We start from the raw sequence: 61,165 nt of genomic DNA, 5'->3' as shown, positions 1-61,165 counted from the left end.
GATGATTTTCCCCAGTTTACATGATTTTTTTCATTACAGACTAAGGTTCAAGTTTTTGAATGCTTTAAGATTTTCAAGCACATTACTGAAAAGCACTTGCAACAATCCATTCACACTTTTTAATCAGATAATGGAGGAGAATTCACCAGTCATGACTTTGAAAAGTTTTTAAAAGACAATTGTATACTTCATCGTTTTTTGTGTCCTCATACCCCATAACAAAATGGTCTTGTTGAGTGCAAACATCGACATGTTAAAACCGGCCTGAGCCTGTTACATAATTCCCCATTGTCTGAGTCTTTCTAGGTCAACGCCTTTCGAGTTGTGGTCTACCTTATCAACCGCCTTCCGACTTTTTTCTTTAAATGTAAAAGTCTGTATGAGATTCTTTTCTGAAAACCCCCCGACTATAGTCATCTTTGTGTCTTTGGAGCCCATTGCTATACTCTCCTCACTCCATACCGTACCAACAAATTTCAGCCTAAGACTATCCCCTATATTTTCCTTGGCTATGCCTCTAGTCATAAAGACTATCTCTGTTTTGAGACCAACCAGTCCTGCCTTTATATTTTCTGTCATGTTTATTTTAACATGTCCTCCATTGGACCTTCCCCTTCCTCTTCCCATCCTTCTTCCTCCACCCCTTCTGCGTGGGTCTTCTCACCACCCATAATTCTCCCACCTTCTGACCCTCTTCCTCCACCCCCCACACCACCAACTGTGACCTTCTCCTATTTTTGAATCTCCAGTCACTCGCTCACCCGATCACACCCACTCTATGATCACCAGTTCCATGACAACTCTCTTAAACCTCATGCTTTCATCACTACCCGTCATCCTTTATCTCTCTCATGCTTCAACTCTGTTCTTCTTACCCCCAAACCTACCACGTCAAACAAGCCAACCTTGACCCTAATTGGCGCACCGCTATGGAAGAGGAGTTTCACGCCCTTCGTCTTAACCACACCTGGCACCTTGTTCCTCCTTGTCCTCATTATAACATTGTTGGCTTCAAATGGGTTTTTTGCATAAAACGGTATGCCAATGGTTTTGTGGCTTGTTACAAGGTTCATCTTGTTGCTAAGGGCTTTCATCAAGAGGAAGGTGTTGACTTTTTTGAGACATTCAGTCTCGTCGTCAAGCTCACCACCATTCAGGTTGTTTTTGCTTTCGTGGTTTCATCAGACTGGCCTATCCATCAGTTGGATTTTAATAATGCTTTTATGAACAATCTTCTTTCTGAAGAAGTTTATATGGCCCAACCACCTAGTTTTAAATATTCAACTTTTCCTCACCATGTATGCAAGCTCGATCGCACCTTGTATGGTCTCAAGCAAGCACCCCATGTCTGGTACCAACGACTCAACACTTATCTCCAGTCCCATGGGTTTCGTATTTCTCTCTCCGACGCTTCATTATTTATTCTTCAAGATCGTGGATTGGCTCTTTATATATTGGTTTATGTTGTTGATATCATAATTATTGGTAGCTCAGTTGTTGCTATTAAGCAACTCATTCGACAACTCAGTCTTGCCTTCTCTATCAAAGTCCTTGGATGCCTGAATTACTTTCTTGGCATTGAAGTTATTTATGGTTCGTCAGGCCTTCTTCTCTCTCAGCATGCCTATGCACTAAATTTACTTCACCAAGCCAATTTCCACCCCTCTAAGTGTCATAGCTCGGTTATCCAAGGATAATGCTTCATTGTTCCATGATTTCACCCTTTATCACAATATTGTGGGTGGACTTTAATACCTCACCATTACGCGACTTGACATTGCCTTCGCAGTCAATAAAGTCTACCAGTATATGCACCAGCCCACAGTTGTTCATTGGTCTGCTGTTAAAAGTATTTTACATTATGTCAAAGCAACAATTCATCATGGCCTGTCTCTCTCACGGTCCTCTTCTTGCCAACTCAGTGCCTTCTTCGATGTTGATTAGGCTGTCAGTCTTGATGATCGTAAGTCTACAAGTGGTTTTGCTATGTTTCTAGGGACCAACTTAGTCTCCTGGTCCTCCTATAATGCAGCAAATTGTTGTCCGTTCCAGCACTGAAGCTGAATACAAGTCTCTTGTCTACGTTGCATCGGATCTACTTTGGCTCAACTCTCTCCTCCACGAGCTTGGTTGTGGGTCTTCTTCACCACCTATTCTATGGTGTGACAATCTTGGAGCCTTATACCTCGCTATCAATCCAGATTTTCATGTTCGTATCAAACATATCGAAATTGATTTTTACTTTGTTCATGATCATATGCAAAAGCGACATCTTCAGGTTCGGTTCATCAATTGCTCAGATCAGCTGGGTGATGGCTTGACTAAACCACTTTCATTTGCACGGTTTGCTTCTCTTAGAACCAAGCTCCACGTGGTTGATCCCACGATGAGCTTGCGAGGGCATGATAAGAATCAGGATTCCGATAACCCAAATGCAGTTTCAAGAGATTGCAGACTCTCAAATTACTGTGACTTACCTCCAGATAAATCAAATGTGACTTTCAGAATCCGTGATACACTGGAACATTGAAGAGCCCATCATACGGCTGCTACAAGGATGATAAAGTTTCCTCAGCTGAAGAGTCCAACATACGATTGCTATCGATTTTGATAAGATCTATCAGAAAATGATAATCAATGATTATCATTTTCTGCTAAAACGATAATTCAAGATTATCGTAAGCTATTGTGTACACGTCTCTTGTAATTTTGTTCTATAAATAGATTACTCGAACTCTCTCGAAAACGTACAGAGAAATTTGAGATTCACAATCCTCTTGCAATTCTTTAACTAGAAACCTTAGCATGAAAGCTAAAGCAAGCGTGCACACGAAGTCTCAAGAGCCTTATGGAATTTAGCAAGTGACACGAAGTGTATCTCTAAAAGGCTCTTCTTTATAAACATCTCAACCCCATCTCTTCCTTGTCACCTTAAACTCAAAACCCTTTCTTCCATCTCTCTATCTCATAGCTTACATACATTTGGTTAGAGAATTCGGGGCTTCTTTACTGTGTGCTATATGGCTCCCATATTAGCTGAAAAGCACCAACACCACCATCACAATGAAAAGCACATGAAGACCCCAGAGGAACAATTGAAGCATCACAAACACATGCAACTACTAGGTGAATTTGGGGCCATTGCTGCTGGCACCTATGCCTTGGTAATCTCTTCTAACTTGCTTCAGATTGAATACGATTCATGCAAACTTTTCTGCAAGGCTAGTTAGCATTGCAGAATGCTGGTTAACAATTAATGGCTTTTTTTCCAACGGATTTGTCTAAGACTAGGACATTCTCAGTTGGAGCATCATCCACATTAGAAAGACTTAGCTGATTTGGAATTGATTTTTCTTCTTTAGTTGTTGCTACTGTTGCATATGTTTTTTTTTTCTTCTTAAAGGCAAGCTGGGGTTAGGCAGACCCCACCAGTTACCCAACATACCATTGGGTTTTGAACTTGCAACGTCCCAACACATGGTGACGTGCACTAACAGCTCCTACCAAACAAGGGGAGCCCGGGTTGGTACTGTTGCAGATGTTGTTACTGATTCTTGACTGAAATTATTGTAGCATGAGAAGCACAAAGCAAAGAATGATCCAGAGCACGCACGAGGACACAAGATAAAGGAGGAGATCGCTGCTGCAGTGGCCGCCGGGAATGCCGGCTTTGCTTTTCATGAGCACCATGAAAAGAAGGCAGTCAAGAATAAGATTGGGCAAGAGAAGAAGCATCACCACCGCCATCACCATCATTGATGTCATTCTTATTACTTGATGTTTGATTATTTATGTATAAGATTTGATTTGCGATCCATACAATAATATGGCATGGCTTATTTATACGTTCCACTCATGAATAAGTTGTTTAATGACAATTTTAACTTGGAAACTAGTCAAATGAAAAGCAAGCTCCTGCATTTGTTGAGTATCCACTGTTTCACTGAAGAACGTAGACTGAGAATGAGGACAGTTTCTAGGTACAGTGAAAACGAAACAATGGGGAAACTTTGACTCATAGGGGTCTGGAATAAGCCGAACCCACAAAGGCCTGCTGGGCTTAGAGTAAACCCATACCAAACTGAACAACATGGGTTCAGGCTTACATTTAAAACAGTGCCAAATTGCTCATATAAGCAAACCTGGCCTGCACCCAGGTCAATCGGAAAAAAGTTTGCACCCAGCATCAAGCCCAGCCCTCATCAGACACACCTTAGACTGAACGCAATCGGACTAGGCCCACAATTTGGACCTAAGCACAGCCCAGGCTCGTTTGGAAGCCGTAGACTCATTAGTTTTACCTTAATCAGTCTCCAACCCTGTATTGTCATCAAGGAATCAAGTTATGCATAAATGTTCAATAGAAATTGACATTTAAATCTATATCGTGGCTCTGCTTGCATTAGTTTCACTATAGAAATGTTATGTTCGTCCAGGGTTTTGAACAGGAGGGGAACTTCCTGTTATTCCTTGGCTTGGAATGAAAGAAAATACTTAGTTTAACAAATGACCTTACTGTACGGGTAATTTGACCGGATTCCCTAAAAGCCTTACAAATTTTTATATTCTTTTGATGTCTAAAATCGTAAATATTCAACTATAAGATCCTTTTGCCATTCACAACTGTGCCTTTTTGTGATAAAATTATACCGCCCGTCGGCTATGTCCAACACCCGCTTAAATCCTGAACCACAGGTTTTTTATACAAATTTAGACCTCGCAAACTTGCATAAATTTATTTGCAAAATTTTGATGAAATTGAAACCACCAAAATCGCAAATATCCTACTCTTTCACATATAATAATTTTTTTTGCATAAATATATTTGCAAAACATTTATCACAAATATCTTACTATTTCACATATACTTTTCAAAATCGCATAAATTTATGTGTGAAACAGTTACCACTAATTTTGCAAATAGCTTACATTTCCACATATATTGCACGCTCTTGCATGAAGTTATTTTGCAAATCTTCAAATATCACAAATATCGTGCTTAAATATTTGTAAAATTATGACAAATATGTGATATTTCTTATTTTTTACAAATTTTTTGAATCATATATAAACCTGATTATTTTTGCAAAATCTAGGGGTTTTTTGTCTTTTGTCCACAATAAGCTTCTCTTCTAGCAATTATTTATGGCAACTATTCATCGAAGGCAATTCATTGTTGTTAAACTATCGACAACATGTTTTTTTAGTAAGTACAATGTTCCCTTTTATTTAACGACTGAATCAAGCATTGTTCCATTTTATTTAACGGTTGAATGAAACATTATTCCATTTTGTAATTTTTTTGCTTGAAATGAAATATTTTTTTATTATTTCTGGTAGGCATAGTGTTCTCTTTTTTTTTAAATGCTTTTTGAAACGCAAATATGTCGTTTGTTTTATGCAATACCGGTTCAATATTCTTTGTATTGTTATTGTACACAAATTTGAATCTGTTAATTAATACAATATGGCCAATAAGAATGAAACCACACCCATATTATCCCAAATTTATCAAGCACATCAACAAAAGCTAACAAAGAACCATGAACTGAGTCATCCTGATAATTTGGAAACACGACTTAATGTGCATAAGTGGGTAGAGAGCGAGCCACATTCATTGCCAAAAATATGAATATTTGATGTTTTTCACAAAAAATGCACCATCAATAATCACATACAACTATGTTCAAGCAGTTGTCGTACAGTGAACAACTACAAGTTTCAATGTGGCCCGTATCTAAGGCAGAATGTGCAGAAAAAGTTGAGCAATTTATAGGGACAATCTTGTCTCTTATCTCCAAAGCATCTAAGGAGGGGGGGGGGGGGGGGGGGGTGACCTGGCTATGAGGTTGTTACTAACATCAATGCCCGAATAAATGAAACTGCAAATGTGGCCACCTGTAGTGGCAGTGGTGAGAGGGCGGAGGAGGCACCTGACCAAGGGGTTGAGGTTAATGTAGAGCCTCCTCAAGAAGTAGATGGAAGTGAGAGTCATGTGGTTGGGTCGGATGCAAACACCGCTCAAGAGTCTGATGCTGCTCTTCATGCATAAGAAAAAAATACATTCTTCGACGAAATGGTTGCAACAGGGAAGAAGGTCAGGTGCTCGTGGACAGGTAGAAATTTATTATAATTGACTAATTTTATTGATTAAATTAATATATCTATATATATTGCTACTATACATTAATGCAATTGATTAGTTTGTCATATATGTGTGCAAAGAAATTCATTGCAATTGATTGATTATATATATATATATATATATATATATATATATATATATATATATATATATAGTTACTATACATGAATGCAATTGATTAGTTTGTCATATATGTATGCAACATATAGAAATTTATTACAATTATTTGATTTTATTGATTAAATTGAGGTATATATATTTATTGCTACTATACATGAATTCACTGAAATTGACTGATTTGAGTAAAAATAATTTGAATTGCAAGATTCTCAGTCAATTGATTCAGAAGAGCCAACATCCTGCATATACCAGTTCTACTGAAACCAAGCAAACCAATGGTTTTTAACACTAACGGAGAAAGTGAAGGAGTTGTTAGATCAAATGCATTTTCCTAAATTCTTCGAGATCACACCATGGAACATCAGTTACCCCTCTCTTAAAAGATGTTTAGTTTTGAAAGTTGGGAACCAACACATTCTAGTTTGAAGATCTTAAGATGACCATCATGTTGAAGGATGTGACACGAATAACCGAACTGAAGTGTCATATGGAGCCAGTTAGTAGATAGCGGTGAAGAAATTTCAAGCACTTATGTGATATTTATTTTCAAACAAATGATGATGTGTTCGAAGCCGATAAGATTAAACAGCAATTATGATCCCAACAAGGCGAAGAGGATGAAGACGAAACTATCATGTGTTGGAAGGAAGGGAGGTAGTAGGGTGGACAAAACAATGAAAGCATTCTTGTTATACTTTTTTGGCTCATGCTTATTCATCGATACTGGTAGAAAGTCAATCTATGCATCGTACATCGAACTGTCAAAAAACCTAGATCACACAATCAATATGCATGGGGAGCAGCTGCACTTGCACACCAGTATGAAAGTTTAAGTAGCATGAAGAGTGGAAGAAAAAACCTTATCGAGATGTTGGTGTTGTTGGTGGTATTTATTTCTTTATTGTACCTAAACTTTTGATTTATAATTATTCTTATACTTATGTGTTGTGTTTTGATGCATACTATGTATTAATCATTGTGATGTAGGTTTGAATATGAGAGTATATATTCATTGAAAGGTCATAGATGCATGAAGTTGTCCATGATGTCACAATATGGAGTCGGTCATGGAATGAAGATAATCAAGATTGAAGATTAGTGGGTACTCACATGTCACGTGCCAACTGTGCTGCATCACTTCGCAGACTGACTAGGGCAAACGTAAGTATTGTTGATATTTCATATGTTTTTTTAATAAATGCATGTTTGTAGGCCTAACTACAAATAAAATGTAGGTAAACTGGTGCCCCTATAAAAGTGCATTGGAGGAGGAGGAGAATGATGATATGGTTGTGGAGGCGAAGGACATCGCCAAGAGTGACATTTGGATGCATAACATGAATGAAGTTGAGCGCCAAATGGCCAGCTGAGTCATTCGGCAGTTTGAGTTTGTTTAGCAACCAACAAATCGCCATCACACAATTAATAAATTTCTATCACATGCCACGAAGAATCGGACAAAGGATTACCCCACGATATTTCTCTCTGAACTTCAAGACTAACGTGAGGGTTGCCAAAAGATCAGCTTGTCGTCCACGAAACGTTCCAACAATGACAAATTTATAGTCGTCCAGCAGGTTGCATGTTCTTCAATGCAAAGAGAGTCTTTTTGGCAGAGAAGAAAGTTAGAGAGAAACACAGAAATATCATAAGTGGATCAGAGAAAAAGTTGGCTCTTGCACTTGAAGAAATCTGCATGTTGAAGAATATAATACGCACTCAAGAGGATATAATACGTACTCAAACTGCCCTTCTAGAGAAAACAAATAAGGTCATCAAGGAGCTACGATCGTGGCAATCACAACCTCCTCAATGTAGAAATTCATTTGATTATTTTTTATTTTATTTTTTGTATATATTTAAAGATCAACATTATAACTCATTGATTTTTATATAATGTCATTTGAATTTTTCTATGAATAATTTTTTATATAAAGTCAGTTGTTTGTCATTCATTTATATATAATGACATTGATTTAATGTTTAAATAATTTGAATCTAAAACTAAAACCATTGTTGAATGTTTAAATTATTTGAATGTTTCAGTGATTTTAATGTATAAACTAAAACAATTGTTGAATGTTTAAATGATTTGAATGTTCAAACTAAAAATATTGTTGAATGATTTATATATAATGCTATTTTTTGTATATTTTATATATTTTCAAATCATTTGAATGTTTAAATAATTTGAATGTCTATTTAGTTACATTCATTATTATTTGGGTTATATGCAAAAATCTACATCGGGTTTATATATAATTCAAGAAATTCACAAAAAATAAGAAATATTGCATATTTGTTATAATTTTGTAAATATTTAAGTACAATATTTGTAATATCTAAAGATTCGCAAATAACTTCATGCGAGAGCGTTCGTTCAATATACGTGAAAGAGTAAGATATTTGCAATTTTTTTTTTGAAAGGGGTTAGGCAAACCTCCTACAAAATGTCTCTTAAGCCCTATGTGGCAGAGGGATTTGAACTTGGGCCTTCAGCTTGGCACAAGACCCTACTTACCAAGTGAGATACCACCTTGATGGTAAGCTATCTATTTGCAAAATTAGTAATACGTGTTTCACACATAAATTTATGTGATTTTGAAAAGCATACGTGAAACAATAAGATATTTGTAGTAAGTGTTTCACAAATATATTTATGCAAAATATTTTATTATATGCAAAAGAGTAAGATATTTGTGATTTTGGTGGTTTAAGTTTCACCAAAATTTCATAAATAAATCTATGCAAGTTCATGAGGTTAAATTCACATAAAAAACCTTGAGTTCTAGACTTAAGTGAGTGTTAAAGATAACATACGGCCAGTACAATTTTATTACAAAAAAGCCTAAATTCACAATTGCAAAATGTTAAAAGGTCCTATCAATGTCAGATATTTACGATTTTAGACATTGAGAGAATATAAAAAATTAGAGTTTTTAAAAAATTTAGTCAAATTACTGATACAGTACAATAATTTTCTGCTCACATTATCTCCTCAAACTGTCATTAGCATATTATTTTCATCATGTGAACACAAATTCTCGACCATCAGTCAACCAGCCCAATGACATTCTTTTCTCATTTATGGTTGTATTTATGTATACGCATGCATGCCCCCATGCCTGCATGTATGTGTGTATTCTTATCACAGGTTAGACAGTTCCCTACACTAGATTGGGAGTTTGAAATCTTTCACCTTACTTTACCCATGTTAATTCCTCAAGAAAAGAATATAAGGGTGTAATATCGATTCCCCAGGGTGTGCGCGTGTCTTTCAGTGGTGGGCTCCATAAGAGCTTGGGTGTCAGTGGCCTACCCAGGTAACTTCAACATCAAAAGAATATAAAGATGTAATACATTGGCTTGACTTCAAACCTGCCTATTCAGTGCAATGAGCTGATCTTGAGCAGTGTGGCACTGGGCTTGCATTGGAAGATTCACAAGCAAAAACAAGACTATGGAGTGCCGCAAAGTCCATCGATTCAAGAGAATCATGGTTATGGTTAAAACAGAACTCATGTTCCAAGTTATGGTTAAGAAATGTTCAAGCCTCTCCCTACACACACACACACATGGGTGCAGGTGAAATAACACACATACGTATATAGTATAAACCTGTGAATCAATGGGCTAACCAATGACTCGACCAAGGCAAATGTGACTCAGCCAAATCAAGCAAGCCTTGGTAAAGTCTTGACAGGAACTTAGTCAGCATACTGGGCCGACCAGGTTAGGTGCTGATCTGGGTTGACCCAGGTGAATCACTGGGTTGGCTCACTAGGTTATTAAACTATGGAACAATGAGTATTAGAGATTCACGGGGGTCATCAATTCCACTTCTGGCAACCTCAGCATGTTCACTATCAAAAGAATTAGACACTAGAAAATTCTTACCAGGTAAACAGAATGTGGATGCCAAAATGTATGCCATATAAAAGAGAATAAAATAACAATGGTGTAAAATAGACTCATACAAAATACTGTAAATTTCAAAATACATGTTTTCAAAACTTGCTAATGATAGACTGGTTCTTAATAAGCTGAATAATAATGACTGGCTTCACGCAAATTGCACAGACCTACAGAAAGGTTGAACTGATCAAAGTGATTACACTCCTTTGGGGTCAAATGTCTATGGCAGCTTGATAATTATGATTGAAAGAACTATCGATGACAGCTAGTATAAGATTTATATACATGGTAATCAGCAGATGCCTCTCAGTTTCTTGTACTCTTCATGGTTCAGATAAGAACCCTTGCTCTTGAGCCAATCCTCTGGCTTTGGCATTAAAATTGCTATGTAACCTTCTCTTCCTGCCTGAAGTCACAAACAACAAAACAAACATATTTATGCCAACTTCCTTACCTTTTTTACAAACATTATCTCAGCCTACAAACAATGTTTATTTTGAATTTTCTCAAACTTCTAACTGCAATTGAGACTATTGGTAACATAGCAAAGAAAATCGTGATGCATATTCCTGCAGATTTCTTTATTGCTTCCATTCACTTCAAAAGAATGTGTCACTGTAAACAGACTGGATATCTGATACCAGCCCAACCTACTTCCAGTAAATCTCCAGGATTCATCAGACACTATGATACAAATTAAAGAAAAAAAAAAAGAGACTCAGAGTTGATACATTTGATTGGACTAAGACGGGTCTTGTCATGCACATCAGCAGCATAAAGAAGGGCCAGAGATCTGTCCCGCTATAACTGATGCAGTGTCAAGTGAAAAACACGCAGCTATTTGCATAAAGAAAGAGAGCAACTTCAAACTCTGCACCATGGTGACAATCTTTATAAGTTTATAAGTAACACTAGCCATATTAAATTCAAATATTTGATATTCTCAGATATCGTGGTTGGAGTTGAATAATAATAATAATAATATATTATTATATCAGTCATGCAATTATGATTATCAGACAAGCTGAACATATATGGCAACTACACAATTGTTAGAGTTCAGGTCAACAGGGTTCTGACCCATGCCTTGTTAAAATGTATTATATATATATATATATATATATATATATATATATATATATATATATATATATATATATATATATATATATATATATATATATATATATTCATTTTGTATGTAAACTGAAATACTCATCAGGGGTATTTCAATCATTTCACATTGTAATAGGTGTCAACCTAATAAGGGCTGGCTTTGCATTTTTCACTTTTTTATTTTTTGTTTTTTAATATTTGTAATATGGCTGTTGGAACAGCCTAACTAGTCGATGGGCTGCTCCCAACGGTCATAAATATGACCATTGGGGGCTAGCCCAACGATTAGTTGGGCTGCCCCCATTTCTTCTTCTTCATGTATTATAAATAGGGGCTAGTCCCCTTTGTATCCTCAATGCTTTTCTAAGCATTCTAAATCCTTGTATCATTATTTATGAAATATTATTGTTTTTATATTGTTGTTCTTGCTCGTGTCTTAATGCATGATATTGCCCATAGTGGCTGTTTGTATTGCCTATGTTGGCACTTTGTATTGTCCCTTTGAAGATTTGAGCATGTGCACTTTGTGTTTATTTTATCGTAAGCCCTTTCAGGCTCTTGTTTTGTTTTTCCGCATATTTAGCTACATGCCCCACCATATTGCAGGCCTAGGAACACAAATAATCTGATTTTGCCAATTGTAGCAAGTCTTAACATTTGTTGGGACTCTTGCTAGATGTGAAATTTGCCAGGCAATGTTTCAAAACCATTACAAGTTAACATCCTCATGCATCTCAAGAAAGAGTATCATCAAAGGTCAAAGCCCAAACCATTAACAAACAAACATTCAACTTCAATGTTTTGCATAAAGAAATTAAGGAATCCAGTAGTCCAAAAGATCTCCAACACTTATTTATTTCACCAAACGCCCTTGACATAAAATACAAGCGAAAGTAAGGGTGGGCCAGTTTTCAGATGGGATAGTCTCTCTCTCTCTCTCTCTCTCTCTCTCTCTCTCTCTCTTTATATATATATATATAGTATTATCACGGCAAGGAAATTTCTTGGAGAGATTTTCAAAAGTTGAAATTTCTCAGGAAAATCTTGAGATTTTAAAAAATTGAAAAAAAATATAAATAACAACAAAAAAGATGAGAAAATAATAAGTTTTGCATTATTTTTCTTCCAAAAATATAAAGAAACATGTTTTAAAGCCTAAAGGTTTTAAAATATAAAAGAAACAAAAAATAGGAAATACAAACTTAAAAAAATAAGAGTTTTTCAAAAAAATATCATGATAATATTATGATATTTTGTCTTCTGGCTATATTTTGAAAATATCACAAGATATTCCCTCTAATATCGACTACCTTAAAATAGCGGTATTTCTCGTGCTATTCAAAATATCACAGATATTGGTGACAATGATATACATATAAAAGGAATACAGTAGTCCAAAAGATCTCCAACCCTTGGTTATTCACCAAATAACTTGGACATAAAATACATGCGAAAGTTAGGGTGGGTGGCAGGTCGTCTCTCTCTCTCTCTCTGGAGGACCACCATCAGAAGACAACAGGACCAACTCACTCATCTCTTGTTGTCTTCGTCGTAGGAGCACTGGCAGTGGCGGAGGACGGGGTTTTGATTCCGTCGATCCTTGAGCACCTTCGCGGCCTTTGGGATGCACGTCCTCTGGCTGCAAATAAGTTGATCGTCGATCGATGACCCAACGGCGGCGTGCTAGCCCTGGGCGGTCATTCGACGGAGAGACAAAAGCCACTTGGAGGAGGAGAAGGCGATGATGACTAGGTTGGGATGGGCATGGTGGTGCCCGACTGGGCGCCACTGCATCTTTTCAGGGGCGGCAGGGAGGCTGTCCAGCGAAGAAGGGACAGTGGGGTGGCAGGGGAAGGGGTGGTAGTGGAGGTGGTGGAAGGAGAAAGGGGAAAGAAGGGTTACACAAGAGCCATCCAATCTTGGACGGCTCCAGTTGGTTCAGTGCAGTGTACATATTCTAGTTTCCCTATATATATCACAAACACACGATATCTACACCAGTGCTATTACAAACGTGCCTCAAGGCGCAAAAAGCGCACCTCGCCTCAAGGCGATGGGCTTTATGCCTTGAGGCGTGTATATAAAGCGCAAAACCCTCGAGGCGTACGCCTTGAGGCGCATGCCTCGAGGCGAAGCGCGCCTCAAACTGAGGCATGTACGCCTGGGGCTTTTGGTCAAATGAGGGCTTTGACCCTCATTTGACCAAAAATTAGGGTTTAAAGTTTAAGCAAACCTGAATTCATCATGAATGCCTGAGGCTGTTCATGATTTTATTTTATTTTTGATTTATCGCATTTCCTGTACGAAGGAAATGCAGGTGACTTTTGTTTGGTTGATGCACTGCTATGGACACGTCTATGGCCGAAGGAAATTCTTCCTGTATTTCTCTTTAGGAATCGTGCATTTGGTGGTTTCTTATGCGGCTGCATTCTGATTTGAACTGTGATTTGTAACAAGTGTGGAAATTGTGAGTTACAGAAACCAGAAACAAAGAAATGAGCGATTAAATCACATATAGTTTTTGAATCAAGTCTTTGCTTCTCCACAATCTGATTTACCTGTGTTTCAACATTGTGTTTGATTTGTAAAATGTGCTTTGGTGTAGCATGCTGTTTGTTGGCAGTTATGTATTAAGTTATAAACGCTGTGTGTGTGCGTACGTCCGTGTGCAATGGGAAAATATTGACTACACTCGACTGTGCAATGGGGAAATATTGACTACACTCAATGTACTGTACACTCTAGCAAAACCATATGGTGCAATCTGTGTATGAGAAATCTGAACCCACAGGTATTCAGCACAGTTCGTTTATTGGGAATAACTCTTTGGATGTAGTGGTTCCAGCATAGTTCCATAATAACTTTTGTTTGGTTACAAAAAAAAAAAGAATTTATACAAGGCAAGGGCGACAACCCTAAACCTAAACAAGTCGGGTCAGATCCATAAGAAATCGGGCCTCAAACATAAGCCCAAGAAAAAAAAAACTTTTGTGGGGTACTGCCCCCTCCAGAGGCAGCCCCGCTTGTGACCCGCGCTAGGGGGAGCCCCCGGACCCCCTTACTGCAAGGGCAAATACTCTGAATCAAGCTCCACAACTCATCATGGTCAACATTTGGGAGTGATATATAATTTGTGACATCACATTTTTTTGCAGGTTACTTAGTCTTTGATATGGTGGAAATAATGAGTGTGATTGATTTGGTTATGATTTATTTGAGATTTTTTATTTCTTGTTGGTTGTTGCTTCATCAATGAATGCTTTGAACCTCACCGAGGACATGGCATTGGATAGAAATGATTGGAGGAGAAGGATTCATGTGGAAGACCCAGAATGATTTTCTTTGTTGGTTCATATCGCCGACCCCAATTGTTTTGGGATGAAGGCATAGTTGTTGTTGTTGTTGTTGTTGTTATAGTTTTTTAAAGTTTTTTTAAAAAAAAATTGAGGCTTCTGCTTTACGCCTCGCCTCAGATTTTGGTGGAGCGCCTCGCTATGCCTCAACGCTTTTCACAACACTGATCGACACTAACTGTAGAATCTAAAACAAGCACGTGATAGAATTTCAAGCTAATGCATCAAGTCAATCTTTGAACAATTCTAGCAGGATGTCATACATACAGAAGTGTTAAGCAAAGCAGGTTCCTTCAGTAGCCTATCATTCACTTCAAGGAGGGAACCTTTCACACAGCACCTGCAAACAGCCCTTAACCTTAAGGCCTGGTTATTTAAACGACAAATAAGAATAATGGAGTAAGAAGCTAAGCTCCAACCTGATAATAAATAGTTTGTCATTTGCCGTCACTTTGCATAAAGCAGAATTGGGCTGAAGATGCTGTGCATTCTGAAGAAAAATGTTTTTCCCCCTTTGTGAGTTATCATAAATTTAATAACATGAAAACTCAAATACCATGAAGAGTTGCAAGAATTATTAGGCACAAGAACATGACACAATTATCAAACAAAAATTTCCATTTTAGATACAAATATGTGTGTCAAACAACATGCTGGGCTCTAAGTTCCACAAACTAGAAACATGGCTGTGGGCTCTAAGCCTCAACTTGGTGAATTGCAAATTTTACTCGATGAAACAGCAAAGGAAAACCAATAACTAGAAGGCAACTCCTTGAATCGCAAACTCTACGAGATGAAACAAGACAGATGATGTGATGTAACCTATGTCACATGGGTGCGGGTGCGGGGGTGCGACACTTTCAAAAAACTTAAGTGCAGGGGTGCGGCAAAATATATATATATATATATATATATATATATATATATATATATATATATATATATATATATATATATATATATATATATATATATATATATAAAGTCCAAAAGTTGGACATAAATGACCCTGGGTAAGTTGACTCCACCCAAGGTCAGGTTGACCGCATCGGGTGCGGGTGTGACTAGGGGTGGCAATTGGGTCGGGTTGGCGGGTCGACCCGGCGGGTCGGCGGGTAAGCATACCTCAACACGAACCCAACCCGTTTATTAAATGGGTCGGCTGTGGCAAACACGAACCCGACCCATTTATTAAATGGGTAACCCGACACGACCCGCCAACCCGTTTAATAAACGGGTTGGGTCGGGTAAAGGGGTTGGCGGGCGGGACGGGGTCGGGTAAATGGGTTGGCAGGCGGGTTGGCGGGTCGGGTTCAGGTTGACCCGCCCGCCTAACCCGTTTATTAAATGGGTCAGCCGGGTTGGCGGGTTGGCATACCCCTAACACAAACCCGACCCATTTAATAAACGGGTTAGGCGGGTCGACCCGTTTATGATACGAACCCGTTTATAGCCAAACCCGAACCCGCCTAAGAGGCGGGTTGGTGAGTCGTGTCAGGTTTTTCCACCCCTAGGTGCGACGCGGGTGTGGCACCTAGTTGAAGAGTCCCTGTGACATAGGATGTAACACAGATCAGCATCAAACTAGGACAGATGAACTTAGAAGAATCTTAACCTTAGAGGTTGGTTGACACACCACACGAGACATCAGCAGATGCACCTAAAGCATACAGAGGGAGTAGCACCAATAGGTACAAATGCAAAACCATCCATCTAATTGAACAATCTCTTCTACTAAGACTTATTCAAGACACAAACCTCCCAACTTCCAGGAAAGTACTGTAGAAGTGGAATTTGAGAGCATATGGTAGTGGAATTTGAGAGTGTATGGTTACCAAGTCAAAGATGAAGCCACAGTTGAGCCCCCAGCAAGTCAAGACACATATATGAGCTCCAATATTTCATATAACTGTTAAGAAGAAATCAGCAGGCAATTTTGATCCATCACCATGATTACCCACAGGGCAAACTGGTGACTAATGCCCATGAGAGACCTTATGTGAGTTCCAGGATTCCATCTTATTGATATTACTATTAAGTCGGACACATAAGACTATGACACTCACTGATGTATTTTAAATGATCAACCCAACCTCTAAAATTAGACCTGATGTCCACCATATGTGTGCCTTCTAGTACCCAAAATCAGCTAAGGATCTGCTGATCATTCACAGAATGGAGCAAAATGAAAACCACTTGACGAGGAATTGTTTGTACCATCTTCCACACATTCGGAGACACTGCTTAGTCATCCCTACATGTTGATGCATTGACATAAAATGCAGTTTTCTCATTTTATTTCATGCCTATGTTTCACTCTGTCATGAAAAACCTTTTCTACGGGCTAGAAATTTCTCTCCAACAGAGGTTCCAGAACTTGTGGACAGAAACAGTGCCACGAACAGTCTCCAAACTAAACAGCCAAACGCAGTTCAATGCTGCAAACATACTAAGTTCTTCAATGTTCATCCATTTTCATTATTAATATCTTTTTTTTCTGGACAAAGCATACAATCGATAACATGAAGTTGGCATCACAAGTAGAAATAACACCCAACAATCTGACCCCTAGAAACAGACACCAATGAATTTGCACTCCGCAGTAACCATGCACCCCTTAATAAATGAACGAATTCAGGAACCAAACAATTCACATTACACATTATCCGTGCACCCCATCCAAAACGATTAAACATCGAATGCCTAATAAATGAAGCAATGGCCATGAATTCAACTAATCAAACACCAAATGCCTAATAAATGAAGCAATGGTCATGAATTCAACTAATCAAACACCAAATGCCGAATAAACAAAGCAATGATCATGAATCCAACTAATCAAATACCAAATGCCGAATAAAGAAAGCAATGATCATGAATCCAACTATGGTCTCGAAACCGTATACGAATCGATGGCAAAAAAACGAGCAAAAATTAAGAGCTGCGCAGAGCTACCCACCTTCTTCCGCTTGCCGGTGACCTTGATCTCACTCTTGTCCGTCCTTCCGACATTGAAATCGACCGCACTAATCCCTCCCTCCTCCGCTAGGGCAACGTGCGTCGGAGCCAATCCGACCACACACAGCCTACACGAAAACAGCAAAAAATCCCAAAAAACTCAATCAAGAAATCCCACCAATTTCTCTCCAAACATTTCACTAAAAAGAAAAAAAAGAACCCACCCGTTGGCGTGGCGATAAATATACTGATCGTTCCCGGGCTTGAGAAAATCTGATCATCCAAACACCACGAGAATTAGGGCATTCTTTCCCCCAACAAATCCAGCAAAATCACAACATATATAGCAATTCCAACACCCAAACGCACAGAGAGAGAGAGAGAGAGAGAGAGAGAGAGATTCCGACGAGTTACCGACGGCGAAGTAGTGAGCGAAATTGGAGTCGACGGCGGAAGGGGGGGCGAGCGGAAGTTGGTTCGGGTCGGGAAGAAGCAACCGATCCAATTCCTCCTCCTCTTCCTCGTCGTCGTCTTCCTCGCCCTCGATTTTGGGGCGCTTTCTTGGGTTGAGATCGCTCTGGTTCGTGGCCGTGGGGCTCGACGGCGTCTCCATAGCCGTCGCCAGTTGCGTTTTTGAATTGCAGAGAGAGAGAGAGGGAAGCTTCCCGCTCAACCTCGGTGGGTTAGGGTTTGGGTTTGGGAGTTTGATTCCCTCCGTAGGAGTACTGGGTACAAATAGGTCTGACCCCGGTTGAAATCAAAACCAGATCCGATTCATTCTTCATGGATATGGATCTTAATTTTTTTTTTACAGGAAACCTGGAGAGTACGCTCCAACCATAGTGACAAGTTAAAAACAGCAAAATCTCGGCAGGCAAAAAACTCGGGAGATTTTGAACATTTTTTTGGCAAAATCTTGGAAATAAAAAATATATAAAAAATCTAAAAAATAATTTTTATAAGAAAATATAAATAAAACACATTTAAAAATAAAAAACTCGGGGGTTTTCATGATAATTATCTTTTAAAAATATAAATATCATGATATTTGTCCTCGCAAGAAATTACCATTTAAAACTTTCAGGCAATATATCAGTCATATTTTTATAAATATCAATATATTTGTGACAGAGGCTCCAACTAATATTGATACAGATGAATAAAATAAAAAAATGATCACCTCATGCGGGTAGCCAATCCTGTGGCTTGTCCTTCCAATACAAAAATTCTTCACTACATAAGTTCTTCCTTATATAACAATAAAAAGATATAGTTCATAATTATATAGGACCCTAAACAAAACCGTTTCAATAATGCATAAACACCATTTTTGTTATTGAAGGTGATGATAACATTAAATGCAGGAGTGTCAATGGGTCAGATTTGGTTCGGACTTAGGTGGAACCAGACTTGACCTTTCACTACAAGAAAAATATTGATTAAAGACGGATTATTTTTGTCACAAATTTACAACGGATTAGCTAGAGAAAACTAATCGTCCCTAAATTTGAAATTAATTTGCGGAATTTATGACAAAAAATTATGTCTCAAAATCCATCGCTAATTAGCGATAAAAAAAATATGTCTCAAAAGTCGTCACTAATTAGCGACGGATTCATGACAGAATTTTTTCGTCTCTAATTTATAGTCAAACATTCATATTGGTTGTCACGTTGGCAATCCATGTGCAGCAGCATTCTACCAATCAGATCACAAAGCACCTCAAACCTATATAAGTGTATCGTCATCTCTTGGTTCCCCATCGCCGGTGTCTCGATCGCATAAGGCCAAGCCCGTCGTCCTCGCCGCCGACTACAATGAGGATATGAACACTCGCGGTAGGATCTCTCGCTAGTCCTGATCGAGCTCCCTCCACCACCACTCGATCGTCTCTGCCTGCTTCGTTGATGCCTCGCGGGCCTCAGCACACCTGCACCGCTTCCCTCGTTACTGCAGATCAACAAATAGCTCCCCGACGGGCACTTCTCCATCGATTCCAGCAAAACCACCGAGTTGGAGAGGTCCATTGGTGATGATCCATCTTTATCTCTCTGCTCCGCTCTTTCCCTGATGTCATCGATGACCCATTTCAGATCATTGGTGTCTCTGGGATCCTGTACGGATAGGCCAATTGCTCCAAATCTTGCAGTATCAGGCATTTGGCCGCGATCCTCGACAACCCAGTATCGAGGGTGGCCCCTCGTTGGTCAAAAAATGACATGCTCTCGTCGTCGATCGTGCCAGAGACGTCGACCAACCTGAGTTTGCGGAGGTTGGGGCACCCTCCGGCGAGTACCCTCAATCCTTGATTTTACGCCCTACCATCGGCTTCAATGATTTTACTGAAATAGAGAAAGAAAAGAGCAAGATTTTTTTATTTTAAATTTAAATTTATTTTTTTTGCAACGGATTAACGACGGATAATATCCATCATTAATATTCATCGCCAATTTAGCGATGGATCAGGGACGGATATTTATCTGTCGTAAAACCAAATTTAACGACGGATCATGACATTCGTTAATCCATCAGAAATTAGCGACGGAAGTACTGACAGATCAATTCTGTCGCTAATTAGCGACCAGGAATTTGCGATGGACTCTATCTGACGCTAATCCATCGCAAATCTGTTTAGCGGCAGATTTATGACAGATTAGCGTCGGATAGAGTCTGTCGGTAATTAACATTTTTCTTGTAGTGTTTGGACTCGAGTATAATCAGACTCATTATAAGAGAAACCATACCCAGACCCAATAAGAACTACATGAACCAGACTCAGGCCATACCCACTAAAATAATATTTTTTATCATTTTTACATTGAAAAATTGTGAGTCTTAATCGAAACTTGGGTCGAGCCCGATTATAGTATAAAATTAAATAAACTATACCCAGCTTAATGTATTAGATCCGGACCCAGGTCTTAATTGGGTCTTCTTATTTATCACCATATTGAACCCTATAAGGTTTGGTATGGGTCGGGTCTGAGTAAACCCGACCTGTTGAGACCCCTAATTGGACTTTGTACTCAGCTCCTCTAAGAAGAAATGACACCAATAAGCCTCAAGCCATTGCTCATCTATTGGTCGTCTTATATTTACCTGGAATAAAAACAAATTTTCCTTGCTGATATGCTGCATGAATAAAGTAGCTAAATAGATCGAACAAAATAGTTGTAAACTTGAACATAGTTTGGTTTTATACGTCTGGATCAAGATCATTTTCTGTTTGTTTTACATTTGGATCCATATCAAATAAGATCTGTTCATAAGTTTGGACGAATGTTTTCAACTTATTTTTACTGGATTCAATAGTACCATATGAAATTCAGATTTGGATTCAAAATCTGCTTCATCCGATCTGTTTCACATTCAGATAAGGGTCAAAATCCCATACGATGATTTTGAAAGGAACTAGCATATGGGTTGACAAGCCAAGTTTCTGAGAAATGGACTATGTGGACCTGAGTCAACCGAAGATGGAGCACGCTTTGCCCTATCGACATTGAAAGTAGAGGTGTTAATGAGTCGGGTTTACCCAGACCAAACCCTATAGGGTCTGGATATGGTGACAAATAAGAAGATCCGGATCTGGGCCTAAAGGTCCAATTAATACATAGATCAGGGTACAGTTTGTGAAATTTTATAGCAGACCCGGGTCCAACCCGAGTTTCGATTAAGACCCACAAATTTTCAATGTAAAAATGATAAATTATTTTACCGGGTATGATCCGGGAATGGTTTATGTAGTTCTTATCGAGTCCGTATATGGTTTTTCATATAATAGACCCGAATAAACCCGGGTCCAAACCCCATATCATACCCGAAGATCTGATCCAATTCTGATTCCACCTGGGTCCGAACCAAACTCAACCAGTTGACTTGAATAGCAGCCTTAGCATTACCAATGAGTTCTTTGATCCATTTGACCCATCGCCTACCATAGCCCATATGATTGAGCATATGTAAAAGGAATTCGTGCAAGATGGTGTCAACGCCTTTGAAAATCAAAACCTTCGGCATGAACGTAGGGGGGGGGGGGGGGGTGCTAGAGGAGCTTATAGAATGGATTGCCTTCGATGCGAGTGCAACAAAATCTTTAATCTGTCTCTCGAAAATAGATGGCCTTTGAGAGCGGCTAATGATCTTCCTGATAATCTCTTTTATTCTGTTGGATAACATCTTTGCAAGGATTTTGTACACTGATTCGAGCAAGAAAATAGTGTGAAAGTCGCTGCTTTTCTAGGGATCAAAGAAATGATGGTCTTGTTGATGTCCTTAAGTAATCGGCCAATGATGAAAAATTCTTTGAAAAGATGCTCCAAGTCATGTTTTGTAGAGTCCAATAAGGCCTTCAAAAAATCTACAGAGACGCTCGGAACCTTTCACTTTGACATGCTCCAAACGGCCGCTCGAATTTCATAAAGGGAGAAAGGGTGTTGAACAAACTTACCCTGTTGGGAGATGGTTGAAAAGAGAGAAGACGACAGAGAAAACCCAGTAGAACAAGACAGGTGAAATGTATTTTTGAAATAGTCGATAAAAGCAAACAATATTTGTTGTGGTTCCTCAATAACGGAATTGAACCAACTCAAAGAATCTCAACCTTGTTGATTCTGCATCGTTGGGAGGTAGTATGGTGGAAGAATTTTGTGTTTAAAATGCCCCAAGCCAGCCAATTGATTCTCGAATGCTTGAACCATTTCAATTCTTCTTTGATGCGCTATTCAACTAAGGCAACCTGGTTATATTTAATGATCAAGTCAGCTTGTTAGAACGAGACGCAGTCACGATAATGTCTATCGTGACTGAGATAAGGATAAGCACTAAGTGAGGATAACCTTATTGTTATCTCCAACTAATTTCATGGATTTAGACTCTATGTATTTATATAAATATGGCTCTTGTGTATTAGTGTAAGTAATTTGAATAAACTGTGATTCCCTCTTTCAGTCTGCATTATTTTATTTTTCTAAGATGTCTTCTTTAAACAACATTATCAATGTTAATATGGTATCAAAGCTTCAAGTCTGATCTAATTTTGGGTTTTTTTTTTCTGCTGTGACATATTGTTCGTAGAAGAAAGATTAGTGGTATTACTTTTGTAGCCTTGTCTACAGCAATCGCAGGTTCACTTCTACTCTATCTTATTTCTCTGCAGCTCCTACACATCTTCTTTTGTCATGTTATTGTAGTTGCAGTTTGTAGGTTCAGTCCTGCCCTACTATTCATGTTTCTTTACTGCACATCTTGTTTTGTTGTGTTATTGTGGCTGCAGTTTGTAGATGTTGCACTTGCCATCACAGTCATGCACACAAAACTCGCTACAGTCAGCCCTCCCTACGTATGCACCCTTCTCTGCGCCAAAGCCTGCATGACCCCGTGCACTTACTCCTTCACACCGCAGGTCAACGCCTGTGTACTTCTCTTCGTCGAAGCCATAGCGCACTTGCTTCTCATTTTTATTTTTTGGGAAACACCTCAGACCCTTTTGGACGCATTTTTTCTCACACTAGCACTCGCCAAAAAAAAAAGGTTGATCACTCTCTCTGCCTTATTATTAGCCCATGGCTACAAAAATTGCAAGATCTTCCAATAACAAAGGAAATTTGTCGATTGAGTCTATTGTTAGCCCATACTTTTTACATCACTCTGACAAGCCAAGTATGGTATTGATATCCCAAGTTTTAACTAAAAAGAAGTATTCTACATGGAAACGGGTCATGTGCATGGCCCCTAAGTATAAAAAATACACTAAGGTTCATTGATGGAACGATTTGAAAACTAAACATTCACTCTACCTTATTTGTGGGATGGCAAAGATGCAATGACATGGTTCTTTCATAGATCTTGAACTCGATCTATAAGGACTTGTCTTTTAAGTGTTATATATTCTGACACTGCTTTTGATGTTGGAATGAGCTTCACGAGCGATTCTTTCAATCAAATGCACTATGCATTTATCAAATCCAATTTGATATAATTAATCACAAACAGTATCATATGTCCATTACCATTTATTATACAAAGCTTAAAAGAATGTGGGATGAGTTAATTTCATGTCTCATACCTGAATTGCTCTTGTGGAACAATAAAAGCAATCCAAGACATGCAACAAAAAGACCGCCTTATACCATTTTTTATGGGGCTCAATGATAGTTATAGCTCTATCCAAAGTCCGATTCTCTTGATCGAACTGCCTTCTGTCTCGAAAGCATGTGCTCTCATCATTCAAGAAGAGAGACAAAGAGAAATATGAGCTCTTCCTCCATCATCAAATAAACACCATATGTTGGCTGCCACTATTGAGCGTAAGGACACGGTTTGGCACCATATGGGTTTAGCACGGACCCATTTTCATGTATAGAGTAATGAGTAGGTGTGCAATGATTGGTGCTAAATGGGTTTTGCAGATTCTCCGGTGCTTTTTATGCCGTTCTGGTCCTATAAATATGTTGGGCATGATCGATTTACTAAGAATCTACACAAGGATCATGTGTTTTCGATTAAAAAAATGATGTTTGGAGTCTCAAAAATTTACAAAGATTTTTGGAGCATTGAGTTTTTGAACTTTATAAAAACCCACCCATGTCTTGGAATCAAACGCTTCTAAGTGTTGATCCCTATAAAATCAAGTACATAGATCACATCTATATGGTTAGAATTTAAAAATAAAATGAAAAAATCCCAAAAAACCCAATTAGCATGCGTTTTAGCACCGACCCATTACTCTCTCTCTCTCTCTCTCTATATATATATATATATATATATATATATATATAGAGAGAGAGAGAGAGAGAGAAAATTGCAAACAGTGTAGCTGGGTTTGGATGTATTTTTTTAGAGAAGGATTTGAATTAGTCTACTCCCCATAATTCTTGGATTCAAATTTGCATCTAAAAGTTTAGCAAATTCAGATTTCTTTTATTAATTTTAATAAGATTCTGATTACAAAAGTCCTACACAAAACTTGACAGTTTGTCTAATTTGACTTACAAGGGGCTCACGAGTTCAGCTGAACATTTTCTTTGCAGTTGAACATTCGATTCAATCATGCACCTAACTGAAAAAACCCACAAATCAGTACTCGAATGCATGTAAAAATAACTAAGATTAATATCTAGGAAAGCAAGAAATAATAGAAAAATAACAGAAAAAAATCTATTATATATGAAAACAAGAAATTAACTCATAAAATATCTCAAATTTCTAACTTTAAGGTGCTTAATCTCATAGATATCTCATCTTTTTATAGATAAGCTATTACTAATTCTGATAAACCAAACTTCGATCATTTTGGATCTATAACATCCAAATATAAGCTAAAAGTCCAAAATAAAACCAAATGTGAAACTGGATCCATATGAATCCTATGGACCTGAATTGTGTCCTGTTCACAATCTGCTTCAATAACACTGGCATGCACCCATATATGGAGTAGACAATGCCTAGAACTAGGGCTGTCAACAGGTTAGATCTGGTTTGAATTCAGGTGAGTCCGAACCCAATTTTTTTTAGGTGTGGGTACCGGGTCCAGACCCAGATTCTATTGGGTCTGCTATAAGAAAAACATATCCAAACCCTATAAGGATTACATGAACCAATAATGGAATCGGAACTCAGGTAGACCTGATTCTGGTATTAAATTTCACAAACCATACCCTGCTCCATATACTAATCGGACCCTTTGGGTCCAACCCAGTTTCTAATCAGACCTCCTTTCTTATCACCAAACCCTGACCCTACAGGGTTTGGTACAGGTCGGGTCTGGGTCAAACCCCACCCATTGACACCCCTACCTAAAACCCATTTATTTAGCAAAGAGGGGTAGAAGGCACTAGGTTGGTTTTGAGTAGTCAAGAAATTGTGTCAGGCTTGATGTAATTAACATGCTTATGTTTTGGTTTCAGAATGACAATAGCCTAAGTGATAATTATTAACATCACAAGTTCGAAACCCACGAGTCACATCACTTGCCACAAGGTGACACACGGTCGAAGCTGGGTGTACTTCCTGTTGGGTAGGGGGACATCAAGGGTTTTACCAACCAGAGGCCAGCCAATGTGCGGTTAGTAATGAAAGGGTTTTCCAAAATTTTGTGTCCGAGTCTGATTGATCTAGTCCTAGAACCAGTTTGACAAACAATTGAGCCGGGCTTGGGCCTGGGCGTAAACTTCTACCCCATCGGCCAGTTCAATATGAAATAGTCAAGACATTGTTCTAGGCGTACGTATGCCCGAGACCGCATGACCATTGTTCATGTTTGTCTCTCTTACACTACACAAGCTGATCATGGCTCGTCTCTTGGAGCTCGCTGCAAACGAGTTTCATGCAGTGGCGGAGCTAGGAGTTTTTCGTTGGGTGGGCAGACTTCGGGTCTCGGGGACAATGCTATGGTCATGAAGGACTATCCATTTATTCGGATCAATGGCGGAGCCAAAAAAATTTCGTTGAAGGCACAGTCGTTCGTGAAGGGATAAAACTTAAATAAGCCTTTGAATTATATTGAAATCCATTGGTTATCAATGTAAAAAAAATCAGCAATATTTATCACAATATACTCAAATCATTTGAGATCTGTCTTGCATACATTCAGCTCAACTAAACAGCAAGGAACCAGAACATTACGCTGCTTTCCGAAAGCAGTTTCTAAAGCTTAAAATGCACAATCCAGAACCCGGTTGAATGCAGGTTCGAACTCGGGAAGTGACAGACTCTGGTCCAGATTAGGTGGAAGCTTAGGGTGTATGTGATACCACTGCCACGGGAAGACATAAACGTGTCTGCACCACTTGCTGATCGTTGTCCTGGGCGAGTGCTCGCCACCTAAAACAAACAGCATCTAAATGACAACACACCACGGACGATAATATCCAGAGCAGGTCAAGTCCAACACTAACAATTTTTCAATTCCAAGCATGCGTTATTGATCCTCGAACAGATTGCTGGATTAAAAGTAAACATACACTTAATTTCTCTTTGTCACACACCAGACAAATTAAAACACACATAGCGGTAGGCATTAGCATACAAGAGTTAAAATCAGATTCTTTGTTTCTTTACGAAATATCACTGGAGGCACAATATTTTTTTTTTTTGGGGTGGGCGACTGCCCACCCATGCCCACCCCTGGCTCCGCCACTGGTTTCATGTGAGCTGAACCAAGCCTACCCCCTGGTTTGAGCCTACCCCTGGTTTGCTTTTGCTAGTCAAGGTGGATAAACGAGATCATTACAATTGTATGCGATTGTTAAACAATTCATGCCCTACCTTTTGGCTCTGAAGTTTGTGGATTTGGTTGTTACTTTTGTGAGTTTCCTAACCAAGCTGAATTACTTGAAGGAAAATAAAATGTAAACAAAGGACATGAACATAAGCAAGTGTGCAACATGTCTTGTTTAAAAGGTCCAAGTTGTAAATATAAAATCCATAGTGGAACCATCATTGATGATTGAGAAAATAGTCATTAAATGAAGGTTACATTGACCGAACCACATAAAATATCTCTTCATTTAGAGCTCTCTGAAATTTTTATAAAAAGAAGTTAGCCAATAGCGGTGATGTCTAGCTTGACGACAGTTTTAGTCTTGTTGATATGCTTGTTATTTATTTTATGAGAGAGAGAGAGGGTTCAAAAATCTGGTTACAACCAAGATAGAGTTAGTTTCAGTTTGAATCCATGTGGCTAGGTTCAAGTTGGACCACAGACCTACTGACCAAGTGACCATGTGAGTGAATTCTTTCAATCAAAATCCAGGTAAAATGCTTTACGTACACACAAGCATGCAAATCCTCAAGCATATAACCTCAAGTTTTTCTCTCTCTCTCTCTCAAATCGTGTTGACACGGTATCCTGGTCTCTCACAAAAGATGACAGTTGACCAGCAAAAAATGGGCCCCCACCCCATCTTGCCTCGTTTGGACAGGGGATGGAGGACATGAAATGGGGAATGGACCGGGGATGGAGGTTAAAATCAAAACCCGTGTAGGGATGGCGAAGATTAAGGATTTTTTTTTGAGACAGGACGGGGGTGGAGACCTCGTCCCCCTGCCCTGCTCCACTGCCATCCCTATCTCTCACTAGAGACGGGATCTTTTCTACGGCATCCATGTACACTTTTTTTGGGCCATCATCTATTCCATGGCTCTTTGAACATGCTTTATGAGGCATGAACTGGTTGCCGTTTTGTGGGTCTCTCATGGGATGGCTTGTCCTTCTTAACGTGGTGAACTCAGACACTAGGCTCAAGAAACATGGTTTTCACCTTGCTAGTCGGTGTTTGCTTTGCTTTTGTGAAGAAGAGTCTACATATCATCTTTTTTGGAAGTGTTGTTTCTTTCACACCTTACTGCTCTGTGCTAGGAGTGATGTTTTCTTGGATTGGAACAACTTATCCTTTGCTAGTGCAATACTCATAGCTATTGGAATGCGACCTCGCACGGGGATGGATTTGCAGCCGGGATGAAGGCTTCACAGTTACGCTCGAAATCGCCAGGGAGTTTGAACTCTCAACTATCTTCTTCTCTTAATGCTATGAATTCTTGTGTATATTATGTTGTGTATTTCATACACTGTTTCACTTGCATTTTATAGACTACAAAGAGGGTTCAAGTTTTGGGACACAACTCCTGGGAGAAATTCCTAATCCCTCGAGAGACTCTTCTCTTGAAATGTGTCTTTTGAAATGACTTCCAACCTCAAGAGACACTTCTCTTGGAACATGACCGTTGAAATAGTCACTCCAACAGTCACTTATGGCCATATGACCTAACATCTCCCACTTGGCCATAAGGGACTTCTTGTGTTTATATGCGTGTTCTCAGCTGAAACCTTGCATACACACTTTCTGAGCAATCTTTACTCACCCCTGTGTTTATATGCTTGTTCTCAACTGGAACCTTGCATACACACTTTCTGAGTAATCTTTACTCATTTACCACTTAGACATATTTGAGTCCCATCTGACTTACATGTCTAGTGAAAACATCCTCAGTGGCTGCTTTGGTTAGTGGGTCTACTACCATGTCACTCGAAGAAACATAGTTCACTGCTATTTCATTTTTCATAAGCATATCATGAATATATTGATATTTAACTTCAATATGCTTACTTTTAGAGCTATTTGCTCCTGTTTGTATTAATCTTATAGCAACTTTATTGTCATAATATAGTTGAACTGGATCTTTTGAAATATCCAATTTCAACTCATTTAAGAAATGATTTATCTACACACCAAATGTGGTAGCCATGTTACAAGCTATATACTCAGCTTCCTGGGTATGTTGTGCTATACACCCTTGTTTCTTGCAAGACCATGCAATTGCCCCACCTTCTAACATAAATACATAACCAGAGGTGGACTTTGCTTCATCCCTATTACCAGCAAAGTCAGCATCTGAGTATCCTACAAGCTTTAAACTATCTGACTGATAGCATAGCTTAAGTTTCTTAGTTCCCTTTAGATATCGAAAAATTTTCTTCACTACTTCCCAGTGAGAGAGCCTAGGGTTACTTTGATATCTACTTACTAAACTTACAGTAAAGCTTAAGTCAGGTCTAGTACAAAGCATTGTATATATCAGGCTTCCAATTGCCTGAGCATAGGGAACATTCAACCTTTCTTGTCCATCCTTTGGACAGTCATTCTTACTTAGCTTTTGACCTTTTACTACAGAGGTACCTTTTGCCTTGGTACTTTTCATTCTAAATTTCTTTAGAATATGGTTAAAATATTTTTCTTGACTCAGACATAGCAATCTTGATTTTTCATCTTTGTGGATTTTAATTCAAAGGATATATGAAGCCTCACCCATATCCTTCATTTTAAATCAAGAACTTAATCATGATTTAGTCATATTTATCATGTCTATATCATTCCCTGCAATTAATATATCATCAACATAGAGGGATAACATAGTAAACTTACTCTCACTTTTCTTGGCATATACATAGTGATCCAGACTCTTTGCCTCATAACCCAATTTGGTTATAACATTATGAAAAGTCAAATATCATTGTCTTGGTGACTACTTAAATTCATACAAGGATTTATTTAACTTTTATACTTTATCTTCTTGACCTTTAATTTTAAAACCTTCTGGTTGTTGCATGAAAATAATTTTATTTAATTCACCATTTAAGAAGGCCATTTTCACATCCATTTGATATAGGTCAAGATCAAAATAAGCTACAAATGCCAAAATAATACGAATATATGTCAGTTTGGCTACAATAGAGTAAGTTTTTTCATAATCAATCTCTTCTCGTTGAGTATAGCCTTTTGCTACTAATCTGGCCTTGAATCTATCAATAGATTCATCTGCCTTGAGTTTTTTCTTAAGAACCCATTTGCTACCAATTGCCCTATATTCATTAGTCAAGGTAGCTAGTTCCCAAACTCCATTCTTTTCTATGGAGTCTAACTCATCTTTCAATGTTTTCTTCCAGAGTTCAGACTCATTAAAAGCAATTGCATCTTTAAAACTCAAGTTATCAAGAGTTGCATCTAAATCCATGGAATAACATAATTCCTTACCCAAGAATGTATAATAATCATTCAAATACGATGGAAGAGTTAATGTTATTTTCTGTCCAGTTACTGGTTATGAAGTTTGTTTATTATTTACAACTGGATTGTTATGCTCTAAATCTTGAATGGGTATCCCAGGATCATTTATGATATCCAGAAAGGCATCATCATCTTCAGGATAAAAAATACTTTCTTGAGTTTCCAAGAATTCTACCTCTCTACTCTCTATAAATCCTTTTTTAGGATTATATAGTCGATATCCCTTTGATCCCTTTGGGTATCTCATAAAGATGCATTTGATAGTTTTACTATCTAACTTGTCTCTCATTTGACTAGGAATTAATACATGAGCAGATGACCCTCACTTTCGTAAATGACTCAAGTCTAGCTTCCTACCAGTCCATAATTTATGGGGAGTAAGCGTTATAACTTTAGAAGGAACCTTATTCAGGATATACATGGCAGTGCAAATTGCTTCTCCCCATAATTTTTTGAGAAGATTTGCATGTGCCAACATAGATCTTGTCATATCCATTAAAGTTCTATTCCTTCGTTCTGCTACATCATTCTGTTGCGGCGTATAAGGCATCGTTGTATGAGAAGTTATATTATTATCAGTGCAAAAGGTAATAAACTCATCAGAGTTATATTCACCTCCTCTATCAGATCTGATAACTTAGATTTTTCTTCCTAGTAATCCTTAAACTTTATGTTTGTATGCCTTAAACTTTTCTAGAGCTTATGATTCATAGAAATTAGTTATATGTATCCATACTTAGAGTAATCATCTATAAATGTGATAAAATATGATTTTCTTTCATTTGTTTATATGGTTAAAGGTCCACACATATATGTGTGTACCACAACTAACAAATCACATGACCTACTTCCTTTAGGAAAAAGGTTTTCCTGTCATTTTCTCTGATATGCATGGTTCACATGTTTCAAATTCTACATTTTTAAGGGAAGGTAATAAACCCATGCAAATTATTCTTTTCATTTTATTGACATTTACATGCCCTAATGTTAAATGTCATAAATATGTATCTACATTAAAGGCACAATCAATATAACCAGAAATATTCATTGCATTACTTGTAGAAGGAGTTACATTAAGACGAAAAAGACCATGGTCAACATCATAGTAACCTCTGAGCTTCACTTTTTCATCTTTTCTAATAGTGACCTTGTTACTCTGAAAGCGGATTTCGAAGCCCTTTTTAACAAAATCCCCCACTGCTAAAAGATTCCTTCTTATGAAAGGTACATAAAGTATATTTGTTAGTAGGAGACTGGTCCCTTCTACCTGAAGCCTATAGGTCCCTATCCTAACCATATCACTCTAGGTGTTATTTCCCATATACACCTTATGATCTTCAGGCTTCAACTTCTTCATTTTTATAAGTTCTTCCTTTGTCTTACATGCATGTTGCGTCACCCCTGAATCTATCCACCACCCTGGGAGATCACTATCTGTGATCAATGATTGAGATACAGTGCATACTAATTCTCGTTCTCCATTTACATGCTTTCCTGGAGTCTCTTTCTTGGTTTTATTTGGGCAATTATTCTTGAAATGCCCAACTTCTTCACAAGAGAAACATGCTCCCCTGATTGCAGTCTTGGAGTTCTTGGTTTGCACTAGGCACTTCTTGTTGAATTTATTCTTCTTAAATTTCTTGACAAATGTGCCTTTAGGATTGAACTTGTGAGAATTTGCTGGGAAGGATTCTTGAGTAATCACAAGTTCTTCCTTTTTGTTTTTTGACATATGCTCTTGCTCAAGAGCTAATTGCAGAGGGAGCTCTGTTAGAGTAAGGCTTTTCTAGTTTAACCTCATGCAATCGACACCATCTTCCATGCTGGAGAAAGACTATTTAATATGGTGGAGATTTGCATGCGCTCAAGAATATCATTTCCTGCTATGGCTAAGTCCTTAGTCATTACCAGCATTTGATTCACATGATCGACTGCGTTATCTGACTCTTTCATCCTGCAAGAGTTGTACTGCTCTAGAAGAAGTTGAATATGGGTTTCTGAAGTCATATCATACTTTTTTTTTACTTCTTCCATCATTCTCTTCATAGTGTCAAAATCTTCAAATACTCAGATGAGATCATCTTGCATAAATGTTAGAAGAGTTGCTCGAGCAAGTTGATCATCTTCAATAAAACATGTTATAAGCTTTCTTCTCTTCTTTAATTGATTTATCAGTTAATGAAGATTTTGCATTGTTTAATATCTATAGGGTCTTGTCATGTGTCAATAGATATTTCATTTTTCTTCTCCACATTTCAAAATTCATCTCATTGAGTGTTTTGATTTTAGACAACTTAGTCATGACTAATTAATTTGCCATTTTCCCTAATTATGAACAAATATAAGAATTAATAAAGTATATTACAACTAATATTTGTAAATATAACTAGTTTTAATCCTTCTAAACTAGTTTATCATGCAATACGATCTTTAAGTATGCAAGAAACTCATAAAAATTGCTAAATTTAAGCACTTTTTGACAAAGATAAGTAACAGGTGGTTTTCTGAAACTCAGAACCACTTTTCTGCAATTTTAGAAAGTATTTAAGAGGGGTTCAGTGTAAAAAAATAAAAAAATATAAAAAACACAAAAACACAAAAACTTTTTTCTACAACTTTCTGAGTTAATCAGAAAGTTCATACACTTTTCTGCAATTTTCAGAAAGGTTGAAGCCTTTTTAAGCAAAACTGAAAATAGAAACCTCAAAATAGAAAATTTTGATTTAAACAGAAAGAGTTGATCCTCTTTTTATAATTTCAGAAAAGATTAGTGCCTTTCCAAAATTACAAAATTTCTTGAAGTAATCAGAAAAGAAAAGAACTACTTTTCTGTAATTTTAGAAAAGTCAGATACGGGTTGTTTCTATTTTTTTAAGAAAATTAACCCATTTTCTGAATTTTCAATAAATTTCAAGTTTATTATGATTTTTTTTAACCTTTATAAGTTTAAAACAAAGAGGAACCCGATTAGGGTTCATTTTTGTTAAAAGAAAAGTTCAGGGGAAAAAGTTCATAGAACGTTGTCACCGTTGCCCACCGGAGCTATGCTCAAATTTTTGGCAAAAAATCTTTCAGTGACTCCCTTCGGTGTGTCCGACGATTCCCAAGTATGCAAGAATCTCTTTCCCTTTATTTCTTCCTCTTTTTTCATTTTTGATGTCTTTGCAGACAGAAAAAGGGGGTTCAGTCGATGTTCCGGTGAGTGCTCACAACACTCGGCTATTAGCTGGCGGTAGGATGCCGCTTGAGACCAGGTGATCGACGGTCGACGCACGCCGTTGTAGGCGTCCTGTCCGGCGGCCATCGCACGCTGTTGTAGATGGATTATTCGGCGGTCGTCGCACGCTGCAACAGACGTCATGTCCGACGATCATCGCACGCTGCTGCAGACGGCCTATCCAGCGGTCATCCCACTCTACAGTACCCGACAACTAACCCTGATAGCCTTCTTCCACCGCACCAGACAGGGTGATTGGTAGTCACCACACGTCCTCAGAGAGTGGGTCTTTCACCGAGGAGGGGTTTTGAGGGCTCAAAAGAAAAATCTGGCAACAACGCCACAACCGACACCTCAGTGGTGAATCTCGACAGTCAGCGCTCTCTGCCGCTGTAATTTTTCTCCGGTGGGAGGGTTGATGCCAAAAAGAAAGTGGGAAAAGGGCATCAACTGAACCCTCTTCCTCTTCCTCTGCTGCCTATGCCAAAAAGCAGAAGAGTGCCAAACACTTTTGCCTATTTTTTTTCACGTTTATACAAATCGGGAACCCTTGGTTCACCGATTTGTCTAAATCAGAAAATAGAATTGACCTCCTGTTTGTTTATTTTTTGTTTATGTGCCTCTTTTTCGGTATTGAGTCCCTGTCGTGAAAAAGGTATTTCGGTCTAACATCACCGACAATTGATTCCTGTGTCAACACACCTGCACGCACAGGCTGCTTCTGGCAGCACCGTCAGAGGTCTTTATCGAACCTGCACAACCTTGCTCTGATACCAATATTGGGAAGCGACCATGCACAAGGCTGGATTTGCAGCCGGGATGAAGGCTTCGCAGTTGTGCTCGAAATTGCCAGGGAGTCCGAACTCTCAACTCTCTTATTCTCTTAATGCTATGAATTCTTGTGTATCTTGTATTGTGTATTTCATACACTGTTTCACTTGCATTTTATAGACTACGAAGAGGGTTCAAGTTTTGGGACACAACCCTTGGAAGAAATCCCTTCATCCCTCAAGCGACTCTTCTCTTGAAATGACTTCCAACCTCAAGAGACACTTCTCTTGGAACGTGACTATTGGAATAGTCACTCCAACAGTCACTTATGGCCATATGACCTAACAATAGCACCCACATACTAGACCCAAGGGTGTGCATTGTTAATTTCTTTCGCAAGCTTGGGTTTTTTTATCATGCATTTATTTTAGCATATTAATTCATGCATGATCCAATGAATAATCGCATTAAATTCTTACATTTATCGTCAGTTTCGAGAAAATGAGCGAAAAAGGTAAAAATTTGGAAAAAGCATAAATTGCGAGTTAATTTGGCAAATTAGGTCATTTAGGAATTAGTTAGTCATAATTTCTTTAGGATTTAGATTTGTAATTAAATTAGGTTCGAAAAAAATAAAGAGGTAATATTTTTTGTAGATAGTTTGAACAATTTTGGTTGAATAAACATAGAAATTCGAGTTTTTAGAGAAGAAAGTGTAGAAGGAGCCCTTTTTAGAATTTAGGAAAAATATGTGGGGTAATTTTAAAACTCCTCTTCTTTAAAACCTCATGTATAGGTTTGAGAAGAGGGTTCTCCCTTGAGAAAACATTTCTCCTTCTCTTCTCAACCCTTCTTCTCCGTTGGATTTTCTTCTCCCTTCTTCCTTCCTCCTCTTTCTCTCAACCCTTCTTTCACCAATGGAGGCCTTCTACAATGGAGAGTGTTGACGCAAGGGAGAGGCCACTTCTCCTCTCAACCCAAACTGGTAAGATTTTCTTTGTTCCTTTCTTCTTCTCCCTTTCTTTCTTCTCCTTTCCCCCTACTTCTTCTCTCATTTTTCTTGTAGTTTCTGCACACACAATTTCTGCATCTTCATCATGTTTATCTCTTTTTCATCATAGATCCATCTAGTTAGATATAACTCATTCACATTAGCAACATCCATTAGATTGCATAGCATCCTTTTAATTTCACGGACAGGCTTTTGTTCATCGGTCATCCATTAGATTTCACGGTAGCATCATCATCATTTGAATTCACGGATCCATCGAGTGTCCATTAGATCGGCCAGAATCTACTCCAGAAGCTACCGTAAAAAGCATTCCCTGTTGCTGGAATCCTCTAGTTTACCAGAGTTTCCATGGATTTATGAGAGCTCTCTTTTCTCCAGACGATCTTCTTTGATTTAATAGAATTAATCTCATCTGTCGTGAGATTTTGAAATCACCGTGAAATCCTTTGATTTCACTGTGAACGGTTCAGCCATTCCATCCATACCGGTAGGAATCTGTTTTTCACCTGCCAAATTTCCATCTATTCGGCCAGATTGAATTGGATTGCTCTGTCTAAGTTCCTTTGCCTCTGTCGTGAAAACGGGAAAGCAAAGTTGTTGTCAGATTTGCCCTTTGCCGGATTCCTTACTATGTTGTTGCTAAAGTTTTGCTGTGAAAATATCAGGCATTTTCTACTACATTCATTTTTATCAACTGCATCTCATTCATATTCTCTGTTGCAATATCATTAGCATTTAGTTTTGTTTAATACCATTCATCCGCATTTCAATTTCATCAGACACTTTGCATTGCAGCAGTCATTGCATCTGCAATAACAAATATAATCATGTTCATTTAGATGTTATCCTGTTCATTTAGAGTCTCATAATCCTGTTTATTTAGTTTTTCATAATTCTGTTCATTTAGTTTTTTTATTTTGTTCCTCATCGTTCTAGCATTTAGTGTCATCAGCAGATTTAAATGGAAGCTTTTTAGCTCCTGCGTAATGTTTTAGTTCATCTACATTTCCTGCACGTTATTGATCTTAATTTCATTTTCATTTTCATTTTCATTACAAGTGCATGCTTCTTTCTCACTTTCTTGCGTATTTTGCATTCATTTGAAATATTTTTAGATTTGCATTTAAGCCTTCGTATTTTGCAATTTTTTTACTTTTTCACTTACACATATTTCCATTCCGACATTTCATTAGTTCATGCATTTGATAATTGCATTGTGCCTTTCATTTTGCATTCTAGTTTTACATTTTCTGCTTCACACAGTTTGCTTTTAGTTATTTTGTTTTGTGAATTCACATTCATAACTTCACATCTTATGTTCCATTCTTGCATGTATTTTGTATCTTGTGCTTAGCATCATTTTTGCATTCATTTTCATAGTATAGTGCATTTTGTCTCTTGTGCTGCTCGTGTATTTGTATTTTGCAGGAATGCGTGGAGCGGGAGCAAATGATTGATATCTTGTTGCACGCTTTCAAATACACTATGTGAGATACAAGCATAGAAGATTAGTTTACTTTTCCTTAGATTAGGATTTGAATTTCAATTAAATATCAAGTTGTAATAAAACCATTTTAAACCCTCTGCGTAGGGTATTCATTTGTTGTAATAGTTAATTGATTTTACTTTCTTGTATTTTTCTTCATTTTGGCAATAAAGAATAGTTAATTGCTTGTTTGAATACAAAGTATTTCCCTGTTCCCTGAGTTCGACCCAGTCTCTACCACTTGTGAGAACCGGTTTTATATTTGGTGTCTGGTTTTCACGTTGCTTTTCATATAAAAATATTTTCAAAAATCATTTTATCAAAAAGAAGACATCAGTTTTAACGACTTGGAGGCTTGTATGGTTAGAGTGGAACAATCATAAATTATACAGTAAAGCTTGCGACATTAAGGGCATTTACAACCAGCTGCGTTGGGAACTCAGTGTGAGGGCTCACCTCAAGTGGCCTTCTCTTTCATTGGATAGGTTCGGGGAGTGAAGGGCTGATTTTTCGCTCTAACCTTAATGCAGTTTTTTATTTTTCTGATTTTTTTGGTTTACCTTGTGTTATTCTTTTCTAGTTATTGTACTTGCGGATGAGGGCTGTGATACCTCTTCACCGCCCACCACCTCTGTGTCTCTACTGAATTGATGTAACTACTACTATCATCAATATAAAATTTTACCTTCTCTCTCTAAAAAAAACAGATGCTTGTTATTAACTTCTTCCTAACTTTTAATAGTATTCAATCCTATACTTTTTTTTTTTTTAAAAAGACATGCTTGTTTTTTTTTTATAGAAGTTAAAAAATATATATTGATGATAGTAGATACAACAATTAGGATAGAAACAGATTGGTGAGCAGTGATGAGGTATCACAGCCCACATCCGTAAGAACAACAATCGAAAGAGAAAGACATAAGAAAAAACAAGAAAGCACAAAAATCAGAAATGACATTAAGGTTGGAGCAAAAAAATCAGCCACCTGATCCAATCCAATGGAAGAGAAGGCCACTTGATGTGATTCCTTGCACCGAGATCCCAATCGCAGTTGGTTGTAAATTCCTTCAATGTTGCAAGCTCTACCTTGGAAGATGTGATTGTTCCTAGCCATACAAGCCTCCAGGCCGATAAAATCCAAGCTTGCCAAAGAAATTGCCAACACATGCCATTGTGCCTAGTGTGTGGTGCTATAAGAAACTTCTCTAGGGAAGGATAATCTGTCTCAATCCGAGAAAACATCACTCCAAGCACGACACAGCAAGATGCGAAAGAAACTACACTTCCAAAAAAATTGATATGTTGAATCTTCCTCACAAAACAAAGTGAACACCGGCTAGAAATGTGAAAATCACGCCTTTTGAGCCTAGAGTTCGAGTTCACCACATCAAGAAGGACAGGCCAACCCATGAGAGACCCACGAAGTAGCAACCTTTCACCCCATAAAGCATGTTTGAGAAGCCAAGGAATAGAAGGTGGCCCAAGAAAGGTGTACATGGATGATGTAGCGAAGATCCAGAGAGGCCAAGATACCAAGTCCTCACGATTTGATAGAGAGAAGCTTGATAAAAAAAAGTCATAAGTGCAGTTCATTGTTGAGAGGCTAAATTTGAGGGCTCTCTACGAAATACAATGCTACACATGCCTCCCACAGAGCACCAAAAATCACACACCCAACCATATATGGCTGCAATCAGAGACATGCATGCTATTAACATTTATTTTCCTCATTTAAATTTGGTTCATCCTCTTGAAATTTATAATTACAATTCCAGTGCACACTAAAATTTTGTTCAATAATATCTGACTTCCATTTTCCATTGTTTTTTTTCTGGATGCCAATAAACAATTTGACCATCAAGGAAAGTAGTGAAAAGTCTGGAATCCGTATAATCCATGGCCAAATGAAAGTACTCACATAAGTGAATAAATAATTCACTGTTATTGTTTTACATGAAATAACACATGAAACCGAAGGTAACAAATTAAAAATGCAATAATTAATGGTGATGGCCATGATTCTTCTTCTCATGCTCAATCTTCTTCTTGGCTGCCTTCTTTTCATGGTGCTCATGGAAAGCGAACCCGGCACTGCCAATGGCGACGGTAGCATCAATCTCCTCCTTTATCTTGTGTGCATGTGCATGCTCCGGATCCTTCTTTGCTTTGTGTTTTTCATGCTACAAAAAGTTTTAACCAGAGCCAAATCATATAATTGACAACCATAAACAACAATCTCGAAACAAATTTAGAACTAGCTAATTAAAATATTTGTTCGCTCTAAACAAGGATCATTTGATTGGTCATAATTTCAACATAAAAAAAAAGTTACGCCATCATTTAACACCATTGTCACAAGTCTCGTCCTCAGGAACATCTCGATGAGAAAACCGCTCGAAGTTTTACATTTTTTGGTTTTGGGAAATTGTTGTTACACATAAAAATATGAAATACGCATTTAAACTTGAATAAAAGTACAAATAATATGAAAATGGCATCACTGTATCGAGATAAAGATGTAATATTTTCTAAATAGATGATATTTTGAAAATCTCATGTTTTTTGTATACCAGGTTGGCTTTTGAAAATACAGTGATAAAAATCATGACGTTTTCAAAATATCAGCGATATTTGTGATTGTTTAAAACATGGTATATATAAGAGCTTACAGGGCTCCGCTTATCAGGTAGGATGACTTGTGAAAGTTACCAAGTTGACAGGACGTCATAAGTTCAAAACCCACAGGGCGCATCCACTGCCATGAGTTTGAAGCTGGGTGGGGAAGAGGGACCTCAAGGGTTTTACCAAGTGAAGGCCAGAGGGGTTTTCCCTTGGCCTAGCCAAAAAAACAAAAAAAAGTCTAAGAGTACTCTAGATTACAACCAAATGTTAAATGGTACTGTAAGAGAAACATATATATGCTATTTATCACTGTACACTATTCAATTTTAGACTCAAGGGTCAGATAAACGCACCAAAGCATAGGCTCCAGCAGCAACAGTCCCAACTTCGCCAAGAAGTTGCATGTGCTTGTGATGCTTCACCTGTTCCTGTGGGGTCTTGTGATGCTTCTCCTTCTCATGATGGTGGTGGTGGCTGTGGTGGTTCTTTTCAGTAAACATGGTGGCCATTGGGTTGTATATATGTCGTTGCAAAGAAATTGAGAAAGCAGAAAGTTTATAATGTATATGATATCAGAGGGACAAAGGTTTTGAGGCTTTGGTGATGAGAAGAGAAGATGGGGATTGTGGTCGTTTATATAGAAAGATTAGAACAGGACTAATTAGATGCTTGGTTTTCTTTCCATGCTAAGGTTTCACACTTGTGATCTTGGCACAATCGATACAAGAAGGTCTCAGGAAGGACCACTTTGTGCGGGTGTGCGTGTCAACGCGTTTTGTGCATGAGTGGCGCTCTGTGTGCACACCTATCCAGCAAATGATGACTATTCCTTCTTATTGCCATGTTCCAAGGCAAAGGGCGTATCTCCGTCTCCATCCATCTCCCACGACCATCCATTGAAGAAAGCGGACGGCTCAGATTAAACCATTTTTATTGTTATCATCTTGAATAACTCAATGAACTCTCACGTCATAATTATCAGACTTGTCGTAACAAGGTGGGAGTGTGACCACTTAATGGTTTAGGTTGGATTGCTAAGCTATGTCACAGGGATTCTTCAACTTGCCCTTGTGATCCTTTGTCTACTGATTTTAACAGAAAACTGTACAAAAATGACGTGTCTCTTGTCCTTTTACCCGTGTTCTTGAGACAGCTCCAAAAGGTGGGAACGATAAGCAAGTCGGCATGCATGTACACGCATTATTTACCTTCCACGGACCTTCTCACAACATACAAAATTAATCAACTCATAATCTTCGAGAAGCCTTAGCATGTAAGAAACAAAATAAAAAAGTTTGGACATGCACCTCTCTTCATCATGTTTGTCTATAAATACCACATGAGGACACCCATTTACGACCATCTTCCATTGTTTAGTGGGAAAAGTAAAAAAAAAAAAAGTGTAAGACGGTTCCCCATTTGCCGGAACTGCCTTCTCCATTGTCGTCATGGAGGGGTGAGGATAAACCTCGCCCCTCATGATCGTCGGGTGGGGTGAGGTTTATCCTCACCTACCGTGAGGGCCTATAAAAACCCTCAATGTGAGCCCTCCACCCCCATCAGTACGCTGAGTGACAATGAGAGCGTGAGGAGAGAAGAAACAAAAAAATGAGAAGAGTTGCAGAGAGAGGGAGAGGGGCTTACCGGAACTGCCGACGAGTTGCAGAGAAAGAAAACAAAACTCTAGACAACAGATCCAACAACCATGGCTGCCGACCTTGTTGCCGAGAGAGAGAGAGAGAGAGAGAGAGAGAGAGAGAGAGAGAGAGAGAGAGAGTGTCCACTTTGGCTGTCGCCCCCTCTTCAATAGAGCCCCCCTCCACCCTTTGTTAATGACCAACTTGGGTCGGTCTGGGTGTGACCCAGACCAAACCAGGCAGTCTGTGTTGCACCCAGACTAACCCAAGTAAAAGAAAAAAAATTGGTCGTATCGGTCCGGACTGAACCGGTCTGACTCAGTCTTACTGAATTGGACCAACTTAGTTGAACTGAACCAATCTGGGTGTGAACCAGACCGATTTGGGTTTGACTGGGTCTCAGTTCTTTGTTTGGATCTGGTATGATCTGGACTAAACCGAATCTAGGTCCAGTTCAATGCAGCCAATTTGGACTAATCCAAATTAAATTGGATCCAAACAAAATTGGGTATGGATCCTGTTTGACAAATCTAGATCTTGTCTAATAAATCTGGATCCAGATCATAAATGAATCTGGTTTAGATTAGTGCTAGATCCAGCTGAGAGCTTAATCTGGATCCAACTAGATGGATCAGTTTTAGATCTAGATCAAAACTAAATCTGGATCTAGTCTGATAGTTCTAGATCAATATCAGAATTGGATATGAATCAAGTCTGACAGTTCTAGATCCAGATCAGAAATGGGTTTAGATCTAGTTTGATAGTTTTCGATCTAGAACTGGATCTTGATCCAGTTTGTGATTAGTTATGAATTTTAAGAATCCAATTGAGTTTTTAAATCAAAACCAGATGGGTTGAGACTAGGTTTAGTAAACTTAATATTTTAATCTTAGACCAAGCCTGTTTTAACCTAGGATGAGTCAAGTCAAATCATAAGAGTTGAAATGATAAAATTACCCTTGTGTATACTCAATATTTGATTAAGTAAAATAAGTATAACTTTACACTTTGAACATAGAATTGAGTGAGGTTTAGTGTGTTATATTCGTATCGTAGAAGAGAATCTTCTTGTCCTCTAGTATTAGTAAAATCAGGGGCATAAAAATTGAGGTCTTACGAGTCAACTCAATAGGAGTATTTTGGTAAATTATCAAAATATAAAGAAGGTAAGTATATTAATATGAACATGCTTGTGTGGTGATCAAATTTTGTTGTTAGAGCCTTTTGAAATTTGATTGCGACTATAGTACAATATTCATATTCGAAGTAAAAGATATTATAAGTAATCTTAGTTGTGAACAAGCTATATTGCATTGCATGTTATTATTGACGTTATATATTAGCATATTTAGAAATGTAGTTCTTGAGTATGACCATGATATGCATAAAATGATCATGCATGAGATGTTTATATGCACACATTAGTCGTGATATATCACACATATTAGAAAGAGATTATTTTTATGATAACATACATATGTTATAATATGCAAATAACATGCATTACGATGAGATTGTGATTAGGCTTGAGTTTCTTTAATCTAGTCATGCATATAAATTTTACTTTGAGATTAGCATGCATAACCCCTTAAATTCTGAAAGTGGCGACCTGTGAAAATGACTACTTAGTTCATAGCCAGAGTGTAGCCACCATGGAGAGTGGGTCGTCGGTGATTTAACAATATAGAGAATCTACTTCGTTCCATACTTAGTATGATTCAAAGTATAAACCCTAATGTCATTTTTAGATTGAGAGTGAGATCCATCGTTATTATTTCATGATACCACTCATGAGAGAATGAGTGAAACATGAGCTTGAGAGTAAGGTTCAATGTAATAAACTTAAAATATAACAGGGTTATATTCACACAATATATAGGACTCTAGACAACCATGGATAGTTGGAATATACCATAAACCATGTTGAGTTTGAGTTTGAGTTTAAGCTTGACCTCCTGGCTAGCTACTAGTGGGATCTTCCTTAATGTTTACTGCAATGCCTTGTGATCTGGGGATCACTGGTAGTGTATAGTTCATAGTCTAGCCAACATTGTAGAATTGAGGTGTTCTACACGGCTTGCTATATCCATAGACGACAATGACCGATACAGTTGATCTAGTGTTATAGTTTGGTGTGAGTGAGTATTTGATTGAGAGATTTAAGGGAGAAAATTAAAACATATAAACCTTGTATGGTGTGTCAAAAACTAAACTCAAACTTGGAGCTTAAAACACATTACAATTGCAAGTTAAAGTAATTATTTGCTTATAATTATTCTTTACTGAGTTGTAGACTCATCCCCTGTATAATTGCAAGTGTAGGTTTTAGGCACACTAGTGCAAGCAGAACGTGATCAGATACTCCGGCTTTACAGTAGAGTACTTGTTAGCTTACTTTCTTGTCATTAAATACTTATGTAATCATTATTTCTAAATATTATGAATGATAAATTTTGAGAAAGAAATTGAGTTAATAGAAAAAAAAATTAGCCATGTTTTTTCTGTGTGAACTATGTATGTTTTCCCTCTAGGAAGTAATACAAGTCAGACTTGGACTCTCAAGGTCCCACATCGGGGTATAATACATCTCTACCATTGCACTGCATCCTTGTTTCTCCTCTTTCTTCTCTAAGATCACCCCATCAGTCTTGAAGTTTTCGGTTTGTTTGCTCTAAGAATCTGAATTTTCCACACACCATGCAAACAGAAAAGCACAATCATCATCACCACTTTCACCGGGAGAAGAATGACAAGACTCTTGACGAGCAATTCAAGCATCACAAGCAAATGCAACTTCTTGGTGAAGTTGGAATTGTTTCTGCCAGTGCCTATGCTTTGTTATGTATTTGCCATCTCTCTCTCTCTCTCTCTCTCTTTCTCTCTCTCTCATACGTGCACGTGAACAAGGGTGGACACTGAGTTTGTGCAAGGGGCATTAGCAGCGTGATAGCTCGCACTATCAGTGGTGCAAATGCTTCTGCTATTTGTCAAATGAGAAGGGTGTTTGACAATACGCCCTATATATATATATATATATATATATATATATATATATATATATATATATATATATATATATATATATATATATATATATATATATATATATATATATATATATTAGTATGAATAATGTCTTCATAATTTAACAATTGTGTTGCTGACTTTTGATTGGGAATCTTGCAGCATGAGAAGCACAAAGCAAAGAAGGATTTAGAGCACACTCGTGGACACACGATAAAGGAAGAGATTGCTGCTGCCGTAGCCATTGGCAGTGCAGGGTTCGCTTTTCATGAGCACCATGAAAAGAAGGCAGCCAAGAAGAAGATTAAGCAAGCCAAGGAGCATGGCGACTCCCATTGATTTCACTATTTGCCTGAACTAGTTTACAGATTCTACGATCCTTGTACTTAATTCATACGTATAATGACCTGCTCTGAACTTATTTAATAAAGAGTCGTCGGCTACAAATCCTGACTATTTCATGAGAATCGGTATTAATATGCAGATAATATTTGCTACAGTCAATTATAAATACAATTGACCTAGCAAATGGTTGGAACCTCTTTTTTTTGGTTTTTCTTTTGTACTTCTAACACCATAGATGCGATCTATATGTTTTAATTAGTGGGAAGCGGTTTTTGGATCACCTAAATCCGACATGTATACAGTTTTCTGGTGATCCAAAAAACAACTGCTATGCATTGACTTGTTTCAACTCATAAAAACATTTTTTTTATTGAAGAAACATGATTCAAGAGTCAATTCTTACTAAATCGAGCATGAATCATATGTCTACAACCAAACCTGATCCGTTTGTACACATAAATTAAGCATAGCTGAAATTAAGAAAACTCTTTACCATGGCCTGGATTGGGACAGGGAGATTGTATCTGCCGTTCAATGTGCGCTTGTTTTTCCATCCCTTTTGTTGAGATTGTCAAACAACATGGCCTACCTTGTGGGTCTTAACTTTGTGGATTTGGTTGTGACTTTGGTATATAGGACTACTTGCCCTAAACATAGGGATGAGATCATATAGAGGAACTTCCAGAATGTCTACATGGATCTTATGATTGAGGCCAAAGTATGAAATTCAGCTATAAGAAAAGATGGCAAAGGGTCCAATTCAAGAATCAGATATGTTCATTTTTTCACTGCTAAAATTGATCTTTGGCCTCCATTATCAACAGGGACAGAAAATCCACTAAGAACACATTAGTCATCTTATTATCATGTCATTCCTACCTTTGACAAATTTGAAAATTAGGATATGTTGTAGAGCCAAAACTAGACCAGATATATGGAGCGAATATGTTAGCTCTTGTTTAGGGATAACTATCAACCAAATCCAATCTAACCTGTCATGATTAGATCTTTATTACTCTTTTCTATCTTCTGGATAGTATTCTGGTTTGAAAGGCGCACACCAAATCCACCAATCTATCAACCTAAAGTGGGGATGATCATAACTAAATTGACTAAATTATCTAAAACTGAATAAATATATTTGGCTTGTTTATTTTTATGTTTATACAAGAAAACCACCCCCAGGATCAGAGACCTAGCCGCGCTGGGTCTGTCTTTCGTTCTTATGATTGTTTTATCCTTGCAACGTAAAACTCCATGGGCTTACCCCTTGCCCTCAATAAAATTGGCTTGGTTGAAACTGAATACCCAAACCTGAACCTATCTAAGCTGCTTGTGCTCCTCGGTGGGCCTTAGCTTTCACTAGTAGCCAAGTCTTCCTAAGTGCTAGGCTTGATGGCCTTTTTTTAGATAGGCCAAGTGAAAAACTCCCCATCACCAACCATACATCCGCAGGCCTTGGTGAGTAAAATCCTTAGTAGACTTGGTTGGGTGTTCGGGGTGAACACTTTGTCATAGGAGCCCCCTTTTTAATTGGTGGGGCACCCCAGTGGGCCAAACATTTTGTAGGTGTTCTGCCCCGAACACTGGATCTGCTTGGGTTGAAGTCTCCTTCAATTTTCCCATCGAGAAGTACACCCAGCTTCAACCTTCTGACAGGGGATGCCCCCTATGCATTTCAAATTAAGGCTATCCCATGCCTGGTAACAAACCGTACGTGCTGCCCCTAACCAAGGAGAAGGAGCCCTCATGGGCTTCATGACATTAACAGAAAACCTAGAATGTCCTTGAAACACAAATTTGCGTGTTCTTGTATGTACGGAGGAATATCTTGGGACCCGCGATAATTCATATGCCAATGTTGCCCACGATGACTTTATAATAAAATAACATATAAAAAAGGTAGATATGCTTTTGACGAAAATGTCCTCACGTAAGATAGATATGCGTTGGACGAAAATGTCCTCCCGATCCTCATATATAGATTTGCACGTTCTGCCTTTGTTTTTAGCTTGTGCTACAACACATGACTGCCTTCTCGTTCCTGCCTTGTGTTAGATAGAAAACTTTTCCTGGTTCGTTCCTACCTTGTGAAGATAACTATAAATCAAACAATTGGTTCGATCATTGGTGGGCGTCAAAGGGGGATTTGTCGGCCATCTCTTTTTACAATCTTCTCTTCTTCTTCATTTTCGTTAGGTAGTGTGGAAAAAAGCAATGAAGCACAAACATTCAAACAAGTGCCATTAAAGTGTCGTGTGTACCTTTCCATGTCATTGTGCTATTGTTGAAGAATATATGTCGTCGTGAGTGTCATTAAGGTGTTGTTTTGTTATTTCGGGTAGATTTTATCGTTTCAACAGTTGAAAACTTGAAGACATTTGTAAGACGCTGCGACCTGTTGACAAGAATGCTTGGTTACAGATGCGAGCAAGGGCCTCTATCCCATCCGGTATCGTCCATTCACTCAGTATATGCAATATAACACAAATTGCGGTTGTAGTAACATGTATATCAATTTATAAGATATTGTTTCATTTGTAATATATTATGCTGAATTATCGTATATCAATTTGTAAGATATTATGTGTTTTCTAGTGTCAATTTATAAAATATTGTTTTGTTTATTAATATCAATTTGTAATATTATGTTGTATTATCGTATATCGATTTGTAAGCTATTATGTATTTTATAGTGACGATTTGTGAGATATTATTTTGTTTGTTAATATCGATCTGTAATATATTATGCTAAATTGCCGTATATCGATTTGTAAGATATTATGTGTTTTCTATTATCGATTTGTGAGATATTATTTTGTTTGTTAATATCGATTTATAATATATTATGCTGAATTACCGTATATCGATTTGTAAGATATTATGTGTTTTCTATTATCGATTTGTGAGATATTATTTTGTTTGTTAATATCGATTTGTAATATATTATGCTGAATTGTCGTATATCAATTTGTAAGATATTATGTATTTTCTACTATCGATTTGTGAGATATTGTTTTGTTTGTTACTATCGATTTGTAATATATTATGCGGAATTGTCGTATATCAATTTGTAAGATATTATGTATTTTCGAGTATCGATTTGTTAGATATGGTGTTGTGTGTTAATATCAATTTGTAAGCTATTATGCTTAACTAATCAATAGCCATTGTTATATGCATCTTGAATAAGTTGTAGTAAACGTATATACTGGCGAACGCAAATTGATATTTTGCACATGACAATGTTGAGCATATCAGCTAGTTGCAGTGAAGATGACGTATCTCAATTATTGGGAAGTCATTGAGCAACGGACATCCATACTATCGATGCACCTGAAGAATTGAATATGTGCACTAATGATGCACATGATGAGAAAGATTGGGTCCTAGGGGAAAGAAGTGTATCTTTATAAGATACTGTGAACATTCAAAAGGATATGTATTCTTATGAGAGAATACTGATGGGAGTGTTTCAGAAATAGATTCTAGAGATGTCATATTTATAGAAAGTGACTTTCCTAAAAGGGGAGAGATAGAGCGTCACTTCCAGTTCTATGAATTGGATGATGAAGATCAATCTAAAGAGATTGATCATCATGTTTTAGAGACACAAGAGGATGTGTCTATACCACTATTGGATAGTGGGAGTAACACTCAAGTGGATATTGATTTTGATGAAGATCTGACAACTCGAAAGAGTCTGGGGAAGAGAATTCCTCGTCGGAGATTCCAAATCGAAGGGGAAGCCTTTGTGGTTTTGCCCCAAGATGATAATATACCTAAGAGTGTTAGAGATGCTTTATCTTGTCCTAAAAGGAATGAATGGCACAAGGCGATGGAAGAGAAAATGAAATCCATGGCATCCAACAAGGTCTGAGATCTTGTTAATCTTCCAAAAGGAAGAAAACCTATTGGAAGCAAATGGGTTCTCAATATTAAAAGGAATGTTGATGGATCTATCGAGCGATATAAAGCTCGTTTGGTTGCTAAAGGATACACACAGATGGCAGGGATAAACTATGATGAAACATTCTCACCTGTGGTCAAATTGACCTCTATTCGCCTTTTGTTAGCCATAGTGTCACATATGGATTTAGAATTACATCAGATGGACGTTAAAACTGCATTCCTTAATGGAAAACTGGATGAAAAAATATATATGGAACAACCCGAGGGGTTTATTACTGCTGGTTTTGAGCGCAAAGTGTGCAAGCTCAAACGATCCATTTATGGATTAAAGCAGTCATCCAGACAGTGGTATTTAAGGTTTCATGAGACCATCATGAGCAATAACTTTGCTATGATTGATGAAGACCGCTGTGTTTATCTTAAGCATCAAGGTCCAAAATTTATGATTCTAACTCTATATGTGGATGATATTTTATTGGCTAGTAATCATTTGGAGTTTCTAAAAATCATTAAAGAATGGTTGTCTATTCATTTTGAAATGAAAGACATGGGTGAAGCATGCTTTATGCTGGGCATAGAGATAAAAAGAGATCGTTCAAAAAGACTTCTTTCTCTTTCACAAGAGTCATATATAAAGGTCTTAGAACGATTTCATATGCAAGATTGTAAACCTATAGATACTCTTATTGCAAAAGGGAATGATTTAAGTCTTAAGATGTGTCCAAAGGAATCTAAAGAAATATAAGCTATGTCAAAAGTCCCTTACTCCAATGCAGTAGGCAGCCTTATGTACCTTATGATGTGCACTCGATTTGACATATGTTATGCAGTAGGGTTGGTGAGTAGATATAAAGTTAATCCAGGACAAGCCCATTGAAAGGCTGTCAAGAGGATTATGAGATATCTTAAAGGCACATCGGATTCAGTTCTTTGTTACCATGGTGGTAACATGCGTGTGGTAGGCTATACTGACGCAGATTGGGGGTGGTGACCCTGATGAGCGTAAGTCTACGTCTGGCTATGTGTTCTTGATGAACAATGGTGCTATATCTTGGTGTAGCAAGAAGCAGACGTGTGTAGCCTTGTCCACAATGGAAGCTGAATTTGTTGCAGGCTCGTTCGCAGTACAGGAATGTGTTTGGTTAAGGAGATTCATCAAACATTTGGGACTCTCTTCTGAAGCAAAACTGCCAGTGACTTTATTCTATGATAATCAAGCGGCAATTGTGTTTGCTAAGGATCCCAAGTTTCATAATAGAACCAAACATATTGATACGAGATGCAAGTATATGCGCGATATTGTATCTAAAGGCAAAGTTGCTTTGGCATATGTTAATACCCAAGATATGGTGGCAGATCCCTTTACTAAGGCAATCAATAGGGATTCTTATGTTAAACATGTAAAATCTATGGGTATTTGTAAGATTTGATATGCTAATGTTATTCATATTTTCTTTCTATGATCATTGTATAGCATGCTGCACATCTATATGAGTATGCTACCAGGTTTGAGATAAATCTTCTCACACTGATTTATCGCCTCAGACGTTGCTTGTGGGCGGGCTGAGATGAGATATAACAAAATCCAGGATTGCTGAATTAAGAAGCATGTCGGATTTTGGGGATATCATGTGATAATAACTCAAAAGAGTGGGAATACAATGAATTATGATATCCGCCATATATACGTATATGGGATACATCGCCCTAACCGGGTTAGGATGAGGTCTTGTGTATATTTAACTATATGGAGAGACCGACCTTGATATCTAAATGTCAAGGGTAACTTGGTTAACCAAATCTGAGGACTTGGATAGACATTGCATGGGAATGTGCATCCTGAAAGACTCAAGTTAGTTTCTCGGGGAGGAACTGAACTAATAAAGATCTGTACGACAAAGAATTTATGGTGTATGCATACACTCACTGGAGTGAGAAAGTTTTGTCGTAATACGTGAGTCATACCACGTATGTCACACCATGACTATAAGTCGACCACAAAAGGAAATGAAGAATGATCCCTGCTTCTTCATTGTGTGAGTCTTTAATATATCTATATATATATATATATATATATATATATATATATATATATATATATATATTGATGTCCTTATTGACTTTTAACCTTATTTGAAGAAGAAAGATGAGTGTTGCTACTTTAGCATGTTGCTTAAGACCATGTATGATTTGGTCTAAAAGAACATGTCTGAGAAAGTAACTTATCTTGATTCAAAGAATAAGAGTTGGAAAGGAAGATCATTTGATATTTTCAGATTATGCACATGTTAAAAGCTAGCTTATTTTACTGCATCCTGGGGATGTTTGGGTTTATGATAAAACATGTGGCATAATGAAAGGCCTTGTCTAGCATAGCTTAGCACTATAATATGTGCAGAGGGATTCAGTATGCTAGAATATGAAAAATGTATTTGATCTAGGACACAGTGAGCTTCTTACTTGGCTTGTGCAGGTATACATTGTGTTATCTTATTGTTTGCAGATTTAGGCTATTATGTTACACTAACCGGTACATAATATGCCTCCTCTCCCTAAGCTCACGGGTTGCACGGTCCATTTGCCAGTATGAATACACGATGTTATTCACCATATGAGCATGTTTGATGCTCCTTCTTCTAAGATCTCTTCCCATCATGTGCGAGTGAGAGAATGTTGGGTTGGGTACCGGGTCCGCCCATGATGGGCGAGATCCGGACCCGGCCCACCATTTGAGGAGGGGACGGACGGTTTTGGAAACCACCCACTCCTCATTTACTGAGGCTCTCTCATTTGGGCGAAAACAGAGAAGAAAGGGAAAATACAGGAAGACACAAAAAGGTTGTTTTTTTTTTCTTTTTGGAGTATGCTTAAGGGAAAGAGAAAGCACTATGTACGCTGGTACACAGTGGGTTACAATGCATTGTGTCTTTGAGAGAGAGAAATCTCAACAGAGAGATTTGTGCACAGAGAAAATAAACAGTAAGAAGAAGAAGATAGTGGGTTTTGTGGTGAATCAACGTGATTAGCATTTGGACTTGTGGAATCATTGTTCTCTCCAAGTGAGGGCACGCATCCGTTGAGCAAAAGCAAGCATCATTGATCTGTTTTTTTTTTGCTTCCGCAACAACGAAAAAGGTATGTTTTCGTACTCTTCAAAGGGTATCTGCTGGATGTTCCTTTGCCGCACATGGGTTTTGATTGTTTAGCATGTGGTATGGTAAGAAATGAATCATCATATCTTTAGCGGGAAAGTTACTGATTTAGAGGGCATCTTCTATCGCCTGCGTTGGAAAATTGGTGCGTGAATTAGACTCAAATGGCCTTGCCTTCCCGTGGTCTGGGTTAGGGAACGTTGGGATGTTCTCTCTTGATTGACGTTACTCCCACAATTTCTTTCAATCCATTCTCTTATCAGTTGGAGGGGTTTTCTATGTCATTGTGTGTACATTATATGTAGGGGTGGCAATCGTGTCGGGTCTGCAGGTTGGCAGGTCAAAAAACCTCAACACAAACCCGACCCATTTATTAAACGGGTCAGATGTGGCAAACACGAACACAACCCATTTATTAAACGGTTAACCCGACTCGACATGGTTAATCCATTTAATAAACGGGTCGGGTCGACCCGACATGATTACACGACACGGCGACCCATTTATTAAACGGGTCAACCCGATAACCGGTGCATGCCATTCTGGAGTGCAACCAATAGACCGTCCAACAGAGTGAGATGATCGACCACTGATTCCTCGACATAGAAATCAAGCTTCTTCTGAACCTTTACAGAAGAGTCCTTCGATGGTCCCTGCAGGACAACCCCAATTGCCGAAATGCCGTCTGCCCTCGGTCTGGCCGATATCCCCTTGAAGTAGAGCTTGCAGTAGCCCTCCTCGACGCTGGAAACGGCAAAATCTTCGACACCATGGAAGCATTTCTTGGTGGGATCGTCGTCTATGAACTCCATCGCGTCCCTCCACTCGTCATCCTCCGCAGAACAGCTCCTGAACTCGTCTTCCTCCTCCTCCAATCTCTCGTTCTCGAAAGACCCATAATTTTTTTCCTTCAAAACTCTGCATCTCGGGTACGATCTCTGCTCCAACCCTACATTTGGGGCTCAAAACAGAGCTTCTGTGGTCCCTTGGCGAATGGGAAAGGCGCCTGTTCTCAACCTGAAATCAAGGACAGATGAAGGTTCAAGCATGCCCATATTGGTCATCAACACCCTCTCTCTCTCTCTTATTTCATCTGCCGAGTAAATGTGTGTTGTGTGAGGCGGCTGAAGAATCTGCCTTTCACCTTTTTTGGGAGTGCTCTGTTTTTCAAAACATCTTTAAGGTGACTTGGAATAAGCCGGGGGTCAGCGTGCGCCAAAAATCATTCGCCAATGATTTGTTGTGGGGTCCTCAACCAGTTCGTCATTGGAACAAATGGCGTATTATTTGGCGAACTTGGCTTCTCTCGTCATGGTGGGCCGTATGGATGACTCGCAACAACGCTATTTTTCGGCATATTCCGGCAGTGTTCAACAAAATGGTGAACCTTATTTTGGCGGACGTATACGCCATTCTCCGCATCAACATCCCTGATCTGCAACACCATCTGCCTCCAGGGACCATTCATGATCCTGGGTGATGCTCGTCGCCTAACTGTATTTGCTTCTGGTTTCTTTCTTCCTTTTCTCCTTGCATCTCTACTTTTCTTTTTTTTCCTTTTTTGGGGCTCCTTGGCATGTCTTGGGCCCGTGTTTGGTTTCCCGATAGGTTCAATGTTGGTTGAACCTGTTTTCGTATCGTAATGTTGATGGTTATAGTTCGGCTCTCTCTCTCTCTCTCTCTTTTTGGAATTGGGTGTAAGTGGGAGTTTCTAGTGTTCTAAAAACCCTAGCTCTTTCTCCCTTTCTTGAAGGGGAAGGAAGGGTTTCCTCTAAGAAACCCCTTTCCTCACTTTTTCCTCTGTCTCTGTGTGGAACAGTAAACGGGTTGCGGGTTCGTGTAAACGGGTTGGCGGGTTGGCATACCCCTAACACGAACCCGACCCGTTTAATAAACGGGTTAGGCGGGTCGACCCGTTTACTATATAAACCCGTTTAAGCCAAACCCAAACCCGGCTAAGAAGCGGGTTAGCGGGTCGGGTTGTCAGGTCGTGTCAGATTTTGCCACCCTAATTATATGTAGGATATATCTGGATCAAGGATCAGACTGTGAAATTTGGCTGCAAGTGTTGGACAATTCTCTAACACGGGCTACCTCTTTGTGTGTATGCGTATGTGGGAGCACATGTGTGCATATACGATTTGGTGTGTGTTTGTGTAAGCATGTGTGCGTGTGTAAGGTAAGGTGTGTGTGTGCATGTGATGCGCATTGGGGGCATGTATGGGTGTGTGCATTGGTGTGCATTGTAAGGTGAAGCTACGAATGGATTTTGAGCCTAGTGATGGGTGTCATCTTCATTGTCGCATGCTTGTTTCACTCCAAGCTCAACGCTCAACTTTGAGTTCTCTGTTGAAGGAACCTATTAGTTGTTGTTGCTCCATTGATCTCCTCATCTATGATACGCAGCTCACAGTTGAATCCCGAGGAAGCAAAGAAGCCCTTTCATTTCTATAGGTCCAAGGTTTCTACAACTTGGCTTCTACTTGCTGGATTCGCCTCTCACAATTGCCTTTGATGCACCCTCTCTTCGGTTTTCTTCGGTCCTCTTGTCAATTGGAGATCTGATTATGTACGATTTATCTATATGAAGATCTACATTTGAGACTACTATATCTCATGACAGCAGGAATTTTTTACTCTTTCCTGCAAGGAAGGTGTTTGTGCATCCAATTGTCTGCAGATGGCTTATCTCTGCTAAAGTTGGATTCACAGGTTTATGCTTGTGTCTGATCTTATTTTCTATCTTTAGCTATTAGTAGGTGATATCTCATCACTTGTTACAATAGTGGTATTTCTTATATATGCTATGAATAAAATTTTATTTCTTAAAAAAAAAAGTATTTGAGAGAGAGAGAGTTGCATGCTTGGTAGTTAAACAATGCGGCATTTCTTTTTCTCACAATGGTCGAAGGAGAATGTTGGAGCAACGAAAGGGGATTTTTGGTTTTGCCAACAAGTGAAGGATGAGGGTGGTACAAAAAATGAAGATCCCAAGAACAACGGAAAGATGGCTATTTCTGCTGATAGGGAGGGTGGTGGGGGTGTTTTCTAGAAGCAAAACAAGGTAAAGAACAACCAAGTGTTGAGGGAACGAGTGAGAGATTGAGAAGCTGCAAGGCAATTGATCGCAACTTCTTCTTGGCCTTAGCACGAATGTTGAAGGACAACTTGAACATGGATTTGATCGATGTCCGGGAGGTCAATGTTTTTTGTGAACCATCCCATGATGAAATCCGGAGGAGTACGAGATGGGTTGTTCGCTCGCCTTCCCCTATTTCTTCATCTCGCAGAAGTTGCTTGATGAAGTTAGATGACTACTACGAGAGTCTACTATGGAGGATGAAGTTGACTAGAAGGTGGTTCACTCCCAAAGGTTTTATAAAGTGTTTGGTGCCCTCTACATCATGGAGACTGGATGTGTGACCGTTGTTGCTTCTTGAACTTTTGTCAACAATCAAGTTGTGTAAGGTGTGCTCGACCTTGGGCAATAAACATCCCCAACCTGATTGTTTACAGGTCGGTGCTTGGGTTTTTGGTCTGCAAAAATTTGAGAGGATGCTCCAAACGACTGCAACTATGTTGGGTCGAGGAAGACGAGGCTGACAGGTGGGAAGAGCGGGATGGGTTGCAAGTCATATCTGAAAGCCCTCAAGAAAACTCATCCCAACGTAGATACAAAGGGGCATCATAAGGGCTTAGCAACCATGGATGTCGTTTATAGCAGGCTACCAAAATTGCAGCCTAGCTCATAAGGTGGGGTGGGTGCAGAATCAAGCAGCCCTGAAGCAAAGTTGGGGTGAAACAATGGTGCTAGAAAATAGTGAGTGTAGAAGGGGAATCAACCACAGATAACCATACCCCCAAAAGCAGGTTATATGTCCCCCCCCCCCGAACAGGGCCGGTACTGAGATCTCATGTTCGGGGGTTCCAAATAGCGCCAGGTATAAGATGCAGACCGGCATGTATCCCCATGTGTGTCCGCATCATACTGCATCGTAATTTGGTGTTGCAGCAAAGACTTAAGTACCCTTTACCGTCATTCGCTTCTTCTTCCTCGAACAGACATAAATGCCCTCCTTCTAGAAAACTGAATCGTTGATTCGTGAAAAGGATAAAACTGCCCTCCATCGTTATCGCGCCAAAATGTTCCGCATAGTTTGCGTATGTAGCAAGCGTTATGTTGTAGGATTCAAATAGTTCAAAACAATCCATTCTCGCTCTAAGCACTCTACCGGAGATTCTTTGCTTTCATCTAGAGTCGTTGGAGCATCCTTTTCTTTGTTCTAGAGCATCGGTTTTCGTTTTACGCACAGTCGCAGCATAATAACCACCTTCTGTTACGTATTAGTTGTTATTGTTGCTTACTCTACAGTTGAAATATCCAAATTTCCATCGTTTCGGTGAGTTTCGTCTAAGGTTTCTTTCTTCAATATGAAGATTGCTTCTTATACAACGATTTGTACTTATGAACCCAAATATTTCGACGATTTCTAATCATGATGATCGTGTAATGTGTTGTGCAGGTTAGCAATGTTTGTGCCTCATCAGATTAGAGATACCCCGTCGTTCTATGGGTTGTCTATTAGAGAAGTGATCCGCCAGTCCCATCTATCTAAGGTTTTTGAAAGATACCAAAATATACTTAAGATTGAGAACGATGAAGACAGGGAAAAAGCCTTGGAATCGTATTATGCGGAGGATTATCCATCAGATATCGAGGCTGCGGACCAAAGGAAGAAGTCTGAAGAACGAAAGATGCAGAACAAGGATGACGAAGAGAAGGCAAAGGCAAGAAATATTGATGAGAATATAAATAGAAGGCGGAGGATTAACGCACAGCAGATGGAAAGGAGGAAGAAGAATGTGAAGGACTGGGAAAGGTATTTTAGCTATTTAGTGGAGGACACTAAGGCGGAATGTAAGAGGAGAGACTTGGAGCGTAGTGCAATGCGAAACAAGGCAAGGCTACTAAAGGAGGCAGAGGAGAGGCGAAGGCAAATGAATAAGGAGAAGGAAGAGAAGGAATAGAATATTCCTCAGTATGAGGAAGAAAAGGAAAGGCGAAGGAGGGAGAAGGAGTTTGAGGAAGCTAAGAAAATGCAAAGGCAGGAGAAGAAAAATGAGGAAAATAAGGAAAAGCAATGGAAGGAGAAGGAGGAGAAAGAAAAGGAAAGGGAAAGGAAGAAGCAGGAGGAGGAAGTGCAGGAAAGGGAAAGGAAGAAGTAGGAGAAAGAGGCGAAAAGGGAGAGAAAAAGGAAACAGAAGGATGAGAAGAAAAAGGAGAGAGAAAGGAAGAAGAAAGAGGAGGAGGCAAAAAAGGAGAGAAAAAGGATGCAAGACGAGAAAAGGGAGAGAGAAAGGAAGCAGAAGGAGGAGAAGAAAAGGGAAAGAGAAATGAAGCAGAAGAAGGAGGAGGAGAATAGGGAGAGAGAAAGGAAGCAGAAGAAGGAGGAGAAAAGGGAGAGAGAAAGGAAGGAGAAGGAGGAGGAGAAACGGGAGAGAGAAAGGAAGGAGAAGGAAGCGAAAAAGGAGAGAGAAGGGATGCAGGAGGAGAAAAGGGAGAGAGAAAGGAAGCAGGAGGAGGAGAAAAGGGAGAGAGAAAGGAAAGAGAAGGAGGAGGAGAAACGAGAGAGAGAAAGGATGCAGAAGGAGCAGGCAAAAAATGAGAGAGAAAGGAAGCAGAAGGAGGAGGAGAAACGGGAGAGATAAAGGAAGGAGAAGGAGGATGAGAAAAGGAAGGATAGAGAAAGGATGGAGAAGGAGGACGAGAAAAGGAAGGCGAAAGAAAGACATGCGATGGTGGAGCCGGTAGAGATGGAGATTGAAAGGCAATTGAAGGCAGTGGACCCACCAGAAAGTCCCAGGTTGGAGGGAGAACAGGAGAAAATAGCGACCAAGGTAAATATATTTGTTCTGTCTGTGAAGATTTAATAATATGTTTATCGATTTTGGTATAGCGATTATTATGTTATGTATTAATATGTATAGCGATTACTGTGATAGTCTGTCTGCAACCAATATTATTTATAGTGGTTAGTAGAATAGTATTTATAAGTACAAATGAAACTAATTTATAATTGATAAGAATAATATGTTATTTTGTGTTACAGAGAGTTCACAGGAGAAGTAGAGCACCAGGTGAAAAGCTCGGAGGTTGGTGTCAATGGCATGTAGTTTTGTCGTGGTATGGTCAATTGAGTGCATATCAGAAGGACCGATTACGAAATATGCACTTCGGTGGCCTTTTGGATCAGCAATATTTTGAAACTTGCTGGAATACCATGACCCACCTGATAAATAAGTGGAATGATAAGACGAACACATTCCAGTTTGATTCTTTTGAGATCACCATGACTCTAGAAGATGTGGCGAGGATCACTGACCTTAAGTGCGATGGCAGTGCTGTCCTATTACGGCATTCAAACTATAACGCAAGGGAAAAATGCACGGCTCTGTTAGGAATGTCGATGGACGAAGGGAGTCAATGTATTTCTGGTGGAATTAATTCTACATCAATGAAAGTCTCATTTTTTCGTAATAAATGGGAAGGTCACTCCGCTACTTGTGCATCTGAAATAGCTGACCAAGAGTTGCGCGGCTTCCTTCTATATTTTTTTGGTCTTACATTATTTTCCGATTGTTCTGGTTCGAGAATAAGTTTCATGTAGCTGCAGTACCTGGCAGACTTAAACGAAGTCGAAAACTATGCCTGGGGTGCCGCTATGCTCGCACACTTGTACAGTCAACTCCACCGTGCGAGTAATGGTACGAAAACAGTTGGGGGATTTTGGCCATTTGTTCAGGTATTTGTTGATTACATACTTAGTAATTGTAGACAAATCTCATTGCAGCGATTTCTGGCTTCTGCTGGTTAATGACATAACTTAATGGCGATTTTTTGGTTATCGTCGAATAACGATATTTGGCACCGCAGCATAATGATTTGGGGGTATTGTTCGACTGTCACTCTAAGTGGGATGCGAAGGGTTGTTCAAGTAAGCTTTTTTGGGGCATTGATCAAGGTTGTGTTTCATTTCATGATCTAAGTAAGATTTCATTTGCGTGGTGATAGCAAACTCAGATCATAAAATGAATCGCAACCTTGATCAATGCCCCAAAAAAGCTTACTTGAACAACCCTTCGCATCCCGCTTAGAGTGACAGTCGAACAATACCCCCAAACTTACTTAAACAACCTTTCTCAGCCCGCTTAGATTGACATTCGAACAATACCCACACATCACTATGCTGCGATGACACAGATTGCTATTTAACGATAACCACAAATCGCCATTCAGTGATGTCATGAATCGACTTCCAACAGAAGTCACAAATCGCTATTTATCGATTTAAGAAAAAACACAAGCACAGACCGCAAGTCGTCGATGACAAATCACTATAAACTCGTAACAAATCCGACGATGTTGAAATCGGGTCATGCAAAGAGGCATGACAACTACACTAATAGCCCACACAAGATTCCTGCGTCCCATACCCATCTGTCGAATGCATCAGAGCCTGTCATGATAGAGAAAATATAAGACACTGCATTAAGTTTCACAAGAAATGCATACCTCCTCACCACATTGATTACATACCAATAGACTTGTAAAACTGAAGTGATCCTTACTGGAAATCTGGTCGGGAGGAATGGAGGTTTCAACATTTGCTGGTACTTCTGTAGGGTATTGCTGCATGTTGGACATTACACGAGTTAGATATTGACAAGCTTCACGTAATGGGAGGCAATATAATGTCTTACATACCTGTTCATTCGAAGAGCTTTGTTGTTTTTTATTACAGTTTGGTTGTTTCTTAGTCATTTTCTTGCCAACCAATTCCAGTGCACCCTTTGACCTCCGACGACTGCAATCAAAGGCAGGTTTTCTTTTGATACCCCGCGCTTCATGAATATGTTCATCATAATCAACAACGTTCACTACTGACTTTTTGAAGATAATTTTTACGCTTCGGCGCAACTTCTCGGGAGTGTCAAGCGAAACATGATTTTCACCTATGTTGTTCGATCCCATTATTTTCGGCTGGTATTCATTCGTTGTAACAGACTTAATGTGAATTGACTCCACGTTTTCAAGTAACTTCATTGCAGCTTTTCTCACAGATACATAGCATTCTTCACTTCTCGATGCCAAATCAGCAACATGCATGAATGGCCTACACAGTTGTTGGTAACGAGAGGCTATGTGGCACTTCTGGTCAACACCAGATTTACTCGCATTGTCCGTAACGAGCATTTCAATCTTTGTGTGTCTCTTCCATCTTCGCATTACGTAAGACTCAGGTATTTCTTGTATCTTCTCTTGATTGAGTGCCTTTAATGCATGACAACATAGAATACCTTTGAATTCATACATTTTGCACGAACATTCAACTCTTCCGTTGTCAATATTGTACGTGACATGTGCTTCTTGCCTTTCGTGATGGTTTTCGCCCTGCCATAGTATTTGTGCATATTCTCGGTTTGCACGAGTCCTTCTATTTTGTGATTCATGACATGTAACACCTCTTTTTTGATCTATTCAAATACAGTCAGTGTATACAGTGTTGCAGGTCGCATCAATATTTTCATGCCAAGAGTTAGAGGTCATGTATTGAAGCATTTCACGTCTTGTTCAAGCTCACTCTGTCTTAGACCGTTTACAAATAAATCATATTGTTCCATGAAACGAAACATTGTTAAACATGAATACAGGGTCTTCTTCAGTGTGGCATGCATAGATTCAGCTCTTTGTGTGCTTATCATACCTGCACAAAAGTATTGTCTTCCATATGCCAATGCCCACTTCTCTTTTTCTGCATATAAATTTTGTAACCACAGACAGTCAATAAGGTCGTATGTCTTAATCATTTGCTCCCAATCTGACTTAAAGGTGACCTCGTCTACGCTATGAAGTACACACCTTGTAAACTTTTTGTCAAACCCTGTATTCTGATTAAATATGTATCCTATGTTCCTTGCTGCATTTTGAAAGATATGCCACAAACATAGGCGATGATGTGCATTTGGCCACACATGAAGCACTGCAGCCGTAATTGCGTGATCACCATCTATAAGTACAGTTTCAGGATGCTTCCCGTTCATTGCCTGTGTGAATACTCTGAACAACCACTCAAAGCTTTCCTTGGTCTGGTCATACAAAAACGCTCCGCCTAATATACAACTTTGTGCGTGATGGTTCACTCCGACAAACTGCACAAATGGCCACTGTTCAATATTAATCTTTACTGTAATATCAAACACAAGCATTCATAATCCACTCTTGACTTTGAATCTTCCCAAAACATATTCACATTAGCAAGCGTATACGTTTACTACGATTTAATCAGGATGCATATAACAACAAATACTAATAAGGTTAAGCAAGTCAATGCAAGTGCGGTTTGATGTTTGCTTATACTGAGCATCGAGTTGTCGCTTACCATGCCAATTGTAATACACATGTCGTACATGTGTGTTGACGATAACACTCTTATTACATCCACTAGGCTCAAAAGCGAGTCCAATCGAAGTCGCTGAAAGAGCAGCGACATGCCTGCAAAAATCGCCCCCCCCCCTACATATGCAAGTAACGATGTGTTTCTGCAAGCACACATTTTCAAAGTCTATGTACAAATATCTTAGAAATACATATTACATAACATATAATATCTTACAAATCGATATACATATCGATTTGTAAGATATTGAAAATCGACACAGCAGTTCAGCATAATAACTTACAACTCGACAATCAAATCCATATTATCTAAAAGGTCGATAAATATATCGCACAATAAATTAGAAATCGATAAGA

At 38.7% G+C, this 61,165-nt stretch overlaps 3 protein-coding genes across 7 annotated transcripts; 1 reads left to right on the top strand and 2 right to left on the bottom strand.

The window, feature by feature from the left end:
* Positions 1 to 10,148: 10,148 nt before the first annotated feature.
* On the bottom strand, positions 10,149 to 18,295 carry LOC149817809 (Single hybrid motif superfamily protein). 5 transcript variants are annotated; one of them, XM_089985478.1, is made up of 7 exons: positions 18,022 to 18,295; positions 17,832 to 17,880; positions 17,609 to 17,735; positions 15,069 to 15,139; positions 14,913 to 14,989; positions 10,466 to 10,586; positions 10,149 to 10,347 (listed from the first exon to the last, which is right to left on the bottom strand). In XM_089985478.1, the coding sequence occupies exons 1-6, from the start codon at positions 18,218 to 18,220 to the stop codon at positions 10,504 to 10,506; spliced, it is 606 nt and encodes a 201-aa protein (XP_089841604.1). In that variant the 5' UTR covers positions 18,221 to 18,295; the 3' UTR covers positions 10,149 to 10,347; positions 10,466 to 10,503. The 5 variants fall into 5 exon arrangements, with proteins under 5 accessions (XP_089841604.1, XP_089841601.1, XP_089841603.1 ...); XM_089985475.1 differs by having other exon boundaries at positions 14,917 to 14,989; XM_089985476.1 differs by lacking the exon at positions 10,149 to 10,347 and adding an exon at positions 10,912 to 11,051 and having other exon boundaries at positions 10,457 to 10,586; positions 14,917 to 14,989.
* A 20,231-nt stretch (positions 18,296 to 38,526) lies between these two features.
* KPL (kokopelli) lies at positions 38,527 to 39,871 on the bottom strand. The gene is made up of 2 exons (XM_089985700.1): positions 39,635 to 39,871; positions 38,527 to 38,839 (listed from the first exon to the last, which is right to left on the bottom strand). Exons 1-2 carry the CDS (start codon positions 39,788 to 39,790, stop codon positions 38,660 to 38,662), a joined length of 336 nt encoding a protein of 111 aa, XP_089841826.1. The 5' UTR covers positions 39,791 to 39,871; the 3' UTR covers positions 38,527 to 38,659.
* Positions 39,872 to 43,615: 3,744 nt separating this feature from the next.
* On the top strand, positions 43,616 to 44,281 carry LOC149817807 (abscisic stress-ripening protein 2-like). Its single transcript, XM_089986091.1, has 2 exons — positions 43,616 to 43,757; positions 44,106 to 44,281. The coding sequence occupies exons 1-2, from the start codon at positions 43,616 to 43,618 to the stop codon at positions 44,279 to 44,281; spliced, it is 318 nt and encodes a 105-aa protein (XP_089842217.1).
* The last annotated feature ends 16,884 nt before the right edge of the window (positions 44,282 to 61,165 follow it).

This window comes from Nuphar pumila, chromosome 13 (genome assembly GCF_984573655.1).
Source record: "Nuphar pumila chromosome 13, dmNupPumi1.hap1.1, whole genome shotgun sequence".
Taxonomy (NCBI): domain Eukaryota; kingdom Viridiplantae; phylum Streptophyta; class Magnoliopsida; order Nymphaeales; family Nymphaeaceae; genus Nuphar; species Nuphar pumila.
This window is presented reverse-complemented; position numbering and strand designations above follow the sequence as displayed.

What these genes read in the sequence shown, in the direction of transcription:
- LOC149817809 (XM_089985474.1), bottom strand. Translation starts at nt 18,220, where the DNA reads ATGGAGACGCCGTCGAGCCCCACGGCCACGAACCAGAGCGATCTCAAC. An exon ending in CGCTCACTACTTCGCCGTCG is followed by an intron (nt 17,881 to 18,021) that starts GTAACTCGTCGG and finishes TTGGATGATCAG; the next exon opens with ATTTTCTCAAGCCCGGGAAC. An exon ending in GACAAACTATTTATTATCAG is followed by an intron (nt 14,990 to 15,068) that starts GTTGGAGCTTAG and finishes GGCTGTTTGCAG; the next exon opens with GTGCTGTGTGAAAGGTTCCC.
- KPL (XM_089985700.1), bottom strand. Translation starts at nt 39,790, where the DNA reads ATGGCCACCATGTTTACTGAAAAGAACCACCACAGCCACCACCACCAT. An exon ending in CTGCTGGAGCCTATGCTTTG is followed by an intron (nt 38,840 to 39,634) that starts GTGCGTTTATCT and finishes AACTTTTTGTAG; the next exon opens with CATGAAAAACACAAAGCAAA.
- LOC149817807 (XM_089986091.1), top strand. Translation starts at nt 43,616, where the DNA reads ATGCAAACAGAAAAGCACAATCATCATCACCACTTTCACCGGGAGAAG. An exon ending in TGCCAGTGCCTATGCTTTGT is followed by an intron (nt 43,758 to 44,105) that starts TATGTATTTGCC and finishes GAATCTTGCAGC; the next exon opens with ATGAGAAGCACAAAGCAAAG.